The 72,089-nt window shown below is 40.1% G+C and overlaps 2 protein-coding genes and 1 pseudogene across 3 annotated transcripts; all 3 read left to right on the top strand.

Annotated features, from left to right (window-relative positions):
* The first annotated feature begins 31,595 nt into the window (after positions 1–31,595).
* Positions 31,596–38,466, top strand: LOC109194429 (uncharacterized). The gene is made up of 13 exons (XM_019348561.2): positions 31,596–31,706; positions 32,324–32,398; positions 32,488–32,586; positions 32,913–34,096; positions 34,189–34,411; positions 34,598–34,763; positions 34,884–34,966; positions 35,065–35,241; positions 35,388–35,495; positions 36,252–36,323; positions 36,417–37,049; positions 37,443–37,535; positions 37,946–38,466. The coding sequence occupies exons 4-13, from the start codon at positions 33,198–33,200 to the stop codon at positions 38,180–38,182; spliced, it is 2,691 nt and encodes an 896-aa protein (XP_019204106.1). The 5' UTR covers positions 31,596–31,706; positions 32,324–32,398; positions 32,488–32,586; positions 32,913–33,197; the 3' UTR covers positions 38,183–38,466.
* LOC112841616 (uncharacterized) lies at positions 38,332–40,588 on the top strand. 2 transcript variants are annotated; one of them, XM_019348566.2, is made up of 7 exons: positions 38,332–38,461; positions 38,576–38,644; positions 38,740–38,834; positions 39,306–39,432; positions 39,583–39,700; positions 39,786–39,862; positions 40,002–40,588. In XM_019348566.2, the coding sequence occupies exons 1-7, from the start codon at positions 38,390–38,392 to the stop codon at positions 40,113–40,115; spliced, it is 672 nt and encodes a 223-aa protein (XP_019204111.1). In that variant the 5' UTR covers positions 38,332–38,389; the 3' UTR covers positions 40,116–40,588. The 2 variants fall into 2 exon arrangements, with proteins under 2 accessions (XP_019204111.1, XP_019204110.1); XM_019348565.2 differs by having other exon boundaries at positions 39,780–39,862.
* An 8,936-nt stretch (positions 40,589–49,524) lies between these two features.
* LOC109195823 (interferon-inducible GTPase 5-like) lies at positions 49,525–53,068 on the top strand (annotated as a pseudogene).
* Positions 53,069–72,089: the final 19,021 nt, after the last annotated feature.

Here is a 72,089-nt window from a genome sequence, read left to right as displayed (position 1 = left end):
TGTGAAGGAAGCTGCAGACAGGTAATTTATCTTTCTTTTTTAAGAGATGCAGACAGATGGTTCTTTTTGGCGTCACGGTCGGTGTTTGTGTGCCTGTGAACATACATTCCTCCAGTGTGCGTTTGGCCCATTTTATGCCTGAAGGAGGGCTGATTAGGGGGTCCTGGAGGCGAGGGGAGGATTATCACGCTGGGTCAGACTGTACCCGCTGGCGTCCACCGAGGAATGCGGGCAAATCAACCGGCGGGCCGATCAGTCGGTCACGCACCGAGTCATCCCGTCTGCCAGTCGGTCATCTGCCAGCGAGGCGCTCGGCCAGTCCTCACATGCTTGGTTCTCTATCAGCAACCATTACTCTGCCCAGCACTCACACATGTCTGAAATAATCTAACCTGGAGAACATTGACGATTAAACCTCCTCTTATCTGTGTTTGTCTGTGTTTCAGCCACAGGATACACTCTGCTTAGGCAATCACACTTTACAGACCTGGGAAAGCAGTTTGGAATTTTCATACGTTCTGGTTTGTTTGTTAGTTTGCCCAGTTTAGGTTTTCCAGTTTCATGTTCACCCGCCTCTATTGTTTGTATCTACTCCAGTTCAATAAATACTCACCTGCACCAGAGCTGCTGCATTTTGGGTCCTATCTTCAATTCCACGCGTCTGCCACACCGGACGTGACACTTATAGAGCTCCACGATTCTTTTCCTGGTGTTTTGGTTGACATCTCTTGATTTTCCCATGTCAAAGAAACAGGCTCTGTGTTTTGCCTTATATGCATCCACAGGTGTGTCACCAATTTACTCACATGGACTCTACTAACCTATCAGAAGCTTCTTAAGCTCAGAATGGAATCGTCTGGAGTTTTCTTATTAATTAACAATAAACTTAGTGTATATGTACTCCTAAATTTGATGAAAGTGATTAAAATAGACAGCTCCCTCTTTTTATTCTGACATTTAACTAATTCAAAAGATATTTCAACATTTATTTATCTAAAACAAAACAAGTTTACTCTAAATTGATGTTTAACAGTAAAAAAAAAAGTTTGTTTTCTCCCTAAAGTGTAAACATCTGGTTTCATCTGTGAATATACTGCTGTGTATTGGAATTCCTCTTGTTTTGCATAGAAATATACTGAACAACATACAAAGCATAATATATAAAATAACATCTACCAGAGTTTTTTCTTTGAAAGAAGCTCCTTATGTCCATTGTTGTGTTCATCAGTACACAATTGAAACCGATTTAGAGAGTTTGTTTAGCCGTGGAGGGTAACAACTGAAAATATGAAATGTAAGCTAAGAGTCTCTAAAAAATCAGCATTGTTGTTGTTCGGCTTTTTATTGATCCATTTGTTGATTCACTCGAAGAGCAAGTAACGCAACCAACTGATCAGTTTGATATCCATCTTTTGTGATACACCGTCATATTTACATTATTTGTACAGTACGAATGATTTGCTTTGGTACCTGGTCGAACTTAACCTCTCCTTTGTCTGCAGCAAACTTGCAGGCAGCAGCTTCTCCCCCCTCGCTTACATGGGTGCTGCGCTCAGTCGCCCAGTGCCTGAGCTCGGATCATACCAAAATTAGGGGGAATTTACAACGGTGCGCTCTGCGCTTCGTGTGTTGTTTTTGTTTTATACAGTTGTCAGCCAGGCATCTAACTAACAAATTACACTCCAAAAGACCCCATGTTTCTGAAAAAATGACCCGGGCTTAAGCCCAGTAAGCCCCCCCCCCGCTCCGTAGATGGTTGACTCCAAATCTCCCGAACACTATGTCGATTTGAGAACGCAAGACCGAGACCAAAGTCAGTCGAGACCAAGACGAGACCAAGACCACGTAAAAGTGGTCTCGAGACCAAGACCGGTCTCGAGACATCCAACTCTACTTAGTACATGCCTTAAACCTTCCTCCCCAACAGTTAAGATGTGGCTGGTGGATGTGATGTAGCCACTTCTGGTGTTTTCTGTTCGAAGCAGGCATAGAAGCAGTTCAACTTCTCTACAAGTGTAGCATCACCATCCACGCCGTTGGTTCTGGGTTTGTAGTTGGTGATGTTTGGGACTGTCCTCCACACCTGGGGTCCGTTCTTCGTACCTCGCTAAGTAAGTTAGCTGGATTGGATTTGATTGTTGACGATTTCACGTGATCTTGGATCGTTCAGTTCTCCGAAGCTCATCTGGGACTTGCTGTCATAGCAACAGATCCGTAAGCGTAAACCTGCTTGGGAGCAGGCTTACTTTATGTAAACAGGATTAGATCGCGGCCACTCAGGTATGTCCGCTGCATTTATATGACAGCAACAGCGATATTTCTCCACTGTTTTTCCATAAATAAATATTATCAATGTAACTAAAGATAATGCAGTATGTGATTCTTTTATTGATTTCATACAGATACATACAGGTCATTTCCTAAAAAAAGGGAAATGTATTATTAATCATTCTATTTCATGTATTTGATTATGTAAGATGTAATTCATATTTTAGAGTAGTAATAGTAAATTACTTTGTGTAATCAAGATGAGAGACCACGGCTATAAAAGCGATAAATAATTAAAACAAAAGATATAAATATAAATATATATATATATATATATATTCTACAGGGCTCTAGAGTGCGACCAATTTGGTCGCAAATGTGACCATTTTGATTTGAGTTGATTGTTTTGTCCAAACAATCCATTTTGTTTGATTTGGGTAATGTGGGGGGGCTGGTTGACCTTTTGACCTTTACATTTTCATTAATATCTTTAAAACAGAAGCAGCACAAACAACAATTTTAGCAGCACAAACCAGCACAAACGTAGCACAAACGTTTGATACCACTTTTGTTGGATTTGAAGAAGGTGGGGGGGCCAACTTCACTCACATGCCCTATGGTGGTGAGCCAGCGGAGAGAATACAGCAGGGGTGTCCAAAGTGCGGCCCGCGGTCCATTTTTAATTGGCCCTCAAGTAATTTTATAAATAGAATAGAATATGGCCCGCACTTCAAGTTTTGCTTGAGTGCACTTCTTAGTTTTAACACCAGGGGGAGCTGCTGTTGATCAAGGCAGTTGCTCCACCAAAAAGGACAATCACAGAAGAAATTTACCCCCAAGTTACCAAACATGGCAGAACCAAAGAAGCGAAAGGTAGAAAGTGAGTGCAGAAAATTTCAGACACGGTGGGAGAGTGAATATTTCTTCAAAGAATTAAAGGGGACGTGTGTCTGTTTGATCTGCACTGAAACTGTGGCAGTTATGAAAGAGTATAATGTACGACGTCATTATGAAACCAAACATCAGGCCTATGCATCCTACACTGGTGCTGAGCGAGAGCAGAAATGAAAGCAAATGCTAGCTCTCCTGCGGGGTCAGGGAGCTAGCTTTCCTGGACAATTTCGTGCTCAAATTGTCCAGGAAAAGGCTCCAATAGCAGCTATGAGGTCGCCCAACTCATCGCAAGACATGGCAAGCCTTTTCAGATGGAGACCTCATAAAACACGGCCTCGTTAAAGTCACCGAAATAATGTGCGCGGAAACAGTGCAGGACTTCAACAACGTCAGCATGTCCAGAAATACAGTTGTGCCACGCACTGAAGACTGTCAGCCAACATTAAACTGCAGCTGTCTGATAAAGCTGTGCTTTTGATTTTTACTCCATCGCATGCGATGAGAGCACCGATGCCACAGACGCCGCACAGCTGCTAATTTTTTTTTTTTGCGGGGAGTGGACGAGAGCACGAGCGCTTTAGGTGAGTAAAACTATATTCCACAGTACCCGCACACAGTTAATAAGCATGCATGTGCAGGTACACATGCTTCAAATATCAATAATGCGCATCAATTCTGTCACTACCCTGCTTTTGCGCACCACTTTCTTATATGCGTTTTTCTTGTTAACACACAGAGTACACACCGCTGTGCACAGCGCACGCACACGCAAAGTCAGCTGATCTCATCTGATGCAGATCTGCTCCTTGATCAAGTGACATTTGTCTGGATTTTTGGCACGAGTGGCGTACGATCAGCACCGCGGCTGGATGGCCCGATTTACATACCCAGCGCAGCTGATACTCACCAGAATAATTTACTAAAATTATATGGACTCCTGTTATTAAGTCCAGTTCAGTCTGTTAATGTTGATAACCGTTTCAAACGAACGTTAATAGGTGTGTTGCTAAGCCTAAGAACTTAAATAACAAGCTTGAAATGTCCCCGTCCCATTTTCCCCTTTATTGTTTTTTCTCTGTGCTGTAAATCTTCTGTCCAAGAAGAAATCTGCTGCTGTTCTGAGAATGAGCTACCAAAGCTTTTTCTGAAGAAATCAATAAAGATCCATTTATGGAAAGCTGTGATGAAGGCAGTTTTGTCTTTAATTATATTCAACAATATAACACATTTGACCACTTTTAAATGATTTTTCTAACTTTAATACACTACAGTTAAGGTTATATACCCAATTTCTAGTAAGTGGCCCAGCCCCTCCTATATTTTTATGTATGTGGCCCTCAGTGAAAAAAGTTTGGACACCCCTGGAATACAGGTCGGTGATGTCACGCTTGTACGAGATGGGCCTGAAACCGTCACTGCTATACCCGGCGCGACTACGCATTGTTAAAACAGATGGTGTACGCCTCACATCTGGCTCTGTGGCTGAGGCCCATAGCTGGACTGGCCATCGGGCATTTGCCCGGTGGGCCGCTGGCGATTTTTTGTTTTTATGGGCCGATGGATTTTTTTTTTCCAACCCAGAGGTGTTGGATTGGCCAATTGGTCATGATCGACTCTGGGCTGGACCAATTACAGCCAAGGAGGCCGGATGCACCCTCCCCTTGTTTAGCAATCTTATAGACGAACTAAAGAAAATGGAGAACAAAAAAAGGAAAGGAGGTGTTTATGAAAATATCACTAAATCTGCCATTTATTAATTTTAATATTAATTAATGATCATGTCTCACCTCTAGTGTTCTTGGTCTTAATTTAAGGTTTCTGCCATGTCTTGTAGACAGTTCAGGAGGTTAACTCGACCAAGCAGTCTTTTTGTTTCTGCTATGTACTGTTTAAAATCCAGAATAGGGAGGATGGTGTAGGTTTAAGTTTATTAGATTGATACATATATACCAACAAGGCAGTGTACATCAAAGCAGTTGTTTTCATGCAAAGGCTTTATGGTTTTTCCTATAGCGATTGACAGATCACGTGACTTTCGCGCATTGCATTCCGGGAACTCGTGGCAAAACAAGTACCGCATCAAATGCAAGCATTTGCAGCACCGCAAAACGTTCATTCTCCGGTTCCAATACCTTCTTGATTTTTCTTTGCCGCACAAAAAAGGAATGTACAAAACTAAGGTGAATAATGCCGGTCCGTACAAAGACAGACTCGACGAAAAGGCAAAGAAAAGATACGAGGAAAAAATGAAAGGAGTGAAAGGGTCAGACCCTTACGAGCACACAGAGTGGACAAAAGACGTCAGCGTGCTGCCCAACTTTCACCACGCTCAGATTTATAATTATACGGTTCTTGGAGTGAGTGCATACACTCATGAAGTTTTTAGTAACTTCAGGTCACTGCAACAAGCCCAGGTACAGTTTACCGACGGATGGGTACAGGACCTTGAAATGCTATGGGCAGAAATCTGTGCCATCAGAAACTGAATTTGAATAAGTTAAATTTGAATTTGAATTACTCGGATTGAATCTGAATTGTAACTTGAATGAAAGCTTTTGAAAACTGAATTTGAATTAGTTTAATTTGAAATTGAATTTATGGTTTGAAAATGAATTGATTTGCTTTGAAACTGCATTTTATCCTTTAAAAATTCAGCTCTTGAATAATTTCAGATTCACTTCTCACCATTCAGTTTCAGTTGTACAATTCAATTTCAGTTCCAAAATTCAGTTTTTTGGGACTTACATCCGGTTCCGGTTCAAGCGCAGATTAATAGAACTACAGACTGATAGCGTTACTGACGGAATCTACAGCGTCTTGAGCTGAATTAAGACTTCAGAAGTCATTCGTCATGTCGAATGACCAGCGGATAAACTCTCAGGTTGGTAATAAATGTATTACATGTATAAGAACAAGCGTCATGTTAACAAATGATAGCCGTACAGTAACCTTTATGCTTATTGTAGCTGTTAGCTAAAAACGCTAATTTAGCCTAGTTTGCCCTGGATTCAGCTTTGACAAACAAATATGATCGACTGTTTCTAGTAGAATTCCAAAGTTGTCATCTTGTACCCTCTCAGAGCCCTGTATGCTTGCAGAGACCCCTACAGTAGGGAAACATGCAAAACGCTGTCCAAACCTTTGTATTTGAGCTTTATTTATGTCTTACACAGCATCCCAACTCTTTAGCGAACTTAATAACTTTAGCTAAAGTGAATAGTTAGTCTTATTCATTAGTGGAGCGTTACTGGATCACCTCTGTTTGAAGTAATATAATATGATATACAACTATCACTGTGTTTAACTATCATAATAATTCTTAGGGTACTGAGTGCATGCTTAATTAGATTTTTTTTTTTAAACATACTGCTCCATTGCTATGTTTGACAGGCTGAAGTTGTCGGGTCACCTCCTAAATCGACCATCTTTTACAGGTGTTTTGTGCCAGAAATGGAGTGTCCACTGAAGACTGAAGATACTGAATCTCTACGCCGTGCCATTGATCCCTCCTGTGCCTTCATCTAGACAAGAGACATTAACTTAACCACTCTCACATGCTCTGTACCTACATCACCTTCCCTGACAGTCGTAGCTTGGCTCATCTGAGGGTGAAATTATAAGAATGTGTTATTTTGCAAAGTGCTCTCTAGGGTTCCCAAATAAAATATGGCATTGAGGTCATTTCTTTTGAATTAATCCCTTCTTCTGAAATATAAGAACCTCTCCTGGTTTAAATGGCACTTTCTGTTCCTTACTTCCTGTTCCACTCCCAACCCCAAATAGATGCTGACAAGCTGACACAGTAACATGGAAGAGGGAAAGAAGCTGGAAAGGACTACTACAAATAAACCCAATGCCTAACAATGAAAAATGTCAAATAAGAAAAATAATAATAAAGATAAAAGATGAAGTAACAAGTTTTTAGTTTTTTGTTTATTCCAAATGATCATCCAGATGTCTGTGACATGTGATGACAAACACCATAATGGAAGGCCTTAGTCATCACATGCTTAAACTCATATATTTTTGCATATGCTGAACAGGCAGTCAGACATGCTATAACTGTGGGGTAGAAAACTGCATGAACACCATACGGCAGGGGTCTCAAACTCCAGTCCTCGAGGGCATGGAAAAGTTGCATGACACCGGCCTTCGAGGAATGGAGTTTGAGACCCCTGTCATATGGAATATGACAGGTTTTGGTTGAACTTCATGAAGACTCTGAAGTTTCTCTTCTCTTCTGGCAGGACAGGAATGTCGCCTTGTCCTGTGAGCCACTGTAAGGATGTACTTAGAGTAGAACTGGACTGTCACCGGCCTCAGGCTCTTCACCTTTTCAAAGACAAAGCAGTCATTTAGATAAAATATTAGATATTGTTTACCTGTAAATGCACAAAGAGAATTTAGAAATGTAATTATTGTCAAGAGTGAACAAGCACTGATAGTGTAATCTACAGCTGTGGCCAAACGTTTAGAGAATGAGAAGTGTTGTTTATTTACAAAGTTTGCTGTTTCAGTGATAGTTGTATATCATATTATATTACTTCAAAGAGGTGATCCAGTAACGCTCCACTAATGAATAAGACTAACTATTCACTTTAGCTAAAGTTATTAAGTTAGCTAAAGAGTTGGGATGCTGTGTAAGACATAAATAAAGCTCAAATACAAAGGTTTGGACAGCGTTTTGCATGTTTCCTTACTGTAGGGGTCTCTGCAAGCATACAGGGCTCTGACAGGGTACAAGATGACAACTTTGGAATTCTACTAGAAACAGTCGATCATATTTGTTTGTCAAAGCTGAATCCAGGGCAAACTAGGCTAAATTAGCATTTTTAGCTAACAGCTACAATAAGCATAAAGGTTACTGTACGGCTATCATTTGTTAACATGACGCCTTGTTCTTATACATGTAATACATTTATTACCAACCTGAGAGTTTATCCGCTGGTCATTCGACATGACGAATGACTTCTGAAGTCTTAATTCAGCTCAAGACGCTGTAGATTCCGTCAGTAACGCTATCAGTCTGTAGTTCTATTAATCTGCGCTTGAACCGGAACCGGATGTAAGTCCCAAAAAACTGAATTTTGGAACTGAAATTGAATTGTACAACTGAAACTGAATGGTGAGAAGTGAATCTGAAATTATTCGAGAGCTGAATTTTTAAAGGATAAAATGCAGTTTCAAAGCAAATCAATTCATTTTCAAACCATAAATTCAATTTCAAATTAAACTAATTCAAATTCAGTTTTCAAAAGCTTTCATTCAAGTTACAATTCAGATTCAATCCGAGTAATTCAAATTCAAATTTAACTTATTCAAATTCAGTTTCTGATGGCACAAATTTCTGCCCATAAAATGCACCGTGTAGAACGACCATCGTACAAACAAAGGTAAGTTTACCAGTCTCACAAATCGTCGTCATGAATACACATTCGTTAACCGTTTATTAATAGGACCTTTGACCTCAACGGTAATTAATTAGTAGTGGAAATAATTTCTGGTACGCATTACAGAAATGTAGCAGTGACAATAATATTGTATGTTGTAATCGCACTGGACAATTAGTGATACAAAACAACTGTTTTATCCTGTGAATAAAAGTATATGTTTTTGTCAATGTACCATGGTAATAACAGAAGCGAAACGCAATATTGTGTCAGGACAATTCACTATTTATGCACAATAAATAAAGGAGCATAGCGCGACAATTTCTGTTCAGCGCCAGACTTGCTTGTAACCTATATCACCAATTATGTTAAGAAAAATGACGTATTAACTACTACAAAACACTGACCTTTGTGGGAATGCTTGGAGCAGACTAACATGTGAGCTGGAATGTTCTGAAAGGTTATATTTGGTATATCCAGACCATCCGTCGGCTCTTACTTCAGAAACATGGCTTAAAAAATTTCTCTTCAACGACGTAATCCGATAAAAAAAACGATCTCTTTACCCGTCGGCTTCCCGTGGCTGTCATGCGACCGGCTATTGCAGTTAATAATACAACAGCTTCTTGCCATTTTTTGGGTTTCTTTTTATCACTGTGTAACTGAGTTCAATTGAAAGCCTGCGTGCGCTAGTACCTCTTGCCACAAGTTCCCAGAATCCTTTGCGGTTTTACCCCTGAATGACGTCACATTTTCAATCTCTATCCTGGTGGGCCGGTCTCTAGTCAAAATGCCCGGGCCGATTTTTTGTCCCAGTCCAGCCCTGCTGAGGCCGAAAGGTTTGTGCAAGACTCCATGGAAGGTTGAACTGTTTTGAGGCGCGTGAATCACGGGACTGCTTCGGACGACTGTTACGGCATATTCATGCTTCCTATGTTGATTTTCAGACATTTGACTTCATTTCTTTTTCTTTATTATTTTTTGGCGTTACAGTGCAGTTATTTGCACATATTTTGAATGGTGGACTTCACCAGTGTACACCTGGCGGGTCTTATTCCGACCTTTACACTATGCGGGCTTAAGGAGCTTTAGGTAGGATAGTTATGGAAGTTTTTCAGTTAGATTGGGTAGGTGTGCGGTTTGTTCTGACAGCTAGTGTCACCTGGGGTTCAGGGGGTTTCTGGGAGGGTTTCTGTGTTCGACTGTCCAAGTTAAGAACCAAGTGTTTTATGTTTCTTGTTTGAGCAACCAGCTAAAAGTTTTGATATATTTTCAATGGTTACCTCTATTGACTTAGTGACCTGGAATGTTAAAGGCCTGAACCATCCTATTAAAAGAAAGAAGGTTCTCACTCACTTGAAAAATATGGGTGCTGATATAGCCTTTATCCAAGAAACCCATCTTAAAATGTCAGATAATACTCGTTTAAAATGTAGTTGGGTGGGGCAGCTCTTCCACTCATGTTTGACAGCGAAGGGAAGAGGTGTAGCAATATTGGTAAATAAAAGGGTTCCTTTTACCCCTTCCTCGACTCTAGCTGATTCAAACGGACGTTATGTTATAGTGACTGGATCAAGTTTTTAATATTAATGTTACATTAGCAAATATACATGCCCCAAACTGTGACGACCCCAATTTTTTTTCACGCGTCCTCGGCCTCCTGCCTTGTTTGAATACCCATTTACTTATTATGGGTGGGGACTTTAATTTGTGCTTGGACCCTGGGATGGATCGTCTGTAAGAACTGGTTTCTCAACAACAAAGTCAGCTTCTTATTTACAGTCCTTTTTTTCAACCTACGGCATCTCAGACATTTGGCGTTTTTTACACCCACAAGACAGACAATATTCCTTTTTTTCAAATGCTCATCAAACCTACAGTAGAATTGACTATTTTTTTACTGATAATAAACTAAACTCTCTTGTTTAGTCATGTTTAGTCACCCACGACTGCAGACCTGCTGATGGTTCTAACACCATCATCAAGTTTGCAGATGACACCACGGTGATTGGCCTCATCAGCGACAACGATGAGGCCGCCTACAGGGAGGAGGTGGATCGTCTGGCTGAGTGGTGCGACACAAACAACCTGCTGCTTAACACCGAGAAGACCAAGGAGCTCATCGTGGACTACAGGAGGAATGCTGACCCACATCCACCCATCCACATTAAGGGGACGGCTGTGGAGCGTGTGAGCAGCTTCAAGTTCCTGGGAGTCCACATCTCCGAGGATCTCACCTGGACAACCAACTGCTCCAAGCTGGTCAAGAAGGCTCACCAGCGCCTCTTCTTCTTGAGGACTCTGAGGAAGAACCACCTGTCCTCAGACATCCTGGTGAACTTCTACCGCTGCACCATCGAGAGCATCCTGACCAACTGTATAACAGTCTGGTACGGGAACTGCTCCGCCTCGGACCGGAAGGCGTTGCAGAGGGTCGTGAAAACTGCCCAGCGCATCGCCGGAGCACCACTTCCTGCCATAAAGGACATCTACAGGAAGCGGTGTCTGAAAAGGGCTGGGAAAATCATCAGAGACCCCAGTCACCCATCACATGGACTCTTCACCCTCCTGCCCTCTGGGAGGCGCTACAGGAGCCTCCGGACTAAGACCACCAGGTACCGGAACAGCTTCTTCCCCACAGCTGTCAGACTCCTGAACTCTGCCTCCTGACATCTGACCCACGTTAAACTCATGGACTGAACATACACACACCCACAACCACTAGCACTTTATCACTATCACAATTATCCTAACTGCACTACTGTATAGTTCTGTGTGAATATCATTCTGTACATATGATAATTTTTCAATCCTACAACTGTTTATAACTTACATAGTTCACATTTCTGTATAACTGTATATCTCAGATTTCTGTATAGTTTTTATTTCATATTTATATCCTGTTCATAGCCTGTACATAGCTTGTACTCACTACAGCCTGTACATACTTATAGTTATAGAATATTCATAACATACTTCACACCGTGTACATTATAACATACCATAATAGACCCATTTCTGTAATATACTTACACATCTATATTATTGCTAATATATATTGTAATATATCTATATCACGACTAAAGCACTTTCTGGATGGATGCAAACTGCATTTCGTTGCCCTGTACCTGTGACATGTGCAATGACAATAAAGTTGAATTCTAATTCTAATTCTAATGTGACTATCAGCCTATTGTAATATCTGACCATGCGCCCTTAATATTGACACTGCAAATACCCGGTATGGAGTCTCCTAAACGGATGTGGAGATTTAACTCTCTTTTGTTAAGTGATGAAAACTTTATAGAATTTATTTCGGATCAAATTGCCCACTTTTTGGAATTTAATTTGACTCCAGATGTTTCCATCTCGTCGGTCTGGGAGGCTCTTAAGGCTTCTCTTCGTGGCCAGGTTATATCGTTTACAGCTAATAAGAAACGCACTTCTACTTCTAAATTAAAGGATTTGGAAAAGCAAATAGCAGACTTGGATAATAGGAATTCTCGGAACCCCTCACCAAAATTATATAAAGAGCGTTTGAAACTGGGTGCAGAATATGATGTGCTCGCCTCACATTCTATAGAATATTTATTGTTAAAGAACCGCAGTGATACCTATGAGCACGGAGATAAGGCGGGAGAGATTCTAGCAAGACAGTGAAATGTGCAAGAGCCAGGCAAACTATTAATGGGGTCGCAACCCGAGATGGTGGAACTGTTACAGATCAACAGGGGATAAATGATGCTTTTCAGCATTATTATAAGTTGTATAGTTCCGATAATACCAATGATTCTAACCTCCTCACTGATTTTTTTTAGAGACCTAAAGATTCCAACATTGTCCCCAGACGAGGTTTCCACCCTGGATGCACCTCTGCAGCAGCAGGAGATCATAGCGGCAATAAAATCGTTACAGTCTCGCCGATCACCAGGCCCTGATGGCTTACCGACCGAGTTTTATGCCGCCTTTGCTGGAAAGCTAGCCCCTGTGTTAGCTACGTTATATGCTGACTCTCTTGCCAAAGGTATTTTGCCTGATAGCCTAAATCAAGCTTGTATAACATTACTTCCCAAAAAAGATAAAAACCCTTTGGAATGTGGATCCTACAGGCCGATTTCACTCCTGAATTCAGACTATAAAATACTAGCGAAGGCTCTGGCCAACCGATTGGAGAAAGTTTTACCCAACATAATCTCTTCAGATCAGACTGGTTTTATTAAAAACAAGCACTCCTTTTTAGTATTCGTAGACTACTCAATATAATGTACACCCTCAGTCAAGCTGCTTCCGAATGCCTTCTCTCCATGGATGCGGAGAAGGCTTTCGATAGAGTAGAATGGGAATATCTATTTGAGACCTTACAAAGATTTGGGTTTGGAAGTTGCTTTTTATCCTGGGTGAAATTACTCTATGCCTGTCCTTCAGCTATGGTACTCACTAATAACCATTATTCTAAACCGTTTCGCTTACATCGTGGAACCCGTCGGGGCTGCCCCCTCAGCCCCTCCTTTTCGTATTAGCTATTGAGCCGTTGGCAATAGCTATAAGAAGTAATCATGCCATTCAAGGCATTTCGCGGTATGGAACTGAGCATAAATGATCTCTCTATGCCGATGATCTCCTGCTGGTTGTATCCAAGGCTGAGGTAACAATTCTTTACATTCTTGAACTTTTTGATACATTTGGGCTTAAACTGAACCTACACAAGAGTGAATTACTGCCTCTAAATATGCCTCTTTCCACTTTAGCAAACATTACTGTTCCCTTCAAGATTGCAACACACAGCTTTGTCTATCTAGGCATAACTGTGATGAAAAACTTCAGTGATCTCTTTAAAGAAAATTTTACTAAGTTACACCTCAGTATGCAACAAGACTTGTCGAAATGGTCGCCGCTTCCTCTCTCGTTACCTGGGAGAGTGAATGTAGTTAAAATGTCTGTATTACCCAAATATCTTTATCTGTTTCAAAGCCTCCCTATATACATTCCAAACGCTTTTTTTAAGAAATTGGACTTTGTAATTACATCATACCTTTGGAACAATAAGAAACCACGTTTGCGTAAAACACATCTGCAAAAGTCAAAGCAAGACGGAGGCCTGGCTCTACCGAATTTCCGTTATTATACTGGGCCTCCAATTTACGCTGTCTGACCTACTGGCTGCACTATCAGCACGATTGCAGTGGACCCGTTTGGGTAGAAATGGAGAAGCTCTCTTCTGGTTCTAGGTAAATGGCCTGTATTTATATAGCGCTTTAACATCCCTAAGGACCCCAAAGCGCTTTACATATCCAGTCATCCACCCATTCACACACACATTCACACACTGGTGATGGCAAGCTACGTTGTAGCCACAGCCACCCTGGGGCGCACTGACAGAGGCGAGGCTGCCGGACACTGGCGCCACCGGGCCCTTGCCCAAGGACACAACGACCGAGACTGTCCAAGCCGGGGCTCGAACCGGCAACCTTCCGATTACAAGGCCAACTCCCAACTCTTGAGCCACGATCGCCCGTGAAAGCCTGACATTTGAGAATCCTGTAGTTAATAATACTATCCAGATTTGCTTTCAGTTTAGAAAACATTTTAATCTTCTGAAGATCTGCTTACGGAGCCAAGTAGCTTCCAACTATGCTTTTTCCCCTTCAATGTCTGATGCCACATTTCAGGGCTGGCAGAGGCGAGGGCTGAGATCTTTAAAAGAACTATTCATTGACGGCACGTTCCCTCATTTGAACAGCTGACTAACAAATACAACTTACCCCCCTCTCATTTTTTACGTATCTACAAATACGACACTTTCTTTCAGGCTCCATCCCAGGGTTCCTGAATAAACCCCTAATGATGTAATGGATGACATTATGTGTTTTAACCCGGCTAAGAAAAAGGCCATATCATCAATACTTGTTCTGATTTTGTGCCTGGGTTCTTCTTCTGTCTGCAACTAAGCGATGCTGGGAAGAGATCTTAGAATCTGTATTACTGAAGCAGACTGGGGCAATGTTTTAAGTAATATTCACTCGTCCTCCATGTGTGCAGTTTAAAATAGTGCACAGAGTTCATCTTAGCAAATCAAAATTGGCAAAAATGTATCCCCAGATTGACCCAACGGGCGAAAGATGTAAATTGGCAGAGGCGACCTTGATCCATATGTTTTGGTCCTGTCCCAAAATACAAAGTTCTGGACGGATGTCTGTGGGGCTTTGTCATGCATATTTGGGATGAGAGTGTCACTCAATCCACTTTTATTTTTATTTGGGGTCAATTCCGATGGTCTGGCACTACCAGCAGGTGGTCAAAGACTTATTGCCTTCTCTACACTACTAGCAAGACGTCTGATACTTTTGAAGTGGAAGGACGCAGCCCCGCCCACAGTTTCGCATTGGGTTAAGGATGTATTATTTCATCTTATATTAGAGAAAATTAGGTTCGTTTTGAGAGGCTCTGTAAATAAATTTAATAAAGTCTGGAAACCCTTTTGATATTTTTTGACCAACCATCTACACAGGTTCAGGAATGACATTTATTTATTTATCTATTTTTAATTATATTTGTTTGCTTATTTTTCTTCCTTCTTGTTCTGTATACCTTGGCTGGTGTTATTTTGCACTGATTGTAAGTTTTCCTTTTAAACTTTTGATTACTTGACAGCGAACAGGGGTGTTGTTTGTTAGGGTGGGTTTTATTTTTATTTATTTATTTTTCTCCCCTCTTTTACTTTTATTTGATGCTTTGTATTTTGTATTTCATTGTGGAAAATAATAAATATATTAAACACCTAAAAAGAAGAATTATCTTGTTTAGTGGGTCTTGTTTTAAGATCTTTCTCTCAAAGTAACAAAAAATGAAAACTTAATAAAAGCACTTACGGACTTATTTTGGTTTTATTTCACTTAACAGAGTTTTTGGAATAGCTAATTCACGACTTGTTTTAAGATATCTCTTACTTGTCTAAAGCCTAGATATATTTTCTTATTTTGAGAATTCTTACCAAGTGTAATTCTCTTACTGCACTGGCAGACTATTTCACTAAATTTAAGAAGATTTAGACTACAATCTATTATTTTTAACTTATTTAAGATGGGTAATTTTTGCAGTGTTTCTTTAAAATGATTTAATGTACTAGTTTTTAAATTATTTGCCTTGATTTGTTCCTTAGAATAAGTGTTTTATGCCTATTTTCAGATTTAATTTCTTCAACGTTTTCTTAGAACAAGTGGTTAAAGCTTATTTTAGGTTTCAATTGCCATGATTGGTTGCCTGGAGAGCTCGTTCTCACTCCCGAGGCGTAACATCCCGACGTTTTGTCACGTCACGCGAAAGGTGACCTTCCACGTTCTTATGGTACGCGCCAGGTTCCACTTCTGTTTTTCAGCCCTAAACCTAACCTTATCCCTAAGCTCAACCATAACCTTATTCCTAACCTTAACCAGCACTTTAATGACGTGAAAAAGTGTTTTCCGAAGCGATTTAAGGAAAAGAGCAAAAATGTGTAGATTGAGTGCAAACGGTTCTCATGTGTCCTCAGTTTTCCGATGTCGTTGGGTGCCCGAAAACGCAATATGTTGACGATTTGCCACTGTTAAGGTTCAGATATTGAGGGGAAATCCAAAATAACCACAGATCCAGCCGGGTGCAATTAGACGACATTTTAATGAACACATGTGTGAGTCCGAACGCTGTGCAGATTTCAGCGTCGAACTACCTTACAATAGTCAGACAAAGACTTTATAGGGTTGGCAGTCTTCCTGTTGCCAGGCAGACTCAAACAAAGCATACGTCACTCCAAACCACAAACGTTCAGTTAACTTTGAACACAGTTTTAAACAGAACATCATCTTCGCGTCGAAGCCAGGTGCTTCCTGTCTCCATCCTCGGACGCTCGCCTCCACTGTCGCTTATCTCTGGGACATCTGGTGTACTTCCTGGAACAGACTAACACGTACGCCCCCCCCCACTTTGCAGCCATAGCAAAACATGATTAAACTCTTACCTACTCAAAGGAGTCTATCTAATATGTGTGTATGTATGTGTCAGCTTCTGCTGCCCTTTGTTTCACCTCTCAGCTCCCCAGCTAGACCTTGTAACCTTTCCACTAGACAGAAGGCCAGCACAACTGAAACTATGTGTGTGTGTGTATGTGTGTAATAATCTTGACTGATATATAAAATATATAAAACAAATGTTTCAATCTAATACAACTACTTGAAGCTTAATCAAAGCTTAATCAGAAATATAAATGCATAATAAAACACCCTGCTCTTGGCTTACACTCAGACTCGGCTTTCAGTTTCACTTTTGCAAAGCCTGCAACTTCAAAAGCCTATAACTTCCTGTCTCATTTTGGAGTTACTCTACGTGGGGCCTTTTCTTTCACCATGCAGTCTGCATACAAACATTTAAGATTATAAATTCAACTCAACAGTTTGAAGGTTCAAGGTTCAAGGTTCTTTATTTGTCACATGCATAGTTATACAAGTATAACACACAGTGAAATGTATCCTGACACGATCCTCGACATGTGCAAAAACATGGGGGGGGGGGTAGAGGGATAACATTATAAATATATATATAGTATATACATTGGGTGAATGTGCAGTAGAAGCAGCAGCAGGTGAATTCTGTACATTAATATGAATAGACATCTGACTATTTTACAGAATGGACAATATAAACATATTTAAAGTTAAAGGAAGTTAAGCCCGGATGGCTTGAGGATAAAAGCTCTTCTTGAGTCTCTCTGTCCTTGCCCGGATGATGCGGAACCTTCTACCAGATTGTAGAAGTTGGAACAGTTTGTTGCCAGGATGGGACGGGTCCTTCAGTATCTGCGTTGCTCTAGTCCGGCATCTCCTGGTGTAGGTGTCCTGAAGTGGGGGAGAGCAATCCTGCAGCAGCGTTCTGCTGTACGGATCACTCTCTGGAGAGCTTTTGGTCCTTCACACAGCTGTTCCCGAACCACGCTGTCATGTTCTGTGTGAGGATACTCTCCACAGCGCCTGTATAGAAGATCCTGAGGATCTTTGGAGAGACCCTGAACTTCCTTAGTTGTCGGAGGTGATACAGGCGCTGCCTAGCCTTCTTGGTCTGGACCTGAATGTGGGCAGCCCATGTCAGGTCTGAGGAGATGTGGACACCAAGATATTGAAGGACTGCACCCTCTCCACTGGAGCTCCATTGATGAAAATGGGTTTGTAGTCTCTGTGCTGACTCCTTCTGAAGTCCACCACCAGCTCCTTGGTCTTGCTGACGTTCAGCTGGAGGTGGTTGTCCTGGCACCATGATGCCAAATTCTTCACTTCGTCCATGTAGGCCGCCTCATCGCTGTTGGAGATGGCACCCAACACCACTGTGTCGTGGTTATAACTGGACCTGTAATAAAGACTGATATGATACCAATATATTTGAACATCTGAATGCATCTGAATGCAACATCATTCTTAATAATGAAATGGTAATGATGATTATAAAAATAGCAGCAAATAATATCTTCCTCTTCCTGACATCACCTAGCGTAAAATGTTACGCTTTGGGAGTGAGAACGTGTTGGCCTGGAATAAGTGTGTAAGGCTCATTTTAAGATTTAACTATCTTATTTGTTGCCTAGAATAAGTGGTTAAATCTTATTTTAAGTTTAAATTGTTGTTGCCTGGAATAAGTGTGTAAGGCTTATTTTTAGCTTTATTTAAATCTAGATATTGTTCTTATTTCAAGAAATCTTAGTAAGAAAAAAACACTTACCCCACTGGCAGATATTTCACTTGTTTTAAGCAAATCTTCACCAAAAATAAGTGTATTTATCTAGTATTATGGAGGTGGGTTTTTGCAGTGAGAGCTTTGAGATCTCCATTTGAGAAGCAGCAACAACTCAAAGGTAAACGTTATACTGGAAAATCTGTTAGCTTTGTCCTTTTAATAAACAGCTCATAACTGTAGAAATGAAAAAATGTAAGAGAAGAACTTCAAATCCGAGTGTGGGAGGACGGAGAAGGATCAGCTTTATTTGGAGATTATGTATGGGAATTTCAGGAGCAGGACCACGCCTCCAAACACGCTCCTTCCGGCTGTTCCCCAGTTCTGCAAGCTGATCATTCTCGTTTATGTGCCTCACCCACCCTCCCGCCTTGGTCTCTATACTTTAACTTCTTCACTTCTATTTAGTACACGGGGATCTGCCAGGCCCGGGAGCCATCGCCAGTCCCCTTTAAGGCCTTCCCCAAACCGCACCTCAATTAATGTCAAAGCATTCACTTCTACCTACTAAATCGCTGTCAAACCCAAAATGAGGACGTGGGCCCAGCTAGTGAATTCAGATTTGTGATGATTGTGTTCTTTTTGTGATGACAGGAGCTGCCCTCAGATTCAGACCTCAGCACCACCCAGTGAAAGCAGACAAATCATCCATCGTGTTCACTGCAAAATTAACGGATGAAAACAGTACAAAGGTTAAAGTACCACATGTGCTATCAGTGAAAGCTGCAGCTGTTTTATTGATAAAGAGTCAAAGATTGATAAAGGCAAAGACTCAAAAGGATTCATCACTGCTGTTACTGTGTATATCAGCATTAACAGGACCTCAGTTTGGTGTTTCAGAGAACTGCTGATCTCAGACCTGCACAGCTTGTGTTTTAGACACTGAATTTACTCAGCTGCATGAAGAGCACATGAGATTTTCTCTGACACAATTAAATAAAACCTGATGAAGGTCAAAGGTCAGGTTTGAACTACAAACTTGTGATCTGGAATTCTTTCACTGTTTTTGCCAATAGTGTGTTATTTAGCATAAAGTAATTCCGAGTCATTCATACCAGAGTAACCACAGAGGATCATATATTTAAATATATAACTGTCTACAGGACTGAACAGAATATCTTTATGTAAAAGCCCGGAGCCTGCTGCAGTGCTCAATATGTACAGTGAATGAGAAATTACAAGGAACGCTTACAACAACTATTTACATAAGTGCTCTTATCTCAATCAACATATCTTAATTACAAATGGCTCACACGTTACAAAAAAGACCACAGCTCAGGATTTTCACACAAATGCTCAGAAGTACAAACAGGTTGCTCTTTGTTGGATGTAGAGGAGACAAGGAGAGGTAGGTGGCTGTCCATTCAATCGTCCAATCTGGACATCAGGAGCCTGTTTGAATCAGACAATTACAAACACACTCAGATGTTCTGAGATGTGCACACTCAGGAACTTAGTGCTGCTTTACCCTCTCCACAGCAGCACTACTGATGGTTAGTCGTGTGTGCAGGGTGTGAGTTCTCCTGAAGTCTATGATGACCTCCTTACTCTTCTCAACATTCAGGGACAGGTTGTTGTTGCTGCACCACTTGGCAAGATGTTTTGTAATCTCCTCTCTGGGTGGTGAAAACATAGTCCAAAATGTTGTTTCCCCGTGTGGGAAATGTTTGTGTTTGTGCAGTTTGGGAAGCACAGTCTTTGGGTCTGCACGATTGAAATCCCCCGCTAGCACGAGAGAAGCATCTAGGTGGGCCATCTGCTGCTCACTGACGTGCTGATACAGTTCATTCATTGCCTCACTCCTTTTGCTGTTATTGGAGCAGGGAAGGAAATGAAAAGCCACAAACAGTATGGCTGAGGGCAATATTTGGGTTTTTAAGAGCAACAGGTATTTATATGAGAGTATAGGCGTAAAAGCTGTTCTGATCCACACTCCAGTCTAGAAGGTGGCAGTAATGCACCTGAAGTTGTTTGCCAACCGCCACAAAAGATAGATGAAGAAGAACAAGGGCCAGCGCGGCCTTTAAATTCGGCTTCCAAAGGATGGAGGCTAGAGCATAGAGCCGCAGGAGCAGCAGCCGCAGCCGCAGGAGCAGTCGTAGCAGGAGCCGTAGCAGCCGCAGGAGCCGTAGCCGCTGCCGTCGTCCCAGCCCCAGCCGGGGTAAGTCCATTCATGAAGGTTCCGTGATGAATGGACAAGATGGCGCCAGTGTGTGTGGCTCGCCGTCTGTCTCTTCCCCTGCTGTGTTTGTTTGTGTTGTTTTTTATTGCTAGAGTCAACCCTCTTTTAATGTACAATCGCCAAACTCTGTTGGACCTCCGACTAGTTGCCAGTGATCTTACCAATACAACTTATACTGGACATAAGACGTTACCTCCATTCCTAGCTGGGATACCAGCTAACCTTTGTCGGACCCTGGCCCCAGCCTCACGGCGAAAGCGTTTCAGACGCCGGGGCAAACGTAGCGGTCTGCTCGTGAAACTTAAGGCGTACTTGTGCGCTCTTCCCCGGCTCCTTGGAACAAACGTGGATCTGTGCCTCATCATGTCTTTTCTCCGCGCTCTCTGGAGCCCATCGATGCCTGGCTGGTGCCCGTTGTTGCCTCGGATCAGATGTCCCAGCCGCGAAAGATTTTCCCTCATCTTCGTCGGCGCGGTGCGAACCTACAGAACCTGCGGCCGCTGTGTCGGGTCTCGCAGTCAGCCACGAACACGCTGACCTCCACCAGGTTTGGTTTGGTGAACACTAGATCGCTGAGTAATAAAACTTCTAATTCAAGGGATTTATTTATGACCCAAGGACTGGATTTCCTCTGTATAACTGAGACATGGTTGAGGGCCGGTGAGTCCAGCGTTTTCACAGATCTCTTACCTGATGACAGCTGCTTTTTAAACTCTCCTCGAATATCAGGCAGAGGAGGAGGACTAGCGGTTGTTTTAAGAAGCAGTATAAATGTAAACCACTGCCCTTATCAACATTACGTAGTAGCTTTGAACTGAGTGTGTTTGAGCTGGGTCGCTCTCACACAGTGCTCTGTGCTGTGGTTTACAGACTCCGCAAATACAATAAGGACTTCTTAAATGACTTTTCTGATCTGTTGGCTGAAATTATGCCAAAATACGATCATGTCCTTATTATTGGGGACTTCAATGCTCACGTGTGCTGCCCTGACCAGCCAATGGCAAAGGACTTTTTAAATCTTATTGACTCTTTTGATCTTGTGCAACCTGTGTCTGTGCCTACACAAAAATATGGGCACACGTTGGATCTTGTTTTAACTCAGTTTACCTGTCTCTAACTTAGAGCTATGGTCGGATCATAAGCCTGTCTTGTTTGAGGTTTCCCTTCCTTGTACCAATGTTAATCTTCCTCCTGTTGTTGCTCGGTGCTGTCGTATTTTTAATCCTTCCTCTGCAGGTCAGTTCTCTATTGTTTTTAATCAGAATTGCAGCCTTCCTGATTCCATATGTAATGATACAGAAGAGCTGAGTACATGGTTTTACTCTGTCTGCCAAACTGTTTTAGATTCGCTGGCCCCCTTTAAGCTTAGGCAAGTTAAAGCCAAATCTGAACCCTGGCAGAATGAAGACACCAGTGCTGCCAGAAGAAAGTGTAGGAGAGCTGAACGTAAATGGAAGAAGGATCAACTGCAGGTGTCATACCAAATATTACAAAATTACTGGAATTCCTACCAGAAGACTGTAAAAGATGCTAAGAGGAAACATTTTGCTGCTATTATTCAGGCAAATTGTCGTAAGCCTCATGTCTTATTTAAGACTATTGACGTTATCCTTCATGTTCCACAGACTGTTGGTGTTGAGTCCTCTCAGGAAATTTGTGAAAACTTCCTACACTTCTTCATTGATAAAGTGCTATCTGTGAAAGCGCAGATTTCCCAGTCCGTTCTCGTCCCTTCTACCCCTGTCCCTAGCTCTGCTGTCTTTGACAGGTTTGAGCCAGTTTCTTTGCTCTGCCTGCAGCAGTTGGTTGCTCACCTGAAGCCCTCAGGTTCCCCTTATGATGCTCTCCCTCCTCGATTTTTTTCAAAGAGGTTTTTCTCACTATAGCATCAGTTGTACAATCCATTGTAAGTAGTAGTCTGTCCTCTGGTGTTGTACCTGTCAATCATAAACATGCAGTGATTCAGCCTCTACTCAAGAAACCTGCTCTTGATCCTGATATTATTGCAAATTACAGACCTATTTCCAAACTGCCTGTTATCTCAAAGATTCTTGAAAAGGTAGTTTACAAGCAATTAATGTCCTTTTTAGAAGAACACTGTATTTTAGAAGTATTCCAATTAGGGCTGGGCGATATGACCCAAAATTCATATCTCGATATTTTTTTACTTATGCTATTAGCATGTACAGCACTTTGTGAACTCTGGTTTTATGTTAAATAAAGATGGTATGGTATGCATTTGGGGCCTGTCTATTTACTGAATGCACCCCTTTGTTATACATTACTGTGTGTATGTTAGGATTATTGCTTTGTTGCAACAGAAAGTGGACCTATTTCACTTTCTGTTCGGTCACTTTTTGGCTTCTTGACATTACTGGAAGCACGGGCCTACTTTATCCAAGGATACAGTGCCATATGGCTGCCAGTGAAAACTTGTTAAGGCCCCAGGGGCTTTTTGAGCTTCCTGCTCTAAAATAAAATACAAAATCACAACAAAGTAAAAATGTAAGATGCAATGGACAGGGCAGTGCAAAAAAAGTTTCTTAAGTCTTCTAACAGCTTGTTAAAGTATGCTTAGACAGTTTTTTGAACTTTGCCCGCAGGATAAAGAAGAAACGCAAAACGCGCCGGGGTCGGAGGGCGAAGTTGAGAAGAGCTGCCGTTTCAGGAAGTAACATCCCGTATGATATGAAATAATAAATGGCAGGCCCTCAAAGCCTGATTTCCAGACCCGAAAGGGAAAGCTCAGGTATCAGGCTTGGGGACTGACTCATGTCATGTCATTTTTGAGCTGATAAAACAGGATGCAGTGTCATTTTGTTTGACCACTGCAGCTTTGGGGGGTTGTACAGTGTTGTTTGAGACCATGCTGGAGTCACTTGGAACAAAGGTTGTGGACAAGGTAAAGTTGGGCAAAAATTTAATAAATGCACCCTCCTCAGGGTGCATTTATTCACAGCTGGCAGAAGGCCAGAACTGTTTGTTTATGGGGCGGGGGAGGCAATGGTGGACCCCTGAAAGTAAGAGGGAGGTCACAGTCAAATGTGCTGTTACAATGACTTGTTTGAAGATATCTGTATACGTTATTTCCTTAATGATTTCAAAGCAATGTTTAATGGACAGCTGCTGTTCCACAGAACAATGCTATGCAGAAGAACCAAGGCTCGCAAAATCGCTAGCCCGACGTCCCGGGGCTAGCGATTTTTCCAGTCGGGCTACCAAAATCTATCTTAGCCCTGCCCGTCGGGCTATCATAGGAAGGGAAAATATGTGTCAATGCTTTTGCATTTTCTTTCGCAAATGTAGCTGAGTAATTATGTTATTGGCATCGATGAGCCACTGTCAATATGTGACATATCGAAATCGCGTTTGAATTTGCGCTTGTTTTTTGCGATCCGTTCACTTTGCGATCGCGCGAACGGTGTGTAGAGAGCGGCAGCACTGATTGGTGAGTGACGATTAATTGCGCACCAATTCCTCTGACATCGTCTTATCACTCATTAGCTACTATTCAAACGTGACAAGTGAAATCTCCCACAGCAAGCTTAAACACGTGAGAGGTTGATTGCGCAGAGAATTGCTGACCGTTATGTAAGTACCTGTGTAAAAGCAGCAGGATTTACGCCGGTATTTTAGTTCTGCTGAGCCAAATAAGACAGGTCAGGGTGAAGAAGGGGCAGCCAAATAAAAGCCGACCACAAAACGGAAAAGTTATGACAAATCAGACTATGAGGCAAAAAGAAAGCTCAGCTTTTTTGGTTTCATGGACAAAAGAATTTCTGTGGCTGGAATATGACGAGCTAAATAACATGATGTTCTGCCGGGTGTGTCGACTGCGGTCAAGTGAGCCCTCACTTACGAAGTCACAGTCAAGCTAGCCGCCCCGCCAGCCGCACCTAAAATGTGGTTGCACTACTCTTACGTATATTACGGTACGGATGAAGCCCGGCTAAGAAACGCAGTCTTTTGTGTCCTGACACTATATTACTTTACAATCCACTCCCAAATTTGGTTCATCTCCACTTTTCACCCCATGATCCACAGCCAAAATTGCTGTACAATTCAGCGAAAATTAACAATAAAATTTAACCAATATACAGTACTGTACTTTTATAGTATCTTCATTTTTGACCTCAGATTACAGGAAAACTGTAAGAGGTGACGCAGATATTTCACTGGATTCTGACTGTGGGTGACCCCCACTCTTCACCCTGTGATCCACAGACAAATTTACTGTACGGTTTTCCTGAAAATTGATAGTAAACTTTGCACAATGTACTCTACTGTACTCTATATATTCCCATCTTTGACCTCAGATTACAGGAAAACTGTAAGAGGTGACGCTGATATTTCACTGGATTCTGACTGTGGGTGACCCCTACTCTTCACCCTGTCATCCACAGCCAAATTTACTGTACGGTTTTCCTGAAAATTGATAGTAAACTTTGCACATTTTACTCTACTGTACTCTATATATTCCCATCTTTGACCTCAGATTACAGGAAAACTGTAAGAGGTGACGCAGATATTTCACTGGATTCTGACTCTAGGTGACCCCCATTCTTCACCCTGTCATCCACAGACAAGTTTACTGTACGGTTTTTGAGAAAATTGATAGTAAACTTTGCACATTTTACTCTACTGTACTCTATATATTCAAATCTTTGACCTCAGATTACAGGAAAAGTATAAGAGGTGACACTGATATCTCACTGGATTCTGACTCTAGGCCATCTCCACTCTTCACCCTGTGATCCACAGCCGAATTTACTGTACGGTTTTCCTGAAAATTGATAGTAAACTTTGCACATTTTACTCTACTGTACTCTATATATTCCCATCTTTCACCTCAGATTACAGGAAAACTGTAAGAGGTGACGCAGATATTTCACTGGATTCTGACTCTAGGCCATCTCCACTCTTCACCCTGTGATCCACAGACAAATTTACTGTACGGTTTTCCTGAAAATTGATAGTAAACTTTGCACTATTTACTGTACTGTACTATATATATTCCCATCTTTGACCTCAGATTACAGGAAAACTGTAAGAGGTGACGCAGATATTTCACTGGATTCTGACTCTAGGTGACCCCCACTCTTCACCCTGTCATCCACAGACAAGTTTACTGTACGGTTTTTGAGAAAATTGATAGTAAACTTTGCACATTTTACTCTACTGTACTCTATATATTCAAATCTTTGACCTCAGATTACAGGAAAAGTATAAGAGGTGACACTGATATCTCACTGGATTCTGACTCTAGGCCATCTCCACTCTTCACCCTGTGATCCACAGCCGAATTTACTGTACGGTTTTCCTGAAAATTGATAGTAAACTTTGCACATTTTACTCTACTGTACTCTATATATTCCCATCTTTCACCTCAGATTACAGGAAAACTGTAAGAGGTGACGCAGATATTTCACTGGATTCTGACTGTGGGTGACCCCTACTCTTCACCCTGTCATCCACAGCCGAATTTACTGTACGGTTTTCCTGAAAATTGATAGTAAACTTTGCACAATGTACTCTACTGTACTCTATATATTCCCATCTTTGACCTCAGATTACAGGAAAACTGTAAGAGGTGACGCAGATATTTCACTGGATTCTGACTCTAGGTCATCTCCACTCTTCACCCTGTCATCCACAGACAAATTTACTGTACGGTTTTCCTGAAAATTGATAGTAAACTTTGCACTATTTACTGTACTGTACTATATATATTCCCATCTTTGACCTCAGATTACAGGAAAACTGTAAGAGGTGACGCAGATATTTCACTGGATTCTGACTCTAGGTGACCCCCACTCTTCACCCTGTCATCCACAGACAAGTTTACTGTACGGATTTTGAGAAAATTGATAGTAAACTTTGCACATTTTACTCTACTGTACTCTATATATTCCCATCTTTGACCTCAGATTACAGGAAAACTGTAAGAGGTGACGCTGATATTTCACTGGATTCTGACTGTGGGTGACCCCTACTCTTCACCCTGTCATCCACAGCCGAATTTACTGTACGGTTTTTGAGAAAAGTGATAGTAAACTTTGCACATTTTACTCTACTGTACTCTATATATTCCCATCTTTGACCTCAGATTACAGGAAAACTGTAAGAGGTGACGCAGATATTTCACTGGATTCTGACTGTGGGTGACCCCTACTCTTCACCCTGTCATCCACAGCCGAATTTACTGTACGGTTTTTGAGAAAAGTGATAGTAAACTTTGCACATTTTACTCTACTGTACTCTATATATTCCCATCTTTGACCTCAGATTACAGGAAAACTGTAAGAGGTGACGCAGATATTTCACTGGATTCTGACTCTAGGTGACCCCCACTCTTCACCCTGTCATCCACAGACAAGTTTACTGTACGGTTTTTGAGAAAATTGATAGTAAACTTTGCACATTTTACTCTACTGTACTCTATATATTCCCATCTTTCACCTCAGATTACAGGAAAACTGTAAGAGGTGACGCAGATATTTCACTGGATTCTGACTGTGGGTGACCCCTACTCTTCACCCTGTCATCCACAGCCGAATTTACTGTACGGTTTTTGAGAAAATTGATAGTAAACTTTGCACAATGTACTCTACTGTACTCTATATATTCCCGTCTTTGACCTCAGATTACAGGAAAACTGTAAGAGGTGACGCAGATATTTCACTGGATTCTGACTGTGGGTGACCCCCACTCTTCACCCTGTCATCCACAGCCAAATTTACTGTACGGTTTTTGAGAAAATTGATAGTAAACTTTGCACAATGTACTCTACTGTACTCTATATATTCCCATCTTTGACCTCAGATTACAGGAAAACTGTAAGAGGTGACGCAGATATTTCACTGGATTCTGACTCTAGGCCATGTCCACTCTTCATCCTGTCATCTACAGACAAATTTACTGTACGGTTTTTGAGACTGCTGTGTTAACAGAGTATGACAAAGGCTAAGAAAATGTACTGCCTAAAATAATATCAAATTTAAACAACTAATTACAAAATTGCTACACCTGCTGTTATTGCCAGGTGTTCGATAGAGTATTATTTAGTCATAAAAAATACATATCATTGACATATCATCAGTAAAAGAAATACTCTCACTATGCAAGACATGTTTGGAAATTCAGTTAATAAATATTGTATGAAATCTATACAGATGTTTGAAGGTATAATGCAAAGCATGTTTGTTTCTTATGGCTTACAAATGTGTTTTCCTTTAACAAAATTTACATTTCATTTATACAGTTTCGCAGATGAAACAATAAAATAGGTTTCCTGAACTGTTCTTCATGGCCCAAATTTTGAATCCTTTTGAGGGTGATGCATTATCCATGAAGGTGAGCAATTTGTTCATTGATCTCTGACCCTCACTGACTCTGACGCCTCCTAATTCTGCTTCCAGCCTTGCTGATTAATTTGTTCTTCCTTTTGGCATCCCTGTCACTGATGCTGTCACCAGTTGTACACAACATCTCTGCTTGTCCACCAGTCTAATCTGTAATTCAGGTGAACCCAGAATTACCTGTATCTTTGTAATGTTTCAAAAAATATACACTATATGTTGATGTGCATTGTCCCACCTTTCTTTCCTTTATAAGTAAGAATCTCTATGGTTTTAATGACAATTCATATACAGATTGCGGATGACATTTTATTCAACACTCAAATAAGTTCCTCACCAGCATACTGTAGTACAATTTCAGCCCACCGTTAATAAACCCATCCAATGCAGCGTTATCAGAGAAATTATGCAAGTGTTATGTTTGTATGTACTAGTAATCTATTTATCATTTATCATGACTCCTGCTCTGATGATTATTTTCTTCTCCTTCTGTAATTTTAATAGATAAAGGATGTTGAACATTAAGCTCCAAACAGGATGAATGAGGAAGACCACAGAGGAGAATCGTGGATGTAGTGAAAGAATACATGCAGATGGTTTTTTTTATGGTGGAGGAGCAACTTCTGATACCATCTTAAAGAAAAAACACATAAAATTGAAGAGTAAAAATAATGACAACAATATGTCTAAATTTTGTATTAATTTTTTAGAGCAAATGCAGTCTTGTCATGGTCAGAGTTGCCCACTCATATTTGACTAATTCAAATAAAATTACTGAATTTAAATGCTTATGTTCTAATAAAAGGCATTGTTTAATACTTCTGCCATGACAACCCAAATAAATCAATGAGAGGGAAACGGGAAGATTAGTCATCAGGCAAGGTTTACTGTTCATTTACCATGCCTTGATAAAAGTAAGCTTAACAAAAGAAACAGGCTGTGGACGAGAACCGGGCGGCTGAGCCAGATCAAAGACATTACTAAAACAAAAAGATGCCAACAGCTTCCCTAAAGTGGAAATCTAATAATATGCAAAACAAAAGGCCTGTGTAGCTGCTTGACACATAAGGTCAGTCACAGGATACAAAAGTGTCATCACCTGCCTAACCTAGTGTTTTTAACACTTAAAGCTCATTTGAATGTGTTTGGGGTACTCCGATCTTATCTGTCCAGCCTCACACCCAAACACTCTATTCACACACACAGACACCTACTAACAAAAGTTCAAAGACAGTCAGAAGCCAACCTGGCCTGGGAGCTGTTTTTTTAAATTATCCCAGGCAAGCGATTGGTCTACTGTTCCCCAGATCAGCCAATAGAGACATGCCAATTACCTTTGCATTGGACAATAGAATGAGGCTTGACACGTGAAAGACAAGAGTAACAGAAAACACAGAGCTGGATGCCATGGCATGCAACAGATCTTGTTCCATGCTCATTTTTGATTGTCTCAGTAAATATGTTAAGTGCACAAACGTTGAAAATCTAACTCACTCACTTGTCCAATAGAAAATAATATTTTCCTCTTTGTTTGTTAATTTTCATGTTACTATAAGTAATAGTAGTCTTAGAGGTATAAAAACAATTTTCAATTCTCATAATTTATATGAAAGTCTTTAATCACATCTTTTACAATATATTTTAAGCAATATGCTTTTGTCTTTTTCTCTGACACTCATTGTCTTTAACATTAATATTATGAATTACCTATACAATATCTTGCCTTTTGATTGCAGGTTTCATACATTTTTTTGTTTTTTTCATACTGTAACTCATAGAAATATTTCTGCCAATACTATTTTGATTATATTTTATACATGACATTAAAAGGTTGTACATTGCCTTAACATTTTTTAGTTTTTGCTTCATTATTAGAATTAAATTATTATTTTTTGTTAATTCAATGCAAACTGATGTGTGGGACAAGAGTCACATGACATATAGCCAACCCACCTTTGATCTTTCGGTATTTATTGAGTCGTTGCATCGTACGGACAGATAACGTAGCTTTCATTGCGACAGGAAACGGTTATATGTGGTTACGCTGTCATTACATATACTTATTATTAGTACACTGAACTTTTCTTCGAGGCCTACGTGGACAAAAATTTTCGGTTTACCCACCAACAATAAAATGGAAAGGTGAGTAATTAACACTAAAAATTGAACTATTAACAAGAAACGAGAACATTCTAGCCATTTCATGCCAGTTATTTTCCTCAGTCTAATTATAGAAAATTGTTTTAGATTGTTTGCGCTTTGTATATAGTCTTCATCCAGAAATGTGTCTAAAATCATAATTTTTAGAATTTGAAAACTTTAATAATATTGATATACTAACCGATGGAGAGCATATATATATAGAAATATAACATATAGCCTACCTAAGATTAGATTTTGTACTCTTAGGCGTATATTTAAAAGTAACACACTCCATTTAAGCGTAGTTAAAACTTTTGATGTTGTATCTTTTTTTAAATATAAATATTCATTAAGAAAAAGAAGTGATATCACATTGAGATAATTGAAAGATACGTAACATTTTGTAGTACGAAAAAATACGTTAAAACAAAATCCATGTTTGGTTGAATTAGTTGTAAAACAACCATAATAAGTAACAGTGTTCACCATGATAAATAACTCATCTCACAAAAGTCTTTTTGTCACATAAGGTCATAAATTCTCTTTTAAGCATTTGCACTGGGTATTACCAGATTTAAATTTTTCATTGGCTTGACACAATGAGTCTTTCATGTCGTTGTGATTGTGATAATGATTGTAAAATACGTTCAGAGCAACGGTCTTTAACAGCTTGTCTTTGTGGTTTAGGAGCCACTCAAAATGTATATCCAACAGAGTATAACATTATTAATACTAATAAATCAGGTAGGGAATGTGTATTATACACAGTGAATTAGTGCTTGTGGTTTTTAACTATAGTGTTGATTACAGTAATTTGCACTGTGAATTTTAAAACTTAGAACTTAGTGATAGTGTATTAGCAAATAAACATTAAAAAGGACTGTGTTAGTTAGCACTTGTATGTCCAAAAATCTAACTGCTACCAGTTATGTTGTTGGCATAGAAAAATGCACCAAAAAGATTTTTCCGCATCATGCGTTTTGGACATCACTAGAGTGTGGGTACTTGGAGTGCCCCAAAATGTTTTCTGAAGTCTATTAAACTTAAATGAAGAGTTCACATTTATGCTGTTTCATATGTTATTGTTGATCAGCATTGCAAGGTTGATCTCAGGATAACAGATATGTTCATATGGTTTGTTTTTCTTTGTATTAATTTTCATTTGTCTCAAAATTTCAGGACCTGCACTTTTTCAGTTTTTGGAAAGGCAAGTAATTTAACAAAAAATAATGTGATACATTATTGTGGTGTAAGTGATACAGATTGAACAAAGATGTGTTAATGTCACTGTTCTCTTTTACATAAAAGGCACGGACAATTTCAAAATCCCTGCCAAATATATTAGAGGTCATTCACAAGTATGCTGAACCCGGGACCAGTCTAAAGACCTACAGTATTCACAAAGTGCATGGCTTTTGGGAAAATGTCTCAAGAGATTTGGGAGTGCCTAATACATGTCTTAATAGGAAAAAAATTCTCAAAGCAGTCCTGCAGTATGAAAGGTAAGCAATGTGTTCTCACAAAGTATTTATATTTATTCCATTTAAAAAAAAAAGTTTAAAAAAAGAACAGATATTTCTTTGGTAGAACTTCCTGTAATAAAAATTATTATGCAAAAATCAAATATTTTTACAGACCACATCAGGGGTAGAGGGTCCCTTGCTACAGACTGATTTTCCTACTGCAGAGACAACACTTGGAGATGATGTTCCTTCCATTGTAAGAAATGTGTCATACACTTACTGTCAGATTTAAAATTTTGAAGCCATTATGACAACCTTATCCAGCTATAGTAGAGATCCAGCTTTTTAGATACAAATAAAACAAATTCACTCCAAAATGTCATCTTTAAAATAATTTAAATCTTGAAACAGAGTAATAATGAGTCATATGGAGAGCAAGAAAGTAGATTACAATGGGCTTAACAGCAAGTAAACACATACCAAAGCAAATCACCAAACCATGAGGTGTAGAGCCTTAAGCACCCACAGGACAGCCTCACAAAGACCTGAGTGTCAGATCTGACCTCCACTTTAAAGGAGTAACCAACTCATCCTCCTGCTGCTGACTAACTTTTCACTCCTTGTCTTCCACCCTTCTAATTTCTCCATTTGATCTTGTTATTGCCCAATCCAGTTCCAAAATCTGAATCAGAATATTACTTTATCATTTACAATAATTATAGTACTATATTCCTTTGCTGAATATTTTTTCCCTTATAAAACCGTCATTACATAGTGATTCCTTTCAAAATATTTTGTAATAATGTATGTTAACAAAGACATACAGATATTTCAGTCTAATTGTTATGTTTTAATTAATTTGTGATTCGTTAGAATGAGGAAGACATTGTTGTTGAGCCAAAGTCTCCACAATCTGTAGGAAATGTACCTTTACCTTCAAGAAAAGAGGTAATTATTTGTATATTATTTAGTATTACATTGTGATACCTTGGAAAAACATTAATTTGTAAATTAACGAAAACGCTTTCTCTTCCCAGGATGCACTTCAAAAACCTGCAGAGAGCGGCATCCATACCCCAGACACACAATCCCTCGAGAGTGACTCTAAATCTTCATCTTCAAATGCAAATGCTAAGGTAATTTCATAACTTTTGCTGTTTTTAATGCACAACAGAGAAAGAAAACACGGAGTTTATATTTTTGTTAAACACTATCAGGATGTAATTATTATATTAAAAATTTTGTCTTTTTAAATGTAATCCAAAGTTTAAATTTAAAGTTAAAATCTTTTTGTGATGATCTTTAGAGGTAAAATAAATATTTCTTAGTCATATTCACTTACTTGTACTATGGGTTCATTAGTGAAATTGTAACATAATGATGCTGTTTCATAGAGACACTGTAGTGACAAACATTGAAAGTATTTATATATCTTTTTGAAATATATATCTGTATGTTGCAGAGGAATGAATCAGATGAATCAGCTAAGGTCAACACAGACAGTAGCAGTTCAGGAGAAAGATTTTTCACATCTGGTTTGCCACAGCAGAAAACTTTCTTTTTCATAAATGAGAATGAATGGAAGGAGTTACGGCAACATCAGTCAGGAAGACTATTTAAAGGACTGCAGTGGACAAATATAATTGCTAGTGGAATCAGAACCCTTAATCCGTACTGCAGTTTTGGATTTCGGAGACACAGTGTGAAAAAACTCTCTTCAAGATCAAAGGCACCGGTTTTCAGGTGTATGGGGTACTGCAGATTTCAGGACTGCCCTGTTACTGTGGATGTGGTGGTTTATGACGAAGAGACACTGAAAGCAGAAGTCGTTTTTAAAGGAGGTGAGGTCTGCCATAATAACAAAGAGCTGAAAAGGCGGCCTGTGCGTGCACAATCACGTCAAAGTGCTGGAGAACTCCTCAAAAACAAATTACCAAGGAGCTTGTACTTGGAGTCTTTACAGAAAGTGCCACAAAAGGTGATCCAATCTGGCAACAGGGATGATGCTCCAACAAAAGAAGTCTTGAAAAACATTGCATGGTCTGAAAGAAAAGCCAGTAGAGCAGATCCCAACGAGCTGATGAGCTTACAAAAGATAATTCAACAGTATCAGGACACTGAAAAGGACGTACTGCAGAAGATTCTGATGCATCCAAAGGGCATAATGCTGTGGTCTAAGAAAACCTTGTCAGTTTTTCATCAAAGATGCAAAGAAGACATTGTGTACTTTGATGCCACTGGAAGTATAATAAGAAAAGAAAGTGCTGGAAGGCCACCATATTATGTGTATGAGTTGGTTGTCAGAAACCCATCCAAAGGTGCTTCTCCTCTTCCAGTTGCTACATATGTCACATGTGACCACACTACTGCCTCTGTGACATACTTCTTGCAGGCCTTTCAGACTGATCTGGTAAGAGCATTTGGTAATCGGGCCTACAACAGGCCTGTCATGTTCATGTGTGATGGATCCCTAGTACTCCTTCGATCCATTTCCATGACATTCTGCAGAACAAGTCTAGAGGATCTGCTGCAGAAGTACTATGTCTTACTCACTGGCCAGCATTCAGCACAGGAATTCAACATTCCCATTCTTCATCGATGTTTGAGCCATGTCATGAAAAATGCCAAGGACCTTTGTAAAAAACAGTGAGTACATTTATATCAATAATTAAAAAAGAATACAAGATTTGTAATGTAAAGGCCCTACTAACAGTGATTTCATTCGTTCATTTTCCCAGCATTCCAGAGAACTACAGGCTTGGAATGCATGTGTTTGGGCTCCTTGCATGCTGTGATAACTTAAAAGACATGGATGATGTTGTCCATAGTGCAGCAATAGTGTTTTGCAGTCCTTGTAGTGGAAGGAACGTAACAAAACACTACAACAACTTGAAAATCCTTATGCAAAAAAGGGGGACCCTGGATTTGGATGAAAAGACTGTGATTGCTGAGGACTACAAGGTTAGCTAAGATTTATTATTTAAGTAATCTTATTAATAACTTTTTTACTTGTTTATGTCCCAAATGAATTAATGAATTTAAATGATTAAAAATATATATATATTTTAAACCACAATAACATTATATATAATTAATTTCTCTTTGCTTTGATAACTTACTGAATATAGATATATATCTGTTTTACAGACTGATGTTCAGAATGCCCCCTTGAAGACCCATTTCCAGGCAATTGTTGACAATGCAACACTGGACTGTGAGGGTGAAAGAAACATCTTTCATGCACCCAAATTTATTGCCGGTCTGGTAAATCACCTTCTACCACATGCAACTTTGTGGTCATCAATGATGCTCGGTACATTTTTTTATTTGTTGTATTACTATCATAAATTGTCATTTATTAATAAATGTAAATGTGATAAATGTTGAATTATCTATTTTAATTATGTTTTTGAATTACTTGTATTCTTCTTAGGGGATCTTGGACGTCATGGTACTGGTCCTGCTTACCAGCAGCTCAGTAAACTCTATAGTGACATTCAGCAATCCAAGAACCAGGTATCATAGCGAGAAGAATAAGTGAAAAAGAAACATAAGTTGTATATAAATTTACAATCCATAGATATTGACTTAAACAATGTACTATTGCATTTAAGAATTTTACACAAGACAACAGAACCCAAGGAATCATGGAGAAAAGCCAGTGGGATTTGAAAAAAATCCGTATCCAGAGAAGGAGACTGACAAGGCTTGATGACTTTGTGGAAATTTATCAAAAAATGCATGATGCCCTCCTGCTTGAATATGCAGACATGAAAAAATCAAGACAAAAGGTATGAATAACTTCCTAATAATGAAAATGATGTTTTATACAAATAGAACAAGAAACTAAGAAAAAGTGAAAACATTTGGCTATGACTGTAGAATTAAGAGTTGATAAAATAAGTAAGCACTAAAAGTATGTATGTGTAATCAACAGTCTTTTCGCGTGGAAATGGAGAAATGGAAAGACAAACGCATTAAACGGAAAGGTGTGTACGTGTCACCGTTAGTGACCGAACTGCCACTGAAGAAAAAGAAAACTGAGGTAAGTCATCATGTTCCCATTATTTTCAATAATTAAACCTTGTGATGTCCTCCCGATTGCCATACTCCTTTTGTCCTCTGGGGTAAAGCGTCTGCTTTGACTATTTATAAAGCATCAATTATAAATTATAAATTATCATCCGTGGAATACAGTTTTATCAAACTGTATTCCAACTGATTACCTGAAATTTTTATGTTTTTTGACAATGTATTACACCTAGGCATGGGCCTTAGTGAACCCCCACTTTAATGACAAACAATGCATGTCCATAGGTGACACAAGTGCCGGAGGAAGCTCAGGTTTTTTGCTTTTTGCTGGTCACACCATGTACAGCTTTGTTTTCAGCAGTTGTAGGCCAAGGGCATATGAATTAAACAAGCTTTCAAGGGTGATCATTGTCTTTTGGAGACCTACTGTATTAAGCACAGCTCGCGTGCCCTGACTGCAGGCAAGCAAGTTTGCAATCGTACACTAGCATGTTCTCTGTACAGCTGGACCGGGCATCACATACTGCCCATGTTTTTCTCTCATAGTTCCTCTGTTTACTTGGGATGTAATGTTGGACAGAGTCCTTTAAGGGGACTAGGCACTCATACACAGTCATATCAGTACCTGTATGGTACACCAACAGCAGGACAGATGCTCACTCGTTACATACATCTCAAATCAGAACAAGTTTGTGTCATTGATGACCATATTCTATTGTCTATTATATTCTATTATATAAAGTCATTCAAAAATGTTATCTGTTAACAGATAAAAGGGAAGACCACTGTTCAAACCTTTAAACAGGAACAGCACAAACAACATGATGCTCGTCAAAACCAGGTATTTTTAGATATGTTTTTAAAGTCTACATTTATGTTTTGTGTGTTATTGTCATAAATGACTCTGAAAATTGACATGTGTATATCTTTGTAGGATGAGAGCCAGGAACAAATAGCCGTTTGCCAAAAAATAGCAACATACATGGCTAATAAAGTGTCGGTCACAGTATGGAAAGGAGATTTATGTGCCTTCAAAGTGGATGCAATTGTGAATGCAGCTAATGAAAGTCTCTCTCACATGGGTGGACTTGCAAAGGCACTGTCTGCTACTGGAGGACGTACTATCCAAGCAGAGAGTGATGTCTTCATTGCCAAAAATGGCAAATTAAAGGCTGGACAAGTTGCAGTTACCACAGCAGGCAAACTACCTTGCATGAAGCTGATTCATTTGGTAGGCCCGTGTCTGCAGAATGACCCCACAGTGCACATGATATCCCATGCAAAGAAACTTTTAACTAAAGGTATTTTGAATGTCATGACATGTGCAGAAGAGCACAAATTTTCATCTGTTGCCATTCCAGCAGTGAGCTCTGGAATATTCAACTTTCCAGTCTCAATTTGTGCTGATGTTGTAGTCACCACAATCAAAAAGTACATTAAACATAAGAACCCCACAAGTCCTCCATTTGAAATACACCTGGTAAACAACGATGATCCAACCGTGAAGGAAATGGAAAGGGCCTTCAAAGAGATCCTTTTGGAGCCACTCTCTGATGTCAGGAGGACAGTGAGTACACCCATTTTTAAAGTATAATTGTTATCTTTAGTGTTAGAAAAAAATGATAACAATCAGCATGAATAAATAATTATTATGAAATAACAAGTGAAATTGAAGAATTATAGCATCTTTGATGCATAGAATAACCCTTTTCAAATTGTGCAATAAAAATTAGGCCACAAAAAGTAGCAGTCATTAAATACATTCAGGCTATGTTGTTCTTCTTCATTTGTTATGATTTTGTAAGCCAACAAACACCGCACTTAGTTAGTATTATGTGAAATATATCAGCATTAATAACGTGTAATTCATGCAAAAGGTAATGCCATGTTTTCCTTAATAAAACATTACTTAAAATGATCACAGCAGTAACAAATATTTTCTTTTAAATTCAACCCACAAATCGAGGGGCCAGAGGATTCTCCATCTACACTGGAAAGGACAGAGCACCTTGAGAGAAACACAACCGGTCTAACAAAGGACACTGCATCACAGGTGATGTTTCACAAACAAACTCTAATTCAAAAACTATGTCATGTGTTTGAAAAACCAAGTTTGTTAGTACATATTTTTGTAATTATATATTAGATTTTATTATATGTATGTGTTGATGAATGAAAATTACAGATCACAGAAAAATGACAAATGTCAGTCCAACAATAAATGTAACATTTACAAGTTACTGGCCTTAATTTTACAAGAACAACAGTAACTGACTCAATTTTTAATTTCTTATTGTAGTTTAACATCTCAAATAAATTACATTAAAATCTATGTCAAATTTGGAGATGTTTTCGTGTTGTTGCGTCAGGTACATAAAATACTTTTAAAAATTACATTTAAAACCTCTCCTAAGAAGAATTTTTAGAACTTTATTTAGTTACTTTTGTGTTGTTGAAACACAGGTCGCATATTTGTGGAAACAACAGGAAACGGAAGTTGTTGTTTCTGTGGTCCCATCTCAGATTAGAGGTAACAACTTTGTCATACGTCACAGTGAGTTCCTGACCCTTAGACCACACAGCTGGCTTGTTGGAGAGGTATGTAATCCAGGTATTAACCCGCCTTCCCCCCAAAAGTACTGCATAAGGATAACGTTAAAGCTGGGGCAGAACATTAGTTGTTCCCTACACATTCAGTAAGTACTGCTTTAGATCTACATTCCAGGCATATCCTCATGACTGAATACTGAGTATACCTAAGTAAAAAACTCTTTATTAACCTTTGTATTCAAAAAATTTATCATGTTTACAAAGTAATAAAAGTTTATTTATTATACTCCTCAGGTCATTGAAAGTCTCCTGCACCACTGGGCCATTCGGCTGAATCTGGGGAATAATATCTACATTATGAACCACTACACGAGCGGTGTGATCCTCTATGGAGAGAGAGAACTAATCAGGAGACAAAGCTTGTCCAAGGTAAATTTTTATTTCATATATTCTAGAATTCAGTTTTTTAAATTTTATCAATCTCTTGATATAAATGAAAAAAGTATTGTTGCAAATTTGTAAGTAATTCCTAATATGTCACAGGTGAACTTTGACAACTATCGAGCCATTTTATCCTTTGTGAACATTGGAAATGTACACTGGAAGTTTCTGGTTAGTACAAGCAGCATTTCTGTGAAAAAAAAGTTTGTTTCAATAAAACATTCTTCATAATTTATGTACTTTTTAAATTTATATATCTATCGCAGTACATAAATGCAGATGACAGCTGTCTGTATTTGGTCGATCCTTCAAGAAACTCTTTGGAGCAGGAAGAGTCTGACCGTGCAGCCAAAAGATTCCGGTAATTATGCGTTATTACATGTATATAATAATAACATAAAATATTAGGTACTCTGTAATGCCATTAGAAAAGTCACAGGAGGACAGAGGATGTCTTTTTCTATAGGTGAACATATGGTTGTAGATGAAAGTGTAATAAAATCCATGGTTATCAGTTCGTTAAAGAATTTAAAAAAATTACTTCAAAATTACACACATATGTAATTTTAAATAATAAAAATACCCTGACAGTGTTTAAGCAGTGAGACATTTGACACAGTTAACATTTGTAGATTTCAAAGAACATGTTATTATTTTTGATACTTCATGTAACATAATCTAGAGCACAGGGCTTTCTGACACACCATTAAAAACACATTGATATGTATTATATGTGTCTATGTGATTTATGAAAAAGTAGAGAATGTTCTTTTTCTGTGTGACTTTTATCTTTCATTTCTATATAAATGTCATGTACATTATGTTCACACAGTGAATACTTCAAAATGAGAAGGACATGCTACAACAAAACAGACTGGGTGAATGTGAGACTTCAAGGAGGAGTACTGACACATCCATTTCAACGTGATGGTTCTAGCTGCGGAGTAATGGTCATCATGGTATGGTACCACATTAAAGCAATAATATTGTTCTGTAAAATTAGATAAGAAGATAAGTTAAAATAATCTCAAAAGGTTAAACTATTTAAATAGGAAGTGTAACATTTGCAGACGTTTTCAATTAAATTTTATTTTTTGTTTTCATTTCAGATGGCCAAAGCAGTAATGGAAGCATTCCCAAATAAACCAGAAATGACATTTTTGACGACAAAAAAAGAGATGGCCCAGGCACGAAGGACATTTGCACAGACAATACTTGAGGCCTCAGGTGTGTAATCTCTTTTTCAAGTGGACATATTTGTTTGTGTCAAACTGATTGACACTAACATATATATATATATTTTATGTTTTAGTATTTGACAGTGACACCAACTGTGCCATGTGTGCAACAGCGAAACCACCCAATCCAGGACCCTCCATCACTGACTGGGTATAGTGTTTTTAAAAAATAGTTTTATGTTATCTACCACAAAGTATTTGACTCTGTGTTGTTAAGGATTGTAATTTATGAAATCATAGAATTATTTACTTCATGTGTTTATGAAAACTCATATGTTATTTGTTTACAGATCCAGTGTGATAACTGCAACTGCTGGTTCCATTCTGAATGCCTGGACATGACAAATGAACAGCTCAGCAGCGCTCAGAAGACAGAGTGGAAGTGTGTGCTTTGTGTAACCTAATTCCACATGCAGTGAAAGGTACTAGAATAATCTGCTTATAGTTATTATTGGTGTTTTGAGGAACACATGTGTAAAACACAATATGTATAACATTCTTGCTTTGAGCACGTATTTTAAGTATTTCCTTTTTGATTTTTTGTGTTGATTTGTGTGATGACAGATAATGAATAACAATATATCAAAAATGTATAATAGTAATCTGAGAAATCTGTAATATGAGAAATGTAATTTCTCACCCCAACCGGTCACAGCAGATGGCCGCCCCTCCCTGAGCCTGGTTCTGCTGGAGGTTTCTTCCTGTTAAAAGGGAGTTTTTCCTTCCCACTGTCGCCAAAGTGCTTGCTCATAGGGGGTCATATGATTGTTGGGTGTTTCTCTGTATGTGTTATTGTAAGGTTTAAGTTATTATGTAAAGTGCCTTGAGGTGGATATTGTTGTGATTAAGCGCTGAATAAATAATGTCTAAAACTAAAGTTGCTACTTGAGGTGGTGTGTGAATGATGTTTTGAAAATTTAAATTTTGTGTGGAAAGAAATTTCTTGTAGTTAAGTAAATACTTGAATGAACTCATTTTGTTCAGTAATAGATTAGGATTTAATTTAATCAGAAAACAGTACAGTAATTTGGGTAAAGTTCACTATTGATTTACTGGAAAACCATACAGTAAATTTGGGTGTGGATCACAGCGTGAAGAGTGGAGGTCACCCAGAGTCAGAATCCAGTGAAATATCTGTGTCACCTCTTACAGTTTTCCTGTAATCTGAGGTCAAAGATGGGAATATATATAGTACAGTACAGTAAATAGTGCAAAGTTTACTATCACTTTTCTCAAAAACCGTACAGTAAATTTGTCTGTGGATGACAGGGTGAAGAGTAGGGGTCACCCACAGTCAGAATCCAGTGAAATATCTGCGTCACCTCTTACAGTTTTCCTGTAATCTGAGGTCAAAGATGGGAATATATAGAGTACAGTAGAGTAAAATGTGCAAAGTTTACTATCACTTTTCTCAAAAACCGTACAGTAAATTTGGCTGTGGATGACAGGGTGAAGAGTGGGGGTCACCCAGAGTCAGAATCCAGTGAAATATCTGCGTCACCTCTTACAGTTTTCCTGTAATCTGAGGTCAAAGATGGGAATATATAGAGCACAGTAGAGTAAAATGTGCAAAGTTTACTATCAATTTTCAGGAAAACCATACAGTAAATTCGGCTGTGGATCACAGGGTGAAGAGTGGAGATGGCCTAGAGTCAGAATCCAGTGAGATATCAGTGTCACCTCTTATACTTTTCCTGTAATCTGAGGTCAAAGATGGGAATATATAGAGTACAGTAGAGTAAAATGTGCAAAGTTTACTATCACTTTTCTCAAAAACCGTACAGTAAATTTGGCTGTGGATGACAGGGTGAAGAGTGGGGGTCACCCAGAGTCAGAATCCAGTGAAATATCTGCGTCACCTCTTACAGTTTTCCTGTAATCTGAGGTCAAAGATGGGAATATATAGAGCACAGTAGAGTAAAATGTGCAAAGTTTACTATCAATTTTCAGGAAAACCATACAGTAAATTCGGCTGTGGATCACAGGGTGAAGAGTGGAGATGGCCTAGAGTCAGAATCCAGTGAGATATCAGTGTCACCTCTTATACTTTTCCTGTAATCTGAGGTCAAAGATTTGAATATATAGAGTACAGTAGAGTAAAATGTGCAAAGTTTACTATCAATTTTCTCAAAAACCGTACAGTAAATTCGGCTGTGGATCACAGGGTGAAGAGTGGAGATGGCCTAGAGTCAGAATCCAGTGAGATATCAGTGTCACCTCTTATACTTTTCCTGTAATCTGAGGTCAAAGATGGGAATATATAGAGTACAGTAGAGTAAAATGTGCAAAGTTTACTATCAATTTTCTCAAAAACCGTACAGTAAATTTGGCTGTGGATGACAGGGTGAAGAGTAGGGGTCACCCACAGTCAGAATCCAGTGAAATATCTGCGTCACCTCTTACAGTTTTCCTGTAATCTGAGGTCAAAGATGGGAATATATAGAGTACAGTAGAGTACATTGTGCAAAGTTTACTATCAATTTTCAGGAAAACCGTACAGTAAATTTGTCTGTGGATCACAGGGTGAAGAGTGGGGGTCACCCACAGTCAGAATCCAGTGAAATATCTGCGTCACCTCTTACAGTTTTCCTGTAATCTGAGGTCAAAAATGAAGATACTATAAAAGTACAGTACTGTATATTGGTTAAATTTTATTGTTAATTTTCGCTGAATTGTACAGCAATTTTGGCTGTGGATCATGGGGTGAAGAGTGGAGATGAACCAAAACTGGGAGTGGATATTGAAGCAAAATAGTGTCAGGACACAAAAGACTGCGTTTCTAAGCCGGTCTTCATCCGTACCGTAATATACGTAAGAGTAGTGCAACCACATTTTAGGTGCGGCTGGCGGGGCGGCTAGCTTGACTGTGACTTCGTAAGTGAGGGCTCACTTGACCGCAGTGGTGTGTCGTGAGTTTCATTTCATTTGAGTCGACAAGCGCCTTTGTAACTGGGACCAGTAATTTTAAGAAAGACCCCATCAGAACCCATGAGAAACGCAAGAAATGCATTATACTGCACCCAGTCTGCAATATCTTTCCCAGAACAAACAGCAATTGCAAAAAACATACTAAAAATAAACCAAGCAGAAGTCCTGAAAAATCTTTCAAAAGCGTTACTATGTTGCAAAGAGTGAACTACCATTGGCCAAATTTAGCAGTTTTGCAAACTTCAAAAAGCAAATGGCCTCGATCTTGGTTCCACTTGCCCCTTACCTGTGACTTCAGTGGAAATTTCAGATTCAGGATCTGACACAGACTGATTCATGTTCTACACAGTTCTTACAAGTTCATAGAAATTTCTGTTCAATTAGAACCAAGTATTTGAGTTGATGATTGTAATGTTTATACAGTTGTGATTTGTATTTAACAATTTTCTGATTAATTTTTGTTTCCGTTACAATATTATACTTTAATGTATAATATTGTAACGGAAACAAAACATTAAAAAATTGCTCTCTTTTTTATTCGGGCTACTTAAATTTATTTTGGGCTACTAAAAACTGAAGAGTGCCTGCCCGAAGGACTACCAGAGATTTTGAAATTTTGCGAGCCCTGAGAACGCTATGTTGCTTAGCCTTTACTCTACATTAGAGCTGTATGATGTGATGATGCGATGATGAGTATGCTTAGAATGACTTCTTTGTTTTTACAGAGTGATGCTGTCCAAACAGCACCTGCTGCTCTGCCCCGTGAGTATACAGTTCTAGAATAAAAGCATACATTGAAGGTTTGGAGAGTTTAAAATAATGTCTGTTATTGTCCTGGAGGTACCAACTGCACATTCTTAAAACTAAGCAAAATAATTGATGCATTTTTATTATTATTATTTTTTTTTAAATAATCCAATGACTAAAACACAGCAGTGGAATGAAAGGCTCATTGGCAACATGGGAGGCCAGATTGCAGAAAGAGGCAGTAAAACTTTCAGTCGACCTACATTTGGTGTTTCCAGACTTTTCAACAACAATGTGACACTGTAGCTGCTGTTTTGTGCTCCATCACAAAGAGTATTCAAAGAGAAACCCTGTTCAATGGAGGTTATTTTATAAGATGTTTGCTGGTGATGCTTACTTACTCATGCAATGTTTGTATTTTTTTTCTTTCCTGTTCTCCTGTCTTCTGTTTGCTCACTTTTATAGGATCCAGGAAAAAAATGGCGGCAGTGTTAAAAACGATATCAAAAAATGTCGCTGAATTGGCAGAATTAATGAAATAAAAGCAAATGAAAAATAAAACTGTGCAGGTCTGTGAGTGTGATTAATATGAATCTCCTACCCAAATTGCCACAATTTTTTCTGAAATTAAACCAGAAAAAGTTGCATTTCCTCTGTCACTTAGCTAAATTAGTTCTTGTCTCAACAAGAGATGTGGTGAGAGAAAAACATGCAGTGTGCCTTGGCTGCAGCAGCTGGACCCACCACAACAACTTGAAAATGTCAACGGTGCAGCAGGAAAGGGATCTCATGCAGCGGAGACGGAGGGCCCTAAACCCTAGGCTGCTTTCACTACATGGGGGAAATTCCCAGACAGCTTCAGCTGACAGAGCTGTGACGACACGCTCACCAAGCCCGGATGAAAAGTGAGGCCGAGCAACAGAGTGCTGACCTTGATAACTCTGCATTAACAGTGCAGGGCAGTGACGGACCAACGCAGAGCAGAGAAAAGGGCGTGCTAGAGACAGAAGGAGCAACTGAGGTCAAAAGGCACCTCAGAACAGACAAACACAGAAGAAGATCTAGGTTTCACCTGCGGCGAGCATGGGTACTGGAGAAAGGACTGCACCAACTGGGGTCAGAACCAGGACGGACTGAACTTTGAACAGCAGCAGCAATGGACGCAAACAGACTGAAGAGGAGGGCAGGACCCCTATCAGCAATATCTGGTATGGATATGTGTGACTGGACTGTGATGGACTGGTGATGTGGACTAAAGTTTAGACTGACTTGATACTGACACAAAGACTGCACCAACTTTAGAATTAGTAAATGTTGAGCAACAATTTACCCAGCTGGTAAGAAAAGCTTGGATGCTTTGTTTTGTTTTTGCAGGAGCAGGAGGACAAGAGAGACCAGAGGGGGAGACGGTAGCTTCCCAAGAGAGGTGGAGCTGCAGACTGAACCCTTTAGATGCTAATTTAGAGTTACTGATGTTTGCTTTAAGAAAACTGTGTTTAATTGGCTGTGTTTTGATGAGAGTATCATCTCATATTGTCGGGAATGCCAAATGCAAGAGTGGAGAAAACTTTTGATATCACTCATGACTGGAATATGTTATTAACCATAGCACACTACTGTTACAAAAACAAAACAAAAAAATCAATTAAATTTTATAGAGGAAAATAGCCAAAACCAAAACAATATTTATGAATAACATAGGGGAATGGTAGATTTGTCACATTCAAAATAGAGTTATGTAATAACAAACACTGGGCCACGTGATTTAGGTTCTCCCTTAAAGTAGACAATTATTAAAAGTAGAATACAACCGACAGGGGCATGTGCTAGGATGTGGTACTGCAAAGAAGAAGAGAAAAGTAAAGAAAGAAAAATCCATTGTTTAGTTTTCATAAATTCAAATTAAAATGTACCATTACACTCAGAGGATCAACATGAAATCAAATATATGCAAATTCTGTATGAAGTACATGACTGATAACTGTTCTGTCCTGAGCTTTTGTTTCCTATAGCACCCACTTGAGCACACCACCAGTTTTCACGCCAAATTTTCAAGTGAGGAATATCAGCAATTAAATCTCCTTTAATTGCTGATGTAAATGGAGAGTCCATGAAATTAGCCAAGTAACTCCTAAATGTGTGTAGATTAAAGAAAATTATTTTACCTGGATATGATTGTCTCTGATAAGCCTAAGGTACAAAACATGCTGGCGAAGTTTTTCTAGCTCCTCCAGAATTTAAAATGTACAAAAAAACGGAGCGACATTTCTGGGTCGTGACCGGAAATACACAGAAGTGAGGGCGGACTTGAACAAAGGCTAGAAGGCTGTCCACTGTTTAGTTGTATACTCCTTGTTTGTTCAATAAAGTTTCTATGGGGGCTGTCCACAGCCGCTCACTTCCTGACTACCTGTCCGCCAAAGCATCCTACCCACGTGACATAGGTAGGATCCTTCAGAGCATCCTTCCCCTGAATTCGGACACAGCAAATAACTCCAGCGAGCAGCACTTGATGGAAAGGGTTAGGGTTAGAAATGTATGACTGAATTGTATTTTTTAAATTGAATGAAAATCTTAAAAGTTTGAAGTTAAACACTTGGGGTGTTGTTACTGCGTGTTTCATAAAGAGAAGGAGTGCTGCTAACTGAAACTATGTTGCAGGCAGTTTCCAGTTTCTTGTCTGAAAACGTCCTTGGAAGACTAAAAAGGGGAAACATCACCATGTCAATGATCATACAAAGAAGCACCAATGCAGCGCCTGGGAAGCAGTGATCTAATCCTTCCATGGATCCGAACCCCCGTCCTTCCGATCATGGGGAAGCAAGGCTACCTACTGAACTGGCCCAGTTGTTCCTCATTTTGTTTTTGTACTCAGGAGGAATGCTGCTGTGTTCAGACACCAAATAAAGAGTTTTGCACATCATGACTTCAGTCTGACTTTATAGCGTTTTATCAAACACGATAAATTTCATGAAACACACAATATCAGCAGACGGACCTGCCTGTTTGCCATTCTTTTTTTTCTTTTTTCATGTTGTTGAGACAGAGTGATTGGCATGCTGACTATAACACAAGCATGACTGCTGCTGACTAGTTCAAAAGTTTAAAAAAAAGAAAGACAAAATGGCAGCAAAGCTTAAAAGTCATTTTCTGGCCCACATTTGTGTTTTAAGACTCTCCCTCTCTGGAGTTGGACACAGGATACAAACGCACATTGCTCCCTCCCGATACAGTCGGCAGACATGCTGCAGGACCGGATGTTGCTGTCTACACCTGTTGCTTGTCATGTGTTTTTTAATGGTGTAAAGGTGAGAAGACCCGTGTGCTTTTTGTGCTCAGGAGTTTTTGTTTTCTGTCCTCAAACAGTCTGGGTAGAGTTCTCTTTTTTTCTCCTCCTCTCCCCTATTGTGTTTCATTGTTTATTTTTCTAAAAGCTACCTGTCTCCCCAATGTTGGTGTTTGTGTGTATGGCTACAGTGCACAAAAATGAATTACTGGGTCTCAGGAGGTTAAGTTTAAAGATTTCACATTGTGCCCTCTGTGTTAAGCAGAATGAACGATAAGGATGTTTTGAAAACCTACTCAGCCCTCCAGAACAAGCGTGGAACAGTTTCATGTCTTGCTGGATGTATGGTTGGTGCTTTTGACAGGGAATTTGGGCCAAATGAAATGGGAATGTCTCGCAGTAATTTTGGAGACTCCTTTGAATCACAAACCTTCTTTCTGGAATAACAAACACTTTTATTTTCTAACAACTTCGATGCATCAGTATATATTGTCACATGCTCTGAATACTTTTCCCTTGTATATATCACGCTTTTATGCAGGGAAGAGTCCCTTGTGTAGTAAATGAAAATGAGGAGTTCGGTCATATAGCCCTGGGGGTAAAACTGAACATCAACCAACATCAAGTAGTCACAAGCACAGAAACCTCCAAAAGTTGATTCTGTTCATCTGGACGTAGCGTTTTGTGGGAGAAACGTTTTGTCACTCGTCCAAGTGACCTCTTCAGTCTCAGCTGACTGCAGGTTTCCCCAAATCTTATAAACAGTACATTTGCATAATGACTGAAACCAGCCCACTGAAGGAACAATGGGCTGGGAGGTCAGTTCCTTAATCTTAATTATGCAAATTCTCATGACCATTGATCAATTCAATTCAATTTTATTTATATAGCGCCAAATCACAACAAAAGTCACCTCAAGGTGCTTTATATTCATCCAAACTGAAGGCTCTACCTCCCATTCTACTTTTAAATACTCTGCAGGCCTACTTGCTGTCCCTAGAGCGAGAGCGAAGTGCTCTAATAGGGTGATATGGTACTACAAGGTCATTAAGATAAGATGGGGCCTGATTATTTAAGACCTTGTATGTGAGGAGCAGGATTTTGAATTCTGGATTTAACAGGAAGCCAATGAAGGGAAGCCAAAACAGGAGAAATATGCTCTCTCTTTCTAGTCCCTGTCAGGACTCTTGCTGCAGCATTTTGGATCAGCTGAAGGCTTTTCAGGGAGTTTTTAGGACATCCTGATAATAAGAATTACAGTAGTCCAGCCTGGAAGTAATAAATGCATGAACTAGTTTTTCAGCATCACTCTGAGACAGGATATTTCTAACTTTAGAGATGTTGCACAAATGGAAGAAAGCAGTCTTACATATTTGTTTAATATGTGCGTTGAAGGACATGTCCTGGTCAAAAATGACTCCAAGGTTCCTCACAGTGTTACTGGAGGCCAAGGTAATGCCATCCAGAGTAAGAATCTGCTTAGATACCATATTTCTAAGATTTTCAGGGCCGAGTACAATAACCTCAGTTTGATCTGAATTAAGAAGCAGAAAGTTAGCGGCCATCCAGCTCTTTATGTCTTTAAGACATTCCTGCAGTTTAACTAATTGGTGTGTGTTACCTGGCTTCATGGATAGATAGAGCTGCGTGTCATCTGCATAGCAGTGAATATGTATGCTATGTCTTCTAATGATGCTGCCTAAGGGAAGCATGTGTAATGTAAACAGAATTGGTCCTAGCACTGAACCCTGTGGAACACCATAATTGACCTTTGTGCGTGTAAATGGACAGTCCTCTTCACACACTAATTAGATAGGGTTAGGGTTGTAGGTATTGCAGTACCTGTAATACCTACAGCATGTTCTAATCGCTGTAATAGGATATTATGGTCAACAGTATTGAACGCAGCACTGAGGTCTAGCAGGACAAGCACAGAGATGAGTCCACTGTCAGAGGCCATAAGAAGATCATTTGTAACCTTCACTAAAGCTGTTTCTGTGCTGTGATGAGCTCTGAAACCTGACTGAAACGCTTCAAATAAGCCATTCCTCTGCAGATGATCTGTTAGCTGTTTGACAACTACTCTTTCAAGGATGTTTGATATGAAAGGAAGGTTGGAGATTGGCCTATAATTAGCTAAGACTGCTGGGTCTAGAGATGGCTTTTTAAGTAAAGGTTTAACTACAGCCAGCTTGAAGGCCTGTGGTACATAGCTGATTATTAGAGATAGATTGATCATATTTAAGATTGAAGAATTAATTAATGGCAGGACTTCTTTGAACAGTTTTGTAGGAATGGGGTCTAAAAGACACGTTGATGGTTTGAAGTAATTATTGAAGTTAACTCAGAAAGATCAGAGAGAAAAAGTCTAAAATATCAGCAGTTATCAAATTTGGGATTTTTTTTTCAGTAATGGTTACATTTTATTTGTAAAGAAGTTCATGAAATCATTACTAGTCAAAGCAGGGCCGGGGAAGTCCAGGTACCAAGGCTCGGTGTCCTGGTGGTTTTAGATAACGCGCCCTGGGTCAGCACACCTGAATCAAATGATTAGCTCATTAGCAGGCCTCTGGAGAACTTCAAGACATGTTGAGGAGGTAAATTAGCCATTTAAATCAGCTGTGTTGCATCAAGGACACATCTAAAACCTTCGGGACCTGAGGCCTGGAGTTCCCCCACCTCTGTGTTAAAGGGATGGTTGGCTCAGCAGAGCTCTGACTGTTTGTCAGCCTGGCTACAGTGCTGAGGAGAAACCTGGGGTTGTTCTTAGGGTTGTAGTGAGATGTTCTGGCTTTGTGGAGGGCTTTCTTATAAAGCAACAAACTATTTCTCCAGGCTAAATGATCATCTTCTAAATTTGTGATGCACCATTTCCTCTCCAGCTTACGAGTTATCTGCTTTAACTCAGTAACCTGTAGGTGGCAGTGGCAGACAGTCACTCTGACAAATAAGTGACTGGCCAAGTAATCCCTTACAACAGTAACACAGGCCAGTTATGGTAACAGAAGCCGTCAGTAACACAGAACTGCTGTTTTGCTGTGTTTCAGAGCAATAAACCTCAGTGTGCACCTGGATGAACCTCGTCCTCCTTCAGTGTGTAACAGTGACAGTAAAACTAAAGCACAGCAGTGAGTGTTTGGAGTGGGGGCTCGATGAACAGAGGGACAGGTTGGTTAATGGAGGTTTGGAGAAGCTGAGGTTGGGGACGGTGAAACAGATTGATTCCTCTTCTAGTCTTAAATACTGCCTGCAGATTGGCCTGGATCTCCCACAGGTGAGTATAACAGGTGTACTGACGAGGGCTCCGCCCAGAGGAGGGACCACAGGGACACCATGGAAAAATCCAGATGACTCAGCCGGCCCATGACCACTTCTCATTTGAGACTTTTTTTTCAGAGAAGCTACAGCAGATCCTTAAACTTAGTTACAGCACTTTCAGAAAGACACCTACTGTGATGAGAGTCCTCATGTGTAATCCATTATTCTAAATGGAAAGGCTACTGTAACTGATTTTCAACATCTGGATGTTAAAATCACCTACAATGATGATTTTATCAGAACTGAGCACTAAATGAGATAAAAGTATGAAAATCAGAAACTCTAAGGCCCAGATGGACGATCGGTAACAACAAATAAAACTGTTGTTTTAGTTTTCTGGCTTTCAAGTGAATTAAAACTACGTCTACATTTTTGGGTGATTGATGAGTGTAAGAATGCTGCCACTCTTCAGCCTGACAGTCAGGTGACTCATTAAACTCACATACTCATCCTGCTGTAACCGTGTGTGTGTGTGTGTGTGTGTGTGTGTGTGTGTGTGTGTGTGTGTAACCTCCGTCCAAACTCAGGTACAACCAGTCGAACTTTAAAAACAACAAAATGAACATTCTTTGGTTTTGACTCATCGCCCATCACAGCAGCAAACACAGTGATCTTATTGGCTGAGCTCTGCTGTAGGCGGTGCTCGTGGATTTTAAATATTAAACTCTAATTGTCCAAACAGTGTCTGTGGTTCACTTCCTTAACCATGTTTGCTGCTCTTGCAGGTGCAGCTCTGTTATGCACACACAGCCCTCCTCTCTGTTTCCAACAACACCTGCAGTTAAAAAAAAGAGTAAAAACAAACTGGTTGGTTCAGGTTGCAGCATTTTCATTGGTCGCTCTCTAAGGATCTGCCCTCACCTGTACTGCACCTGTATAACAACTAGGTGAGAACAAACTGAAGCACCGATCGCAGTTGTTGCTGATCCAGCTGTGTGTGTGTCAACAGTACGAGGAATCCAGTGAGTACCTGCTGTTACCTTAAACTTAGTTAAGAGACAGGTTTGCTGTCCTATCAGAACAAGAATGAGAATAAGCACAAATTAGTTTTTCAAGTCAAGGAAAAGGCAAACTTTCAGGTTTATAGAAAGATATTATTTGTAAATTAATGTTAATATTGGATGTAAAAATACTCAACAAACCCCAGGAAGAGACTTTGGTGGGCTCAGTGTTTTCTCATATAAACACGTCTTTTACCGTTTACCTTTAATGACTTACTGCCACATGTGCTGTGTCCGTGTCCGTCAGAACATTACTGATAATCAATAGTATGTGTCTGCGTTCCAGAATAAAGTCTTTATGTTTTCTTTCTGTCAGGATCAGCATGGAGGATCCAGATGATTCGTGCCCAGAAGAAATTCCTGGAGTTAAAGAAGCCCTGAAGAACAACGACACGGCCGGAGCAGCAAAAAGGATTAAAGAATATTTAGAAAAACAAACCAATGTCTCGTTAAATATCGCCATCACAGGAGAAAGTGGTGCAGGTAAATCCACCTTTATTAATGCCTTCAGGGGGATAAAGAACAGAGACGAGGGAGCTGCTCCTACTGGTGTCACAGAAACTACGTCAGAGGTCACACCGTACCCCCATCCAGATAATCCCAACGTCACTTTATGGGATCTTCCTGGAATCGGAACCAAAGACTTCCCAGCGAGGAAATACCTGAAGCTTGTTGGGTTTGACAAGTATGACTTCTTCCTCATCATCTCAGACACTCGCTTCAGAGAAAACGACGTGAAACTCGCTCAGAAGATTAAGAAGATGAAGAAAAATTTCTACTTTGTTCGCTCAAAGATCGACAACGATATCCGAGCCGAGGAAAGTGTTTCAGACTCCAGCAAAGAGAAAACTCTCACAAAAATCAGAGACGACTGCATTCAGCGTGAGTGAGGTCGAGTTTTCAAAATCATTTAAATCTAGTTTTTAATCGTTTTTTATTTTTATAAACCTGATCGTGTTGACATGTTTCCTCTGTGACGCAGGACTCAAAGACTTAGGCATCGAGTCTCCACGAGTCTTCCTCATGTCGAGTTTTCAGCTCCACAAGTTCGACTTCTCTCTCTTACAAGAGACCTTAGAGAGAGAGCTTCCCAAAGATAAGAGGGACACTCTGCTGTATGTCATGCCCAACGTCAACCCCGACGTCATCAGCAAGAAGAAAAAGCTTTAAAGGTACACTTATATCTCTTGGCCACTCTGTCTGCAGCTGCTGCAGCTGTTCCCGTTCCCGGGCTTTCTGTTGCTGTTGATGTTGCTGTGCTGATTGGTGCTGTCACACATTTTGTACATGCGTTTGGTCTCGATGTCCAATCTCTGAAGAGACTCGCTATCAGAACAGCTGTGTCATACACTGAGCTGCGTGATGTCATCATTTCACCAGTGGCTGCGAAGGAAATTACTAAAGAGCTCTTCCTGAAGGCGTTCGCCCAACTTGGAGGAGCAGCTGGATTAATTGGAGCAGAGGAAGTGTCCAGATTCATTCCCATAGTGGGAATCCCGGTAGCCATGAGCCTCTCCTTCGTCACGACCTACAGAGTTCTGAACTTTATCCTCAACCAGCTCGCTGAAGACGCTCAGAAGGTGTTAAAGAAGGCTCTGGTCTGAGCGTGGAAGTAAAAGGCAATGAAACTCAGTGAAACTGGGATTCACACATGAAACTCATTAAACCAGTCTCCTTGTACAGCTGGTCAGCTTCACACACTCAAACTTTTCTCATCATCACATAAATACAGAAACAAACATCATCATATTATTCAGATATGAACTGTGTAAAGTGTAGAAGTCTGAGTCATTGTCATGTTTTTTCCTTTGTGTAAGTGCTTCCTCAGGACAGTCATCAGGAGATACGATGACCCACCTTCAACTAGTTGCGGCAGATGGCTGCACTTCCTGGGTCTCCTTCCTGTTAAAGGCAGTTTTTCCTTCCCTCTGTCACCAGGTCTTTGGTCACAGAGTGATGTCTGATTGTTGGGCTTTTCTCTGATTTGTAGGGACTTAACTGAACCTAATTTATTTGAGCTGTTTCTACCTTTACTCAAACGTGTCTTGTTGTTTGAATAAATTGTGATGAAACTGGTTGTTTTGCTGTATTATATTTTCACATCATAGCTTCCAGCATCAGAAACACTGAGTTAAACAGACTGATGTAATGTGAGAATCAGAGGCTGTTCTGTTTTTACTTGCAGCTGACTGTGATTGTGATGAGTGTTCACTGCCCTCTGGTGGTCAAAGTGAGAAACTACAATACAAATAATAACGATATGAATTATATTACTTATCACCATCACACCTGTTTATTATTAATAAAATGTTGTTGATAAATAAACATCAGTGTTAGTGTGCAGGTTAGCATCTCTCTGCGTGTTTATGCACCACTATATCATTTATAACTTACCTCAGCACTTCAGTCATCTGGTACTCTACCACCCAGAGACTGTCTCCTCCTTCTTCAGCTTCCAACTGACCACCTACACTCTCCCCTGACTCCACCTTACAGTCTCCTGTCTGTTTCAGATCCACCTTCTGCATAAGATGTCGTCCACCTGTGTGCATGTACAGGGTGCAGGGTGGACACAATATTAGATACCCTGACTCTGTGATGTAGATTTACGTTATGCACAAAACAGAATAAGGATTAATGGTGGAGAATACTAACACATCTAGGAGATAACAGAACAGACTGCAGCCATCAGATCTGTCCCGAGTCCTTCAATGACAGCCTCATCACCTGTAACAAAGACAGGAAGGATTAACTTTAACTGGCTGTGACGTCAGTGAAATGCATCGCATAGAGACACGAGGTGGCGCCATTTCACTACCAAATACTGTCAGTTTGTTTTGGAGCCACAAACAGCAGCAGGAGAGGAAACAGGAGACGCACTGCAGTGAACATTCACACCGAGAAATCTAAACATGATATGTGTCACGTCTCTTAGATCACTTCTAAATGTTAATGTTTGGTTTATTTCAGTGTTTGATTTGTTCCTGAGTGAATCGGTTTGGCTGAGATTAAAGTTCAGCTTCATAACATATTAATCACAGTTAAACTAAGAGGGGACGGCAGTAAAAATCCAGTCCTGGGACATCATCAAGCACGCTGGTGTTCCACTTGCACAAATCATGAGTTCGTACTCGCGTACTTGAGAATTGAGAAAGGGCCAAACTGTTTGGTCTCCGTAGATCATTTCCTCCTTTATAACAGCTGTACGAGGGAGGATGTGTTTGTAACTCACATTAAGGCTTAAAGTTTGCATTTTAGGGGTGTGGCCTCTTTGAGTGACAGGTGGATGGTGACACAGGTGGCTGTAGCTGCTGGCTTCACCTGAACCGGACCGTGTTTATGCTGTTGGAGCCTTTTGGTCATTTTTAATGACATCATGTGACCAATAATATGGCTGTTGTGATGTCACCGTGCTAACAGATCTCTCTAACGTCGTCCCGCTAACAGCGTCATGTGACCTGTCGCCGTGTTAAAGCTCTGCTTGGATTAAGTTGGTGTTAGGTGGAGGTGACAGGCAGGAGTTCCTCCACCTGCCTGTCTCATTTGATCCACCTTCAGTCTGCTGTTTCAGGACGATGATTGGCGTCACCGAGATCAGATCGTCAGATGTGTGGTTTCCTGCTCTATGCGAACATTTACATCAGCATCAGCTTCCTGTGCTCACGGTCTGCGCTCCATGAAAGCAGCGCCGTGGGCGTGGTTTCCTTTCACCATAAGGAGCTCAGCGCCACCCATTTCCCTCGGCACCGATTGCGTTGACCACCGATGCATCAGACATAGCGGTGGGTGTGGTGCTGGAACAGCGAATCTTGGGTGTCTGGCAATCGCTCGCCTTTTTCAGCCGTACGTGACAGCGAGCGCAATTACAGCATTTTTTAAAAGGGAGCTACTGGCTCTCCACCTGGCGACTCGTCATTTTCGTTTTTTTCTTGAGGGTCGTCACTTTACTGCATACGTGGACCACAAACCCTTGACGTTTGCGATGTCCAAGGTTTCTGATCCATGGAGTGCACACAAGCAGCGCCAGTTGGCAGCCATGTCTGAGTTTACCACAGACATTCAGCACGTGGCTGGTAAGTCCACTCATGTGGCTGACTGTTTGTCCCGTGCGCTGGTTTCTCCCGTCTTTCTCGGCATAGACTGCTCCGCCATGGCTGCCGATCAGAGCGGTGACCCAGACATCCTCGCGGTTAAATCCACGCAGCCGGTCTCATACTGGAGGACAGACCCGTCCAGACACGTTTCATGGCGTCATCAAGTTTTTGACTCGGTACATGCTCTCTCTCATCCGGGGGTCCGGGCCTCTGTTAAACTGGTCAGCTCTAAGTTTGTTTGACCAGGCCTTCGCAAATCGGTGAAGGAACGGGCGGCGGCGTGCATTCCTTGCCAGCGTGCGAAGGGTTAGGAAAGTTCAAACCGCCGGTTTGAACTTTCCTAACCGGTGTCTGGACGGGTCTGTCCTCCAGTATGAGACCGGCTGCGTGGATTTAACCGCGAGGATGTCTGGGAAAGTTCAAACCGCCGGTTTGAACTTTGTGACCCAGCGATGAAAATACTCCTGTGCTTGGCAACATGTAAGTCAACTTGCGGTCCGCGGACTCAAAGTATAGACACTCAGTGACGTTCCTGTTGGCCTAAATAATAATATTCTGAGTTATCTCTCTAATTTATTTATACTAAAGTTGATGCTTTTCAACTGTGAGTATAAGAACTCTATTCATATATGTGTATGCACCTGTTTAAGTTCATAATGGTGTTTGTTTCTTTCTTTCTGTAATTATATTCTATCATAGGAACTGGGAGCCTTCCTGTATAGAAGTGTTAAAAAATGTGTTCCTGGAAGTTTTTAGTAATAGTGTTTAACCTGCAGCTTGCCTCAAAGAGAGCGACAAGTATAGGTTTAGTTCTAGTTTTGTTTTCATACTTCATTCTTTTTTTGTTTGTTTGTTAATCTGCCAGCAGAAAATGAACCTAAAGTATGTAATGCGAGGATGCAATCACTTCAAGATGGAGAAAGCATAAAGTTTGACTTGAAGTGACAATTACGAATCACTTAATATGATAAGGAGATTCTGCAGGCCATTGATCAATGTATTGTTAAATCCTCAGTTAACAACACTCGGTGTATAAATGCTCAATCAACAATCATTTTATTCCATACTATTCTCATTATTCCATACAACACTTTTGCACAATACATCCGGATGGGAGGGTCACAGCAGATCTCAACATGTCTGACCAGTTCTCACATTCTTATAGCTTCAGGAGGCGCCACCTAGTCATAAAACCTAAACATCCACATACTTTCTCTCTAAGTTATGACCTTGGCTTCCTGTGCAGTATGTTCTGTTCTTCTCTAATCAGACAAATAAGGCCACGATTCTCTGAAAACTGCATTTCTTATAACACAGCAGTATCATGCATCATAAAACAATATCATTCATCCACAATAAATCAGGAGTCTAATAAATGTAATAGTTATCACATTCTTCTAAGTCAGGAGGCAAAATAAAACTACATAATAATTTCACAATCTTTAATTAGGGGTATAACGTGGCATAAGATAATATAATAATCTCACAGTGTAAAACTAAAATATTTGTAGTGACAAACAAAGATGTGTAATTAGGATTATTTATAATGAATATGAAGTAATTAGTGCAATTTCTTTAACCACAGAGAATGACTAAATCCTTCAGGACAATCAGTGCACTGAACTCACTATGTTATCCATCTAACAGAGCCTCCACATGTTCTCGCTGTAATTTCCCCCTCATGAATGAATTTATGCTTGCACTAACCCCTAACCCTTCAAGCTAAATTTGGATGACGACGTATTCGCGACGTGGAGGCTTGAAAATAGCCAAATCTTGTACCCAATCCTTGGTGAATTGGATGTGCGCCTCCGGACATTTATAATTGCAAACTGGTTCGCTGTGTATGCGCTGACTCCACAGACAAGGTACGAAAATATATCAGGCTACGTCAATAGCGGTTGGTCTTCAGTCTCTACTGCCGTTATTTCATACGGGTCCACAATTCCAATGCACGCTATTTTTTGCAAGTACCGTCTCTTTGCATCCAGACGCAATCTGTCTCTGTACCGTCCTTTTCTTTTGAGCTGCTTTTAACTATGGTTCGTAGCAATCTTCCTTCCAACAGTGTGTTTATTTTGATTCATGGCCTGTTAAAATGGTGCCGCCCTCCCACAGTGTTTATTGGAACTCTTGGATGTTTTGGGTCGCTGGAAGGATCGCGACCCCGGAAGTGCCCCTGCATTGGAGGCAGACACACCTGCTGCTCGTTACCCACAGCCAGCTGCGGCAGATTACGCTTGTCAGGAGAACCGTATTTAGGAGTGTGGCTGCGCTCCAGCTGACGTGGTTTTTCTCAACAACATGCAGGTGCTGCCCGGGGAGGGGGAGGTCGTCGTCGGCAGCAGCAAGGGACCAGCAGGGCCCCCACACCCGGTTCTCCCTTTTCTGGAGACATTTTCATTCAGGTAAATTCTAAATAAGTTCATATCACTCTTTATAGTCTACTCCGGACCGGCCGCCACGACCCCCACGCCGGCAACGACCGCCGGGCCCGGATTGCCTTCTTCCGCAGGATTTCCTAAGCTTTTATTTTGGTATTTCCATTGATATCCAAAGAGCCACGCGCTGAAAGGGCGCCCCGGCAGCCTAGGGAGCCACGACCCCTGCGGCAGCCACGACCTCCACGGCTGTCTGTGCCTAATTTGTAAAAAAAATGTAAAATAAAAAATTAAGTTTGCAGTTTGCATTCTTTTTCTTGGTTTTATTCTGTCACAATGAACTATTCAATTTATTAATATTATGTGACGAGTCCACACACTTTCATTTTGTGAAGTGAAACATGCTGAAAGTAACAACATTTTTCCACATTTAGCTCAAAACCTTACAAAAACATGTTTGTTTTTCGAGTTATTTTTTACAACGTTTAGTAAAATATAAACTTTTCATATTTAAAGCACATATTTAAATGTTATAGGAAACTAAATATTTAGGCTAAAATGCAAATTTATTGTACGGATCAACGGAAATACCAAAATAAAACCTCAACGAAAACCTCCGGAGCACAAGTGTGCTGGTAGTGGTCAGATTGTGTCTGCTCTCCTCCTCACTTCTCACCGCCATGAGCTGCTTCAGTTCTTGCCTACGAGCATGTCCAAGCGATTGTGAAGTGGAGACTGCAGCTGCTGAGTGCACTACTGCTGAACCTTTGGATGATCGACAAAACGGATCTGATGTTTTCAGCTAAATCGCTGGACGTGCTGGTAGATAGGCAAGAAGTGAAGCCGGTCATTTCACCCCTGATGGTCACACAATCTTTGTTGTATATCAAAGATTCAATGGAGAGCTTTTTGGGACAGCTGGGACAGTTACAGGAAATTTTTCCCTCCACCCTTTGTGTGTTCCTCACCCGAGTGCATGTTTCCGAACATATCGGTGGGATTTAACACGAAGAAAAGAGTAGGGGAACCAGGGCCGGTGTCCAGGTGCGACTGAGAAGGTACCCAAGATTAGCTTCTTGGACCAATTCATCTACTGTCACCTTGTGTCGACGTTACACTTCAGTTCCCAGCCCGGAATCTATGGTCTGATGTTCACCTTGCGTCCCTCGTTCGACCGCCGTTTTGATGGTAGAGGTGATGTACCACTATGGATACTAGCTTCAGCTAGCCCTGAAGTCACCGCCCGGCGTAACAGGTGTTTAATTCGAGTGCCACTGCAGTCAGCTGTTGAGTGCACCAACCAAACGTCAGCAATCAGGGTTGCCCTGCTCAACACTCGCTCAATCACAAACAAATTGTTTATTTTAAACAATCTTTTTATAAAGGAATCTCTCAACTTCATGTGTTTAACTGAGACGTGGCAACAAAACATGGATTATATACATCTGAAGGAAATTTGTTCGACTGGTTGCTCCGTCATCAGAACTCCACGTCTTTCGGGACGTGGCGGTCTCGCTGTTGTGCGCCAGACTGAGTTCACATGCAGACTGATGAACTCTGGATATACCAAGCCCAGACTCTTAACAGCCCCTGTTCTCTTTAGGCTCTGTGTATGTGTGTGTATCAATATTTCTCCTATGTTAAAGTATTACTCCTAAAGGACAGTATTTCTGCTAAATCAAAGTACTTCTACTACATCTTAGTACTTCTGCTAAATCATAGTATTTTTGCCAAATCATGGTTTTGGGGCCAAATCATAATTTCTGTTATGTTATAGTATTACTAATGTCAGGAGATTTCCTGTATTGCAACTCAGGTCAGAATAAAGATGCTCAGACAGGTTTAACGTGTACACGGGTGAGACTCATGGAGACTCGCGCCCTGGAACAGTTGTCAGACTTTATTTATACCCCAAGCATATTCGTGTAGCATGTACAGGAAGAGATAAAATAGAACTGTGCTGCATGCAGGCTTCCTGTTGAACAGAGCGTAACTTCTCTATTTAAGCTGAACACTGAAAGAGCAAACACATCTAGATGAAATGTACTTTTAAGCATAACATAATAAAATTCCTAAAGTCCTAAAAAATCCCTTAACAACTACTAAGTGGAGGAATGTCTGTTATGTTATAGTATATATATATGCTGAATATAGTATATCTGCCAAATCATAGTATTTATGCCAAATAACAGTATTTCTGCCAAACGGCAGAAATAGTACCTTTTAGCAGAAATTTCTGCCAAAAAATAGTATTTATGTTAAAAAAAAATAGTATTTCTGCCATATCATAGTATTTGTGCCAAATCATGGGATTTTGCCAAAACATAGTATTTGTGCCAAATTATAGTATTTGTGCCCAATTAATATTTCTGTTATGTTATAGTATATCTGCTGAATATAGTATATGTGCCAAAACATAGTATTTATACCAAATCATAGTATTTGGGCTTAAACATAGTATTTCTGCCACATTGTGGTATTTGTGCAAAAACATAGAATGTCTTCAAAATCATAGTATATCTGTTATGTTATAGCATTACTACTAAGGCACAGTATTTCTGCCAAATCATAGTATTACTGCAATTTCATAGTATTTGAGCGACGTCGTAGCATATGCACAAAAAACATAATATGTATGCAAAATCACAGTATATCTGTTATGTTATAGTATTATTACTAAGTCATAGTATTTCTTTGTCATAGTATTTGTACTAAAATGTAGTATTTCTGCCAAATCATAGTATTACTGCCATTTCATAGTATTTGAGGGAAATTACAGTGTTTCTGCAAAAACATTGTATTTATGTTAAATCATAGTATTTCTGTTATCTAAAAGTACTTGTACTCAATTAAAGTATTTGTGCCAAATCATATTATCTCTGCTAAATCATAGTGTCTGCCAAATCATAGTATATGTGCTAAAACATAGTATTTCAACAAAATCGCAGTATTTCTGCTATGTTATAGTATTTGTGCTAAATCAGTGTTTGTGCCAAACCATAGCATTTACCCAAATAATAGTATTTCTGCTATGTTATATTATTATTGCTCATAGTATTTCTGCCAAATCATGGTATGTGTTCCAAAGCATAGTATTTCTTCCAAATTATAGTATAAGTGCAAAATAAAAGTTTTTGAGCCAAAACATAGGGTTTGTGCTAAAACATAGTATTTGTTCCAAATCCTAGTATTTCTGCTAAATCCTAGTAATTTTGCTCAAAAAGTAGAATTTCTGCTATGCTGTAGCACTTTTTGCTTGATTAAGTCAAAGTATTTCATGCAAATCATATTATTTCTACCAAGTCCGAGTGTTTCTGCTAAATCATAAACAATGTTTTAGCACAAATTGTATGATTTGGCTCAAATACTATGATTTGGCAGAATTTTCAATGTTTCAGCACAAATGCTATGATTTGGCAGAAAAAAATATTATTTAGTATAAATACTAAGTTTTAGCACAAATACTATATTTTTGCACTGATTTAGCTAAATACTATGATTTGGTACAAATACCGTGATTTGGCACAAACACTGTGATTTACCAGAAATACTGTGATTTGGCAGAAATACTATCAGTTGGTTCAAATATTATGATTTAGAAGAAAGATTATGTTTTAGTATAAACTCTATGTTCAACCATTTCACCTCTTATCAGCATAAATCTCAGCTGTTTTCAGAAAACCCTCTTTTGAGCAGAAATTCTGCTGATTCACCTCTTTCCTGCAGAATTTTTAGCCTTTTCACCTCTTATCAGCACACTTCTCAGCAGCTTCTGCTCATTTCAGCAGAATTGTCAGTCTCTCCACCTCTTTGTGAGAATGAGTTTGGCTCAGAGAGATGAATAGCTGCCTTGAGACCAGGAGGGCCAGGTTCGAATCCTGCTCAGGGCAATGGGTTTTTTTTCACCACTTTTCAGCAAAAATTTATCAGTTTTTACCCCTTTCAGTATAATTTCTTGCTTTTCACCTCTTTTCAGCAAAAAACTTCTGTTTCTTCACCTGTTTTCAGCAGAATTTTCAGTTTCTTCACCGCCATACAACTTTTTGAGCTTTTTTCAGCATTAAGGCATCCACACAGCATTTTCGCAGGAAATACAAATTTTTCTAGTTATTATTTTCCTTTTTCCACGTAATTCGCCCCGCAGTTTTGAGACAAGCTTCATATATGTTACCTCATTTTGTGCGGCTGGATCTGGAATGGTGTGCTATGACTTTTGGTGTTTATGACTTTTATAGTTTTTTAAATATTAATATTTTAGTGAACATTTTCCCGCTTATCTGCCGCACAGTTTTGACACAAGGGTTACATATGTCATATCATTGTGTGCAGCTGGAGCTGGACTAGCATGGTATGACTTTTGGTGTTTATGACTTTTATAGTTTTTTAAATATTTTGATTTTAGTGCAAATTTGGGCCAATTTCTCGGCTCCTGAGAAAGATTCTACTTTTGGCCCCATAGGAACAGACTTCATTTGTGGTGTGTTGGCTCTCTCTAGTGGTATACCCGGAGTAGTACGGCCTAAAAGGTGTATGCTTGGTGGAAAACTCCATATCCTACAATTCATAGCACGCCTCTACCACTGAAACAATGGCGGACACCACTTGGATTCTATAATGCTTTTATTCGTGTTTCTAGGTCACAAAATAAACTTTTAAGATATTTTCAGGCGAGAATGTAGGTGTTTAAACTTCAAATATCTGCTAGTTTTATCAAGACATCCCATATTAGTGACAGTTCTCTTACGTGTTGCTGATAGCCGGCTAGCTAGCTAGCACCGCTAGCGACCCTTCGTGAAAAAGCACCTAGGCTTGGCTTACAGTGAGGCGGCTGAAACTTGTGTCACCACCCAATCGCTCGCCAACAGTCTGTGTCTTAGGTGAACTTATTTTTCGTTTATATGGGCTGATGATGCTGGAAACCGAAGGCAGGAGCGTGAGGTGAACTGAATTTCAGGTAAGAAGTTATGAACTGCACTCTGTTTGGCTCAGATACAAACCGAGTTTAGGTGTAGTTTATTTTCGTTGCGCTGACCTTTTACAATCGTACTGCATACTAGCTAGCACGTTCATGTTTGAAAAATGTAATAAATTCTGCCTCATCACTGTTAGGATTATGTCTTTACACACTTCAGGAAATGACAAAGGTACTGCACCTGTGATAGTTAAATATGTAATTATTTCCATTTTGTTTTTAATTTCTTTATGATTTTCTTTATTATTTTTTATTGAAATTTTTGATCTATCAGTGTTTGTGCCATTTCAGATTTCTGCACACTTTTCCAAATATAAACTACATTGTTGCAGGACTTGCATGGATAAAAAGGCCATATGCCAAATAAACTGTTAAAGTGAATGCTTTAGGGACATTATTTGATAACAAATATGAAGAAACCAGACCTGAAGGACATGAATCAGTGCTTCACTGACATGTCCCATCTTAGTTGGGTGGTGCAGCTTGTGATGGGAAGAGAGTTGGTAGTGCCCTGAACAGGGCTATGTTTAAACAGAACAGGAAAGAGAACTAAATCAACTTTCAGTTCAATATTATTGCCATAATTGTAATCTTTCACTTACAACTGTTGTCACCAGAACTGCTCCTGGGTGGCAAAAGCATGTTTGATCCACCACTTGAATCTGCATCATAATCTTCTCCCTGGTCACATGGTGAGATATCCATGAGACACCTTTTCTTTAGTTTCATCCTAAATAAGAAAACAAAAATAGTTATATTACAGGAGTCCTAAACAAAATGTGTTGTGCTAGGTGTTTTTCCAATCAAAAGCGGCAAAACTTGCCTCTTTGTGAACTTGAGCCCACAACTGTTTCCTCCTCATAAAATTTTCAGGCCCTGGAAGCAGGTCCCTTAAATCGTCCCTACTGAGGGTGTGGAGCAAGACCTCATCTATGTTGGCAGCTGTAAATAAGTCAGTAAAAGTTGTACATCTCTTTTAAATGTATACATTTCACTGTTCTTCCATGGTTAAGTCTTATAAAATTGCTCACATAAAATTTATGACAAGGCTATTCCAAACTAGTTTTCAAACTAAAACTAATAGTGCCCAACTGCTTGTCAAGTCATTCAACAAATGATCAAAGCTCAGATTAGGCCACTTCATCCATAAGAAAAAATATTACCTCGGTTCAGCAAGGTTAAAGTGACCTGATTTATATTAATAGTTTACAACATAAATAATTGGAAGTAAGTTCACATCTCCAACTTACAATAGTTTATATGATTAATCATGATCTGTCGGAAATGAAGCTTAAAGTAAATCTATAGGTAAAGATGTCATTCATAAATGTGCATTATTTTATTCCCTTGTGTTATCTTTAATTTCATTACCCAAACTGGACTTGCAAATAAAATTTGAATAAACTCATGTTGGTTAAATGTAATTTTGAGAGTTAACTCTTGATGACTTAAGTAAATCCTCATTTAAGTTAAATATAGATCTGTCCAACACCCCTGTCTTTTTCCATAACAAAAAAAAAATTAAGCAGCAGAGAACGCTGGATGTAAGCCGACAGTTTGACTGATGCTGGAGCTGTAGGCTTAAGTTATCCATAAGTGAATTCGAAAACGGCGTTGTAAAGTTACGAGCCCGATTGTGAGATTTGTCTCAAACCAGTATCGGTCCTCCCAAGTTGCACACACAAACACACCAAGCACAGTGCAGACAGAGAGCGCGCGGCTTAAGAAAGGGGGGGGAAACCCCACTGCAGCTTTGTATTGTCCGTGGGTGGGACATGCAAAACTGACTTTTGCAAAGGCGGATATCAACTGTAGTTCTTTTGTTGTATAGCTATGTTAAGTATATGAAACTAAATTTACCCAACTAGCACCATTAATAATTTTAAACTCTCACTGCATGCTAACAATTCAGCATTCTGAATGAACTAAGCTAGCTAGCTGGCTGGCAGTTTTGGCTAACTACCCATTGGTAGTAAACTGATAATACTGCCTTGGTAAAACTTAATATTTGACCACGACTGATGTTACTACAGTAAGTCAAAGCTAAAAGAACCTTAAATGTTTGCAAGCAAAAGTTAATTACCTTAACAGAATCCAGTCCGAACGTGCTCCCTCATGTCCTTCGCTCTGATTCAAACAGTGAGATAATGGACAGAGCCACTTGAGGGCAGCCAGGGGGGAGGTAGTGTTACACATTTTCGTCTGTGTAAAGCTTGTAAAACGTGATCATAACATGCATAATGAACCGGCATTAGAAAAACTAATTGTTAGATTTGTATTGTTGATTGTCATTTATGCTTAGAAATATTTACTCATATATGCTTAGAAGTATATAATCATTTGTAGATTGAAAGAATGTCTCATCCTAGGAGGTCTGTAACAACTCTGTGTAGCATGAAGAGGGGAGTGCGTTCACTCCTCTTCAGAGTGTTCTGGCATAGATCACACACCTCCTAGGAGAGGTCGTATCTTCTCTTGCTGATATATGGTATAGCAAACACACGTATATCTGTTTGAGTCTAAGTGCCTTTTGTTTAGATGGACGGCTCTGGGGAGTCTTCCTGGGGTCACAGTTTGACCCCCCCCACACACACACGGTATTCTTTGTTCACATGTATACCTATGTCATATGTTAATGAGCCTATGCATATTCATGGAACCACAATAAAAGAGCAGTGTTACGGGGGAACGGACGAGAGCAACTGGGGTCAAGCGAAGGAACGGCGCCTGTCCAGTTCTCTCCCGTGCACGTGAAACATAAAGAATGTTGCCTACTCGTGTCTTGCTTGCTGTGTTATTACACTGCCTTCAACGTTCCAGCGAATAGGTTTAAGCTACAAACCTATCATTAATTGGTCCTTCGACGCCGGATCCCTGGAGTCGGCATTCACCGAGGAGAGAACCCTGACGTCAGCGAGACGTGAGAATTTGTCATCGGGCCGGTGGATTAGCTGTCCGTTTTCTCTCCTCGACGAATGATGATCGGCGGGATCCGAGGCTGATATTACACGCTAAGCAACGTCGAGTAAGTTGGAAGAGTTGACTGGGTTAGTGTCCCAGAACTGGGTTAGGGTCCCGAGAGAGAGGTTTTGGTGAAATCGCCCAAGGGCCCGAGCGTCCGGTGAGTGTCCGGTTTTGAAATCGCCCTGGGTTTGTGTCCCGAGCGTCCCTTCACTGGGTTTTGAGTCGCGCGACTGGGTTAGGGTCCCAGAACTGGGTTGGTGTCCCGAGCGGTCCGGTGTGGGTCCGGAGTAGGCCTATTTTGTGCTGTTGGGTGGATGCGTTTGTGTGAGTGGGTGCAGAGCAGAACACATGGTCTGTGACAGCTATTGTTGTTATTATGGGTTCCCGAGCAAGTAAGACTGCCTCACAGGGAGATGACACATTCATGCAAGAATTTACTCCCAACAGTGCGAGGTATTTATATTCTCATAATTGTCATGAGCGTAAAATGGTCGTGGGAGAATCTCAAATGTTAGAAGTTTTCAGGAAAACAGCAGCCTTGAAGAGCGTGTGGAGAAGGCCAGCCCACATCAGCAGCAGTTAAGCTATGCTCTGGTGAATGGCTTCCCCCACCCTTTGCTGACACAAAATGTTTAGATGATTCTTTAGAGTGCCCTGATCAACAACAGCCTGTGCTCCAGACCATTAGTTTAACCAGTTGTTAAAAGTAATCTGCATTAAGCTTAGGGGTGCTCAAATTCAGTGCGATCACATATGAGATGAAGTAAATAGGTAAATATTTTAATTAATGACGTGCATAGAGGCACTTGACCTGTTTGAAAACTGTCATCTTAATATGAGCCATTGTTGAGATATAGAGCACACCTATGAAAACAACTAGTATGCTGAACCCTGTGTGAAACAGCTGAAAACTACATGATGGAGAAGCTGAGTTGAATATGAAAGTGTAAGTCTTTGCCACTGTGGGCAAAGCACGCAACCACGGTGTGAGGTTGTGTTGCTGTCTCTTCTGAGCTGATGAGCAAGCTACACATTATCAGATCAGGAGCTGGCTGAGAACTCATCAAAGAAAGGGGAAGAGAACTATGATAACTCGAGTATGTAGCGTATCCGTGAGTTCAGCTTCTTCTTTCAGATGGGCAGCAGTTTTCTTGATTCATGTGTGTAGAGTGTTCATAGCATCAGCATCATGTTTTTGTTTATTTGTTTTGTTGGGTGGAAAAATAATTAAATAAACTTGTGATCATACTTATGGATCACCATGGCACATATCATCAGCCATATGATTTATTTATGCAGATGAAAAAAGTGAGTGTGAATGTGCCTGACGTCACAGTGTGTGTGTGCTGTGTAAATGTAATTGTCACAAATTGTGAGAGCGGTGATTCTGCAGGTCACCAGCTAGTGTACAGAAAAAAAAAAAAAAAAAGAGTAAAACAGAGACAAAATCTACATTGTAGATGGAAAATAATAGGAAAAAGGTTTTGTGTTTATTAGCCAAGAACAACTACAATCTCATTTTCTGCTTTTAAGAAAGGAGAGTTCTGTGTGTTGGTTAAGCAGTGATGATAATAATGGAAATGTCTTAGTTTTGTCACTTTCAGATGAAAAGCAGACCTGGATCAGTTTTTCACATGCAGCAGTCGGAATAAAGTTATAGTTTGACATCATTGGAAACATTCAGGCCAATTTTTGCAATTTCTGGCTAACTTATTTACAACACCATGTGTCCCTCGACCTCACAAGCGAGCTCTCACTCCTCCCTGAAGACAAGGAATGCAGCTCCAAAGAGTAATAACATGGCAGATAAAGAGACAGCAGCAAGTCCTGAGCAAAGAGTCCCAGCAAGCAGCAGCAGTGTGGACAAACAGCATCGGAGAAGAAAAGCAAACCATCATCCTGACTGATCGGATGAATGACACTGTGTTTCCAACAAGCTGCAAAGTCACTGTGCTTGTGAAAAGGACGTTTGAGGAGAACTGAGGAGACTGTTGGAGTTTGACATTTGCCATCTTTGGAGAAAATGGCAAGAAGAGACAGTGGAACACAGGACAAAGCTGAAGAAGAACTGCCGGCTATTGGACTGTTGAAGTGGGAGAGGACAACAGAGTGAGAGCAGGTGAGAACACAGAGGAAAGCTGTTGTTTAATGTGGGAAATCAAAATTTGGGTTAGCAAACCTGGGGAAAAGAAAACTGACTGCTTAAGTGGAGAATTGTGAAGGAATCTGAAACACTGCAAAAAGAAACATATACAAAATCACACACACAAGCAGAACGTGCATTAACCCTACTAACACAAACAAAAGAGAGCTCATGAAGATTAGACACCATCTTGAGCATGTGAGTCTGTTTATCACCTGGTGTGATGCAAAGACCAGTGGACTCATAGCACATTAGTTACAAAATGATCAATTAATAGCAGAGGAGTGTGTAGGAAAGGCAGCTTTAAGAACATGCCCTGCTGGAGATGCAGCTCCAGACACATTGATTAAACCTGCTTAATAACACAAACACACATGCAATGAAAATCAGCTTGTTATCTCTCATCAGTGTTAAAATAGTGTAAATTTAACAGACACTTGTTATCAAATGCTGAATTTATCCAATGCTGACAGTTGACTCTCTGGGTTACAGGACAACAGTTTAATTTTTGTGGGAAAAGGAAAGATTCTGGTTTGACCAACCAGTGATCAGACAATAAATTTAGTTGTTAATATAGTAAATTGGGAGATGCTTTCTGCCTGATTGATGCAGCACAAGTAATTTACTGTATGAGGGAAAATTCTATTTTTGTGATAATATTTTGAACATGCATTTCTGTTGTCCTGTCATCTTAGTGGGTTAATAGCTGATATGCAAATTAGTTGATGGTTCTTAGATTAATGAAAGGTGATTGAATTCTAGCACGAGTGAATGGGATGTGTTGGAGTTTGTTAGAGTGGAGACTCTAAAACACTGAGTTTCCTGTTGTGATGTGCGAGTGAATCCTGCACCCAGATACACAACTCTGAATACATGAGAACAAACTTCTTTTGCGAAATGCATGACAACATGTCACATGTTTTATGATGACGGGAAAAAGGAAAACTAAATAAAATCTGTGGCCTAAATGAGTAAAAAGTACAGTCCTGGGGATTGAAATTCATAGCTAATGAGACATGAGGCTTATGTTGTGTGTTGTGCTGCTGATGGTTGGTTTTGAATTAATCTAGCTGATGATTTTTCTTTTGTTGTGAAGTTGAGCCTGCCAATTAGTATGATGGTATGATAAACCATGCTAATGGTATGATTTACCCTCCTGAGATGAGGAGCATGTGTCATGACTGAACAAGGCCTTTTTATTTTGATACTTTCATAGTGCACTGAAAGTTTTGTTTGATGATCTCTGTTTGAGCAGATCTGCATGATTAGAACAGAAGCGCTATACGACACGTCGTCGAGAAAATTGTTGCAAGTGAGTTTCTCCACATTAAAATGGGCTCTGGAGAAAGCCACTTATATGGGACAATTAGAAAATGAGTCCCTACCCAAAAAAGGATTAAGCGAGATAATCCAATATAAAGTTCTTCTTTTCTTTTTGAAATGACGTCATTTTGCTGAGAAGTGGAAATGAAAATGCGACGGTAATTCCCACTGTCAGCAAAGAAAGAATGAATGAATGAGTGAGAGAAAATAAAACTGACTGACTGGTAAAAGCGGACAGAAGCTGACAGACTGACTGACATCACTGTGCGAAGTTAACCCCCACCTGACAAAGGTGCAGATGAATCTATGTGTGTTTTTTTTTACAGGAGCAGAAAGATGACAACAACATCGAGGTTGCGTGATGATTTAACCTTTTAAATGCCACTTTCTGTGTCTGTGCATCTACCAGGGGTGTTATTCACTACCTTGTGTTGCTCACAGAGGTGACTGTGACAAAGTGTGTATACACCTGCGCAGCGCTAACATTTCTACAGCATTACAGTCTTCATGTGATTTGATCATGTGATTTATACCAGGACAGCTGGTTGATGTTTTCCTACTACAGGATTTCTGGGTTCATGTGTGAAGAAAACTGTGTTTACAGGTTATGAGTTGGTGATGCTGTTACACTGTGTTGTTGGAGAAATGTGAAGGTTACTTTGACGATGTGAATAACATGTGAAACATTCCCTGTGTTGAAACTCGTGTCACTTCTTTCCACAGCTATGGATGGCTAACTTTATGGTCTTTTTACAGCACCTCTGGAACCTGTCAACTTGTGCCTGACCTCCAGGATTATCCATGTGTGTTGCTAATGTTTGTTTTTCTAAGAGTGCATGTAGAGGATTCAGCAGAGATGGACAAGTAACATGAGAAAGCAAATAAGAGATGCAGTGTTTGTGGAATAGTTTGATATGGGGCTCATTAGCTGGCCACTACTGAGCTCCTAGTGTTAAATACATGGAGTGACTTTGCTTAAGGGAAGTCACCGATTACATTAATGCTAACTGAGTACATGGGATGATCCATGTTTGGGGTGAATTATGGTAATAATTGTAATTTGCTGATTTGAGAAAACCTGCACATGATACTTGTCCTGTTGATGTTTTATTACTCTAATGATACAATTGTTTATAAGTGTGGAGTTTGATTTCACTTCCAGATCTTGTTTTCCAGGCCATGATGGTGTCTATGATTGCTCCAGGCAGAGCCAGATTTTGAGCAGACTTACTGTGCAAAACACACTAACATCTTTTATTGCAGGGTTACGGAGCTACTCCAGAGGAGATGCCCTGATGTTGCCTGGGACATGATCTAGCTAACCTTTTTCTTTCAGATAGGAATCTGGTTTTGATGAGTTGACTCATGGGAGTGTCCATGCGTCAAGAGGAGGGGTCCAGAATTACATGAAACTATGTTTTCTATGTTTTCTAAACTATGTTTTTTAAGATTGTTGCAGTGATTTGTGTGATTAACAGTTAGTCAACAGGTATTAAACCTATGCAAGTGGTGCATCTGTGTTCAGATGAGGCTTTGATGGTCCATAGATGAAGCTCACTGAACTAAAGAATGTGGTTTGATGATGCTTTACATGCTTTCCAAATAGAAGTTTTTCCTCCTAGCAAGGAAATATAGGTGAAGCAGTTAAAGTATTGCTGAAAGGAATCTCCTGAGAAATCTTCAGAGGCCCAGTGAGAAGCGAGAACCCATTCCAGGCAGAGCTGACAGTCCAGGCAGTGGTTGAGGTCAAAGGTCGAGCTGTTTGGGGCCCATCATGAGATCAGATTTCGGAGCCACAGCAAGGACCACGAAGCTGCGTTGGAATGAGAGCTGTGCCAAGGGGGTTTCCAGAGGCCAACAGAGGAGATTGTGGACGACAGACGGGCACCTGAAGGATGAGGGGAGCGTGCCAAGCTCCATTGACAGCGCAGGGGGAGTCCAAGGATGGCATCATGATTCTGTGAGAAGCACAGGAACCAGAAGCTATGGTGGTGATGACAGCAGTTTCCTATGAACATCACCTAATGCTGTGTCACTATACTGTGCATACGATGACACTCTGAAGACTGCTGGGATCATAACAGCAGTAAGATAACTGGATCCAGCACCCTTTCCACAGAGGGGTTTTCCTGCAGAGGATGGACAATGGAGGAGTCATATGTATCCCCCACAGTACAGAGGTTTGAAGTGAGGTGATGGGGGTTGGTAGAGGCCATAAAACTAGAGTGCTGAAGAGGTCTGCAGCTTTCACAATAGCTGAGACCCATGTTGACAAACAACAAACTCAACTGGTATGTTTGAATGTCTATTCTACATACATTTGGACTCTGGTCCTATGAACAGTGATGGAAACAACTGGAAGAGACATTTATGATGCCCTGCAGAACTTAAACCACTCTGCAGAGAGACGTGTGATTTACATGTCTTGCAGAGGAGCACCACCAAGCTGGAATGTTTTTGAAAATGTTAATTTCTCTTTTGACCATTAACAATTTATTTGTTTGCTTGTAGGATGCAGTTTACCATTGGATGAGATTAATAAGAACTTGGATAACTTCTAATATATTTGTCAAACTGTATACGTTTACATATGCTGAGTATAAAATGTTTGCATTGACACTGTCAGACATGACGTGATCATAACTGGGTACTTTTCTAGCATAATTGTCAAAAGGGGGGAAATGTTAGATTTGTATTGTTGATTGTCATTTATGCTTAGAAATATTTACTCATATATGCTTAGAAGTATATAATCATTTGTAGACTGAAAGAATGTCTCATCCTAGGAGGTCTGTAACAACTCTGTGTAGCATGAAGAGGGGAGTGCGTTCACTCCTCTTCAGAGTGTTCTGGCATAGATCACACACCTCCTAGGAGAGGTCGTATCTTCTCTTGCTGATATATGGTATAGCAAACACACGTATATCTGTTTGAGTCTAAGTGCCTTTTGTTTAGATGGACGGCTCTGGGGAGTCTTCCTGGGGTCACAGTTTGACCCCCCCACACACACACACACGGTATTCTTTGTTCACATGTATACCTATGTCATATGTTAATGAGCCTATGCATATTCATGGGACCACAATAAAAGAGCAGTGTTACGGGGGAACGGACGAGAGCAACTGGGGTCAAGCGAAGGAACGGCGCCTGTCCAGTTCTCTCCCGTGCATAAAGAATGTTGCCTACTTTGTGTCTTGCTTGCTGTGTTATTACATTGCCTT

This window comes from Oreochromis niloticus, linkage group LG19 (genome assembly GCF_001858045.2).
Source record: "Oreochromis niloticus isolate F11D_XX linkage group LG19, O_niloticus_UMD_NMBU, whole genome shotgun sequence".
In the NCBI taxonomy this organism is placed as follows: Eukaryota; Metazoa; Chordata; class Actinopteri; order Cichliformes; family Cichlidae; genus Oreochromis; species Oreochromis niloticus.
Note: the sequence above shows the minus strand (reverse complement) of the source record. Positions and strands in the feature narration are given on the sequence as shown.

What these genes read in the sequence shown, in the direction of transcription:
- LOC109194429 (XM_019348561.2), top strand. Translation starts at nt 33,198, where the DNA reads ATGGGGTACTGCAGATTTCAGGACTGCCCTGTTACTGTGGATGTGGTG. An exon ending in TGAAAAAATCAAGACAAAAG is followed by an intron (nt 35,242 to 35,387) that starts GTATGAATAACT and finishes TGTAATCAACAG; the next exon opens with TCTTTTCGCGTGGAAATGGA. An exon ending in TCTCTGATGTCAGGAGGACA is followed by an intron (nt 37,050 to 37,442) that starts GTGAGTACACCC and finishes TTCAACCCACAA; the next exon opens with ATCGAGGGGCCAGAGGATTC.
- LOC112841616 (XM_019348565.2), top strand. Translation starts at nt 38,390, where the DNA reads ATGAACCACTACACGAGCGGTGTGATCCTCTATGGAGAGAGAGAACTA. An exon ending in GGAGACAAAGCTTGTCCAAG is followed by an intron (nt 38,462 to 38,575) that starts GTAAATTTTTAT and finishes AATATGTCACAG; the next exon opens with GTGAACTTTGACAACTATCG. An exon ending in GACAATACTTGAGGCCTCAG is followed by an intron (nt 39,701 to 39,779) that starts GTGTGTAATCTC and finishes ATATATTTTATG; the next exon opens with TTTTAGTATTTGACAGTGAC.